Raw genomic sequence first — 68526 nt, forward strand, 5'->3', positions numbered from 1 at the left:
AAGGAGAGGGGACTGAGAGAGAACCAAACAAATTTCACAGGATGTGTTTTATGATCGCTTTGTGTTATGAAGTTGGCTCTCTCTGCAGGGAAATAAGATTCCCCCAGTGGAACTGGGAACACATGCCTCTTCCAAGGAACTTGGCTTTTGTTCTCGTCTCTTGGATTCATTCCTCAGCAAAACTAGAAATAGTCCCCTAAAGATTCTTCAGAATGATCCAGACTAAGGCCATTGATTCACACATTCATACGGGCATTCATTTCATGCTGACAGGCTCTAAAGGAGGACTAGATATTTGCATAGGTAAACTTCTCATCTCAAAAAGTAATGAATGAATGGATAGATGATAGACAGATGATTGGATGGATATTTAGAAGGATAGACGGATGGGTGGGTGAATGGATGGATGGACGAGTGGATGAGTGGATGGGTGGATGGGTGATTGGATGGCTATTTAGATGGAAAGATGGATGGATGAGTGGATGGGTGGATGGATGATTGGATGGATATTTAGATGGATAGATGGATAGATGGGTGAAGAGATGGATGGATGGATGAATGGATGGAATGGATGAGTGGATGAGTGGATGGGTGGATGGGTGATTGGATGGATATTTAGATGGAAAGATGGATGGGTGAATGGATGATTGGATGGATATTTAGATGGATAGATGGATAGATGGGTGAAGAGATGGATGGATGGATGAATGGATGGAATGGATGAGTGGATGAGTGGATGGGTGGATGGGTGATTGGATGGATATTTAGATGGATAGATGGATGGATGGGTGAATGGATGAAGGGATGGATGAATGGATGGATGGATGAGTGAATTGATGGATGATTGGATGGATATTTAGATGGATAGATGGATGGATGGGTGAATGGATGGAGGGAGGGAGGGATGGATGGATAAGTGGATGGGTGGATGGATGATTGGATAGCTATTTAGATGGATAGATGGATAGATGGGTGAAGAGATGGATGGATGGATGGATGGATGAATGGATGGAATGGATGGATGGATGGATAGACAGATGGATGGATGGAATGGATGGGTAGAATGGGTAGATGGGGGTGGTGTGTGGATGGGTGAGTCGATGGTAGATTCATGACTCCCTGGCTAACTGTCAACTCCTTTCCATCCTTCAGCCTGATGGTTCTGAGCAGGACTGAACGGGTGATTCTGTGCGACTGTTATGAGCTGGTGTGCTTCTGTCAGCAGCCTCAGGTACTAGCCATGTTATCCTGCGCATGTGACTCAATCTCTCCGCTCTCAATGCCCACACCTGTAAAGCAGAGATAGCAGTAGCACCTAGCTAACAGGGTTGTTGTGAGACGATCAGGGTGCTGGTGGCCTAGTGAGAGCTCAGTGGACCACACTACAGTTGAGAGGGGGAACATTAACTGTTGCCTCATCAGCAGTGCTTGAGGACATTACTCTCCAGTGACTCCTAAATGAGGCCATTCATTTCCCAATTGCAAACCCTATAAACTCATTTATAGGTTTTAAATGAACACCCTCACTTTAAGTCTACATCTCTTCCAATAGGAGGAACAGTAGCTCCCAGTTATCCAGAATGGTGACACATGACATAAAAATGTGGGGACATTAAGCAAATCCATGAATAAACCTCTCTGATATACAATGAGAGCTGTGAGTTGTCCCTAGTCAGGCCGATGAGCAAAATAAAACCAGAATGCAAGTGAGAATGTATATAAGGTTTAACACGTGGGTCATGGAGTCGGACAAACATGAGTTTGACTCTGTCTGTCCCTAGTGTTTGCTAACCTGAATCAAAGGTCTTATGTCCATCAGCTTCCCAATCTACAAACGATCAGTAGCATTCTTCCCTCACTCACAGGGCTGCTAAAGATTAAACGTGACTCTTTTGTCCCAGAAGCACTATTACACTGCATTCACTGTACTGGCAGTGTCTTTTTATTTATCTGCTTATTAATACAAGAGAGCCTGTGCTAAGTAAAAATATTTATGCCAAATTAATGCCTCATTTTATTCTCTTGGAATGCATTCCAGAGAGAGGGATATTCTACGTCTTCATTTCCAAAGTAGGTGGGGAGCATTTTAGCGTTTTCACCCCTTCTGGCTTCCCACAATGCTCTAAGCTTTCTCAAAATGTAAATACTTTTGATATTAAATTTTTTTTGTCAAACTACCAGTATGAGAGTCCTCCTATCTATCTACCTACCCATCCCTCCATCCCTCCATTTATTCATCCCTCCATCCACCCATCCATCCCTCCATCTCTCCATTATTCCATCCATCTATCCATCTCTCCATCCATCCATCCCTCATCTCTCCACCCATCCATCCATCCCTCCCTCCCTTCATCCCTCCCATCCATCATCCATCCATACATCTCTCCATCCATCCATCCTCTTAAATACTTATTAAAAATAATCTCTCCCACTATTTTTTCCTTGGGTCATTTCTGAAACATTTAGCAAAAAAGACCAAGTACACCACGGCCAAGTGGGTGTGGAGATCCCACATTAGGGTTTTTCTCACATGGCGAATGGGCATGTAGTCTCAGTGAACCCCATTAACTCATGCAGGAATTGTACGTATGAACCTGTGTATTTTCTATTGGGCCCCAGAGCTTTCACTTGAATCTCAAAGACAAATGTCTTCCATTCTTATCAGAGCTGCCTCAGCACACACAGCTTCAATCTGAGTCTTTTTAATTTAAAAATGGAAACAGATTCTTCGCCATTCTGATTCCAAGTCTTTCTTTTTTTATATAAGGTTTCAAAGAAGAGTGTAAATTCTTATCTTGTTAGGGAGCATTCAAGGAAAAAAACTGGTGACCTGTGATCTAATTAGCCAATCCAGCCCTCTGAATTCAACAAGGTTCACACATAGGGCCACTGACATCTATTTATCCTAACTTGGTTCCTCCTTGAATTTAAAATATTCAGTAATTAGCACATGCAGAGTGCTTATATTTTGCTGGTATCTGTTAAATCATTCTACACGCATTTACATATTTACTCATCACAACAGCATCAAAGAGTAGGCATCACTTGTTATTATTACCTTCATTGGTTCCAAATCCGGTACCCAAGGAAGGCAGAGGGCAAGGAACTTGCTCAGGATGTCCCAGAAAGTAGGTGCTGTAGTGTGGATTTAACTGGAGGCAGCCTGACTCTAGACCACGGGCTAAGCCAGGAGCCTCTACTGGAGGATCCCTGACCCCTCCACTAAGTGGGGTTTCCCACAAACTCCCATCCCCAAAGACAGTCAGAAGACCTGGTCTGCATAATAATAACAATGCTTACATCACCCCAAGTAGCTTTTATATCCAGGGCTCCCCCATGTCTCAGTGTGGGGCACCCCACACACACCCCGTGGGCAGAGGGCTGGCCGCAGGAGTCTTCCTACCAATGCTTTGGCCCTCAGCCCCAGACAATTCCCCTAAGCCACCACTAAGGCATCTGCGTCTCAACCATCCATGAAATGAGCCCAAACACCCATGCCATCTGCCCTGCTGAGATTCTGAAACCCCTTTCCCAGTAAAACATGCCCTCCCCCATGCAACCCCTTCAAACACCAAATACTCTGGTTGAGATTGTGGATCCTGAAGCTACAGCTTTAGCACAGCTTTTGCCACATTTCTTTTCTTTAAATTAACTGCAAAAGAAGATAAGCACCAGAGTTATTTGTTTCTTTCTGCCCATTAAAATTGGCCTTGTTTAATATGCCTTTTCCATCTCTGTTCCTTGACCCTTCTGCCTGTGATGGTGGGTGTGTCCATTCAGTAGGGTGGCTCACAAATTGGGCATTTGGCTGATAAAAGCTGAAATCAGTTGACCAGTTGGCCTAGAGAGGAGCATTCTCCAGTGAAACTAGACCTTACTGAGGAAAATGACCCAAGAATCACTCTGTGGTTAAAATCATAATCAAGTTGTGGCAGCAGTTTTTGTTGTGGTTGCTCAAACAGAAATTACACCCTTGAATGCAAATGGAAAGCATACGAGGGGTGCTCATTCTGCAGACCTCCTAGAGAATGTACCGCATCAGCCCTCCTCCAACTGTCAGCAAGCTTATCGGGTGGGATTTTGTTTTCACAACGAGACAAAGAGCTGGACCCGTGCCGGGCGGTTTCAAAAATATTTTATTTTCTTGAATAGCCATGTCTCAGCTTTGTCTTTATTGCCTCTCTCCACACGGGGAGGCGGAAGCTATGGCAAGACGACACTGAGGCGCCATACACCACACCTGCAAAACAGAATGATGATAGCGTTTAGGAGGATGTATAAAATGTTCACCAGGGTGCACACAGACAGGATGGAGGGGCGGACGCTGCTGAACTGCACACCGTCAAGTACATTCATTGAGAGTCCATGCCCCACAAGGGAGGGCCCAACGTCATTTAATCTCTTACTCCTTAAATTTTAATCAAAGCAGTGGAAACACACCTCCAAGTCCTCTGCAGCTGCTGGACTACTATGCATTGCCACTCTCACACGCGATGCCATTTAGAAAGTGCCTTATGCGTTAATTAAAGTTTAGATGGAACTAATGCTAGGTTTGTTTCTTGACTTTTCCAGAACACTCTTTTTTTTTTTCCCACGGCAGGTCTGTATTTGATAGTTATTCATTCTTCCAGGACATGATCTCTTTACAACAGTCTGATAAAAATATTTGGGTAACTGGGAAACAAGGATGACGAGCAGTTCCTTGAGTGTCTTCACTTGAGCGTTTGTTCTGCACACGGGAGCCAGCCGCGAAGCACTGACCTTGCTTTGTGTGAGTCTGGCGCCATGGATCGCATCTGGGAATTGAGGAGGCGAGGCCCCAGTTTGCACCTACCTTCACGATGGTATAATCTGAAGCTGATTGTCCTTGGGACTTCTCTAGCTGGAAATGTAAGTGGAAACACTTCCACCGAGCTGTCCCCTGGGCATGTGAACCCCTGTGAGACAGGGCTTTGCACAAGGAAAGGCTGATAAACACGCCACAAGAGTAGACCAGGCAGGCGGGCAAGGATGGCTAGATGGGGCCACAAGGGTGCATGGAAGTTGCAGATGCCAGCATGGCCCCGGAGGTGACATTGCCCACAAGTCCTTATTGCCTGGTGATGGCTTGGCAAGATGAGTGATAGGGGAGATGGCCTCAGTCCTCACTGGCAGTTATCCCACCCTTCACCCCCACAATGAAGCTGGGTTGACATGCTGTTTGGCAGTCTCCAGAGAAGGGCCCAAGCACTGGTTCCTGGGGATCCGATTCTCCACACTGGAGTTCTGGCTGGCCAGTGGCCCACGGGTAGATCCTCTCACGGCTCCTGAGCTAGTACCGGGCTTGCAGGTGAACACAAGGCTCCACAGCTGCCAGAGTTCTCCATTCCTTCAAGAGCCCTAAAGAGATGTAAAGAGAAGAAAGCACAAGGCAAATGAGAAATCAGTGGGGACCTGGTGAATGCTAAGTCTCTCCCACGCTGCTGAAAAGTCAATTTCCCTCAGCGCCCAGATCTTGTTTTCTAATAACATGCTCCAGTAAACTGGGGCTCCCTGGAGAAATGACTGATTCTAGGACTGGGGCAAGGATGATAGAGGATATGCCTGGAGCATCTTATAGTACCAGAAAGTAAGGAAGTTCTCCAAACACAAAATAACGGGCGTGTCAAAAGGTCACAGAAATCAATGTGAAAGAGCGCCTACTGGCCAAACCTGGAATAATTTGAGCAACAGAACAATATAATATTGGAGAATAACTCAAACCATAAAATAAATATACATGAGTCCAACCTGATCTAAATAAACGATGAATAAATAAATGCATAGGAGATAAGTGGGAACTCTTTCATAGAGAAGATTTCCAAATAACTAATGTAGATCTTATAGTCTCAGGGAGATGGAATGAAATTCCCCTTGAATATGGGCTGCACGTAGTAAATTCCTTCCAAAGAGTATGGAAAGTGGGAAAAAAAGAATAACTTTACAGTGGAAAAACCTGGCAAACACGACCTTGGCCAGTTGGCCAAGGTCAACCTCAACATTGTTAAACCATGTTGATAGTATGTGCCCATGATAGTATGTGAGGAGAAGGACACTTGACTTTTGTGGCTCTTCCTTCCCAAAACACATGGACCCAGACTAGACTTGAGAAAAACATGACACAGTCCAATAGTGTGGCATCCTACAAAATACTTGACCGGAACTCCTCAAATCTGCCAAAGTCATCAAAAGCAAGGAGCTCCACACCATTTATTTACTTTGGTTCTCACAAGGAGCCTAACGCTCACCAGGTCAAAATAGGTGTTTCATCCTCACATCTGCTCCTTCTCTGATGTTTCATTCCATAAATCTCATCCTCAAAAATGGGTAGCTACCTGCCCATCACCGTGCCACCTCTGTGATGGGGTCTCCCCATGGGGCTGACAAATCTCAATAGGGCTGAGTTGGGCAGGCAAAGCCTTGGGTTAATTTGAGCTGCTCATAGTGGGTGTCCTTTGGGGCCAGTTTTGAAGCCTGGAATACCACCATTGTAAATCATCCCCAATCTTTTCGGACAGCGTACTTTTTAGAAGATTCTGGAAAAACATGCAAACACCAAAGGAATGGTCCGTATGCTCTCCTACACTGTCTTGTTTACCTCCAGGAAAGCTCCCTGGGAAAGCAGGAAGAAGACCAGAGGGAAATGGAGCCAGAACAATGGTCTTCAACCGGCATCCATCGTGCTTCCAGTGCAACAAGGTGGCTTTCAGAGTCAATTTCCAAACTTGGAACTTTGATACACAAGGACCTTTACCAGCCACTTCCTTTCATTCTCCCAGCATGATTCCTTGAGGCAGAAGCCAGATGCGGGAGAATCACAGTCCACATGATTAGCTGCGGAGGTCAGGCTAAGGTGACCTCAGCATCTCTAAGAAGATGATAATGGTACCCTCTGCCAGGGCAGATGTGCAGACTGGATGTTATCACAGAGCAGACTCCCAGGAAGCAGAGTCTGATGAAGAAGTTCAGGTCACACATGCATCAGAGGGAGGGAGAGGAGCTGGATAAGAAAGGTACAGGAACTTAGTAATGATGGCCTCAGGTCATGACTTGACCAGATCCATGGATGTTCTGGAGCTCTGATGGACTGAGGATTTACCCAGCTTTGGTGCACGGGGGCAGTTGTGTGTGTGTTTGTTTATGTGTGGTCCTATACGCTGTTCCTCCACCTGGACTGCGTTTTCCTATTAGCTTCTTCTAAAGCATCCTTCCTTGCCCTTCAGAGGTCAGTTAAGGGTGATGGGCTCTGAGAAGCTTCTGTTCATTCTATCTGGGTCCCTCCTCAGGCTTCCCATAGCATGGAGCCTAAGAATCTCTTTTCTGGTGTTCTGTGGCATACTGCCCAGACTTCTGCTCTAGCATGGATCAAAATGTACAAATTATTATCCGATAACCTTGCTGTCTTCCCAACTGGAGTTTATACTTTTTGAGAGGATGAGCCAGATCTGGCCAACACTGAACCACCTAGAATGTGGAGGGACAGCAGAAAAGTTTTATTAAATGAATGAATCAAATAGTGAGTAAAGTTTGGATTGTGCCAACTAATATGGTAACCTCTAGCCATCTGGGGCCACTTGAATTTAATTAATTAACATTTGGTAAAGTTACTACTGCACATCTATTAGAATGACTAAAACCCTAAATTCTAACAACAACAAATGCTAACAAGAATGTGGGGCAAGAGGAGCTCTGTTTCCCCGATGGTGGAAATGCAAAATAGTACAGCCACTTTGGAAGACAGTCTGGTGGTTTCTTACGAAGCTAAAAACACATTTATCATACTATCCAGCAATCACGCTCCTATGTATTTACCCGAAGGAGCTGAAAGCTGATGTCTGCACCAAAACCTATTCACAGATGTCCGCAGCATCTTTACTCATAACTACCCCAAATTGGAAGCAACCAAGATATCCTTCAGTAGGTGAATGGATAAACTGTGGTGCATCCACCCAATTCAGGCTACATTCCTACAATTCAGGGATAAAAAGAAATGACCTAATAGACAGAGGAGACTTAAATGAATATTGCCAAGTGACAGAAGTCAGTCTGTATGGTTCCAACCATGTGATATTCCGGAAAAAGCAAAACTGTAGAGATAGTAAAAAATATTAGTGGTTGCCAGGAGCCCAAAGGGTTGGAGGGAATGATGACTACATAGAGTTCGGAATGTACTGTAATGGTGCGTCCACTCACGATGCATTTGTCAAAACCTACAGAACTGTATGACACAAAGAAAAAAAATAACGAAAAGAAATAAAATAATTTTGAAGCTGTACAACACAAAGAGTGAACCATAAAGTAAGCTATTTGGTTAATAATAATATATTAATTGACTCATCACTTGCGACAAATGTACCACACTAATGCACGATGCTAATAAGAGGGAAAACGTGTGCAATGGGAGCGGAGGAGGATGTGGGAACTCTTTGTGCTTTCTGTTTAATTTTAAAAATAAATCGATAACTTCTCTAAAGAAAGATTATTAATTTAAAAATTCGATAAAATTAAAAATCCAGGTCCTCAATGAATCTAGCCACATTTCAGGGGCTGGTGGCCGCCATATTGGAAAGCATGAGTCTATCTGCATTTGTGGATGTGTTTTAGGTGGGATTCTTCTCCCTTCTGAAAGGAAGCCCTGCTTGTCCTGTCTGCACTTCTGAACGTGTGCCCCATACCAGCTGTCCCCAGGTGGAGACCCCTGGGATGCTATATATCATCATGAATCGATACCTGTTCAGTTCCCACTGGGAGTGGAAACTAGATGCTAACACCAATCCATCACGGTTCTCCACTGGTCCTGGGACACTCCCACTCGTGAGCTGGCCACCACTCGAATGGAGCACGCTCACTTGGGGTAATCTTCACTCGACACCCCTCAGCCTTGTGGGGGTGAGTTCTGGACAATGGGATTTCCAAGGACATTCCAAGGAGTCCCCAAGGCTGACCCACCCTTATTGAGTTGAAACTACCTTGTCCTAGGCGCTGACTTTGCCGTTCTCCTTGTTTTCACCGACTTTCCCTGTTTCCCACGACGTGTCTGTGACTGTCTGGCTTCCCTGGACCTTTTCCAATCAAGGGTTGACCCTTCTAACTCATGACCAATTTGGTATCTGCCGCTTGGCCCCAAGCCTCATTGTTAACAGGATCAAATCACCTGGCCGCTAGCTTACACATGGATGCTTGCTAACCAGATCAGAATTTACACTCTTCTTTGACTAAATAAGCATCTGCCTGATGGAATGTGGTGGTGGATCAGGAGAGGGCCTCTAGGGCTTGGGGTCCCGTCTGCCAGAAAGGGCTGGTTTCTCTCTGGGTACCACTTTCTTGGGGGACTAGATGTTGCAGTAGGCTAAGAAGAGCTCCCAAAGATATCTGGTCCTAATCCCCAGAGCCTGTTTACGTGACCTTTTGTGGCAAAAGGCACCTCACAGATGGGATTAAGGTAATTATTCTGGGATGGGGAGTGTAGCAGTTTTTGATATTAGTGATGAATTCCAAAAGTAGATATTGGATTATGTTTGTAATCTGATCTGTACCTGGGCATGATTGAGTTATGATGAGGGCATTGAGTCCCCACCCCTTGGTGAGAGGGGAATCACAGATAAAAGGCATGGCAAAGGACAGAGTTGAGGGCTTTTAATGTTGGAGTTTTGATTTTGGAGTTTGATGCTGAAGACTTAAGCTGGAGCCCTGGGAAGTCAGCTCACAGAGGAAAGAGAAGCCAGCCCCAGGAAGAGAGGAACCTTGAAGCCAGAGAGAAGCAAGCCCCAGGAACGTAGGAACCCAGGAAGCCTGAGCCCTCGCAGACGTAGACAGCCGTCTTGCTCCAAATACACTTTGGTGAGGGAAGAAACTTTTGCTTTATGGCCTGGTGTTTGTAAGCTCCTACCCCAAATAAATACCCTTTATAAAAACCAACCCGTTTCTGGTATTTTGCATCAGCACCCCTTTAGCTGACTGATACAGGGAGATGCTCCTGGATTATCCAGGTGTTCCCGATATCATCCCAAGGTTCCTTATGTAAGAGAGACAGAGGGAGATTTAACAGCCGAAGGGGAGAATGCTGCAAGATGATGAAAGCAGAAATTACTGCAGCCATGAGCCAAGGAATATCTGGGGCCACCAGAAACTGAGAGCGGCCAGAAGAATTCACGGCTGGAGCCTCCAGAAGGAATCAGTGTTGTAGACCGATTCATTTCAGACGTCTGGTCTCCAGAACTGTAAGGAAATACATTTTTGTGGTATTAGACCACGAAGAGTGTGACAATTTGCCGAAGCAGCCTCAGGGAACTAATACCAACGATAAAATGTCAGGATGCACCTGGAGGGCTACCCTGCTTGGGAAGAGAGATGGAAATGGGAGTTGAAAGAAGAGTTAGGGGGGCCAGGTGTCTGATTTTCCAGGTGAATGAGAAGGAAAGGATCAGTCAAGGGTTTGGTGCCACGGCGGGAAGATTTGCAACTGTGAACACATTCCTGGGTGAGACACATCCCCGTTCGTCAGTTACTGTGTTTGTATTTTAAGCAGTAAGAGCTGCTTTTCTGGGCCGTCTCGTGACACATTTCCTGTGCTGTGATGGATCTGAAGACAAGGTGGCTCAAACCACTGTGAGAAGCCCAAATAAAAATCAATCTCCCCACCCCCCCAAAAAAGAATGCACCTGGCCCAGGGCTTCATGCCTATTTTTTTTTTTTATAAATGAGTTATCTGTTTTGGAGCTGCACAAGTCCACCTAACCTCTCAGCAGTGACTGTATCACCTTGAAATCAGAGCAGACTTCAAAGTGGGATGAGCAGCTCTGTGGCCACCCTGGCCTCGGTTTCCCTGTGTTACACTGCTCTGTGGACCGTCTCCCACGCAGCCCAGTGGGATGAGATGAGGAAGGCGTAAACGCAGCCTCTGTGGGTTCATCGTGGAAGGGGGTGTGGCTTCCGAATTCCACCTGTCTCTTGGAGAAGCACCTCACCTCCTGCCCGTCAAACGCTGACCCAGCTCTGTTTCCTGCAGGGGCCGTCGGCCTCTTTCTGTTACTGGAGCATCTATTCCCAGCCTCCACGCTGCCTACTCCTGCCCGCCCCCCACCCTGGCATTTCCTTTCAGGGCCTGTCTAGTCAGCTCCTTATGGCCCACTGCCCCAAATTACGGAGACAGCCAGCCAGCCATCCTAGACCCCTGCCCTGTAGTGGCTTGCAAAGGGAGGAGTTGCTTTTTGATGACATAGCCCCATACATTCTTGCATGGGAGCCGTAGTTATTTCTTGTTTGTCCCTATCTTTTATGAAGTACTGAAACTGGGTGGGATTGTTGAAACACCTACTCTCCAGTTCGTTGGACTTACCCAGGTCAGCTAACAGGGAGGTGAAGAAGGTCAACCACCACACCAGGGAGCCAAGAGGGTCTACAACTGCAAGCAGGATAATCGCATCCATCATCCATGTAGAATCTAAGCCCCCTCTCAATATAAAGGTGGAGTGGACATCACCATCCCAGGGGCCACAGGATGGAGAAATAGAGTATGGATTAGAGTGGACTTACTGGTATTCTACTATAGAACTATTGTGACTAGTAATGGAAGAAATTGTAGCACTGATGTGGAGAAAGTGGCCACGGTAGCTGCTGAGGGCAGGGAGAGGGAAGAAGAGATGTGATGTGGGGTCATTTTGGGGACTTGGAGTTGTCCTGAATGATATTGCAGGGACAGAAGCTGGACATTATACATCCTGCCATAAACCACTGAATGGACTGGGGGAGCGTGTAAACTAAAATTGTAAACTATAATCCATGCAGAGCAGCAGTGCTCCAAAATATATTCACCAAATGCAATGAATGTGCCACAATGATGAAAGAGGTTGTTGATGTGGGAGGAGTGGGGTGGGATGTGGGGTATACGGGAACCTCTTATATTTGTTAATGTAACATTTTGTCTGATCTATGTACCTTTTTTAAAAAAAGACAAAAAATTTGCAATTAAAAAAAATGTATCCATGTCTCCTTTTGACATACATTAATAAGTATCCACATTTTCAAGTATGGGGGCCACTTTTTTAAAATGAATTAATAAATATCCAAATTTCCAAGCACAGGGGCCAAAAATTATCCCGCTGGTGAAAACAATCCATTTTCACCCAGATAGCAGCACTTTCGTTGGAGATTTACATCATGTGTCTTACTACTTGAGGCCATTGACTGCTCTAAGAAAAGGAAACGTCCAACGTGATCAAGAGAAGACATTGTCTTGGAATCCAAGTCAAGATGAAAAGTGAATGCCCAGATGATTTCAAGGCTGACATCTGGGCCTCCTGTATGTTTTCCCTGGTTCCAAAACAGAGACACGGTTGGCTGAAAACTGAGTGAGGTCCCCTCCGCTGGGAAAATTTAGGCTCTGAAAGAGGTAACCCATCTCTGACAGGAGGCAGCCTCTCTTCAGAGTAACGTGCACTAAATAAAACCCCGGTGATGACGAACTGACCTAGGGGACGTTTTATTCCAGGAGAAGAAGAATTATTTCCTAAATATATTCCTTTGGTAAAAGGCAGCCCCTCCTCTTGGCTCTGCCCCTAGAAATGCTTGAGATAAAAGACGACTGCAAAATAGAATGCCCAGATACCGTAAAACTCCCAGCTCCCAATGTCTTTTTTTTCCCCCCCAAGAGAGATTTTTATTTGCTTAGACCAATATCATCTCAAGTCCTCTCCAACCTGCCTGAAGAAAACACAGAAAACACACCAACAAACAAGGAAAACCGTTCTGCCATCCGGCGGCATATGCGTTTCTCCAAATCTCTGCACTGTGCAAAATCACGTGATAAAAAACACATGGCTTATGGGGAAAATGGGACACACACTTGAAAACTCCAATTAACACATTTTTTAAAAAAAGATAGGAACCTAATAAAAATGGTAGCACAGTTTTGCACCTGTTCAATGGTGAAGAAATACACAAAATGCACAATAAATTTGGGGATTTACCTTGAAAAGGACCAGAAGTTTGCTTGTGAAGGTGGGCATTGGGAGAATCTGGGGGGGGGGTGGGAAGGGTTTGCAGTTTGTGAGTTACCATGAAATGGTGAAAAGAGGGTTGTTTGAAATGAAAGGAAAGTTCTACTCCCAGCTTTGAAGGGGTGCAGCTGCAGACTCAGCCCCTGAACTGACAAAGCCATACACATTCCAAGTGTGTACAGAGGGAAGCGGAAGTGGCTTGAGGATTGAGGTCCTGCCTTCCACATGGGAGGTCTCTGGTTTGGTTCCTGGTGCCTCCAAAAGAAGAGAGCAAGCTGGCGCAATGGGTGGGCATGGCAAGGGGACACAACAAGAGAAACAAGGAGGAAAACATAATGAGAGACACAACAAAGCAGGGAGGAGAGGTGGCTCCAGCGATTAGGCACCTCCCTCCCACATCAGAGGTCCCGGGTTCAGTTCCTGGTGCCTCCTAAAGAAACAAGGGAGATGAACAGATGCAGCAAGTGAAAAACAATGAGGGTGTGTGGAGAAATAGACAAAAAGTAAATCTTTGACCAAAAAAAGTAGCTTGCTTTAAATAAAGTAAATCCAGGGTGTGTACAACTGTGCATTTTGTGCATTCCTGGAGTTGAGTTCAGCTTGGTGCCATTTCCTGCCTTCATGATGTGCTCCTCAGGGATGGAAACATGCAAAAGCAAACACAAGATGTGCGTTCTGCTCAGATGATTCCCTGTGCTGATCGGCTGTGTTGGAACCCATTCGCATTTTCAAAACACCTGCAAGGCAGCACTGACTGCAAAGGGGCTTTGAGTTCAGCTTCTTGTCCATTTCACTCCTGTAACAACTTGCTAAAGTAAACACCTGTGTTCCTTTTTTTTTAGAGCAATTTTTTTTCTAGGAAAAAAGTTGATGCTCTACACCCTGCTTTAAGTTTTTCCATTTGATTTTTTAAGATTGATTGATTTATTTCTCCCCACCCCCTCATGGTTTGCATTTGCTGTGTCTGTCAGGTGCTGCTCTTCTTTTTTTTTTTTTTCAGGAGGCACCAGAAACCGAACCCAGGACCTCCCATGTGGGAGGGAGGTACCCAATCTCCCGAGCCACCGCCACTCCCCGCTTGTTGTGTTTCTCCTCATGTTTTCCTCCATGTGTCTCTCATTGCATCATCTGTCTGCATCAGCTCGTTGAGTCAGCTCACCATGTCCACTCATTGTTCTGTCTGTCCTCTCCAAGAGGCCCTGGCACCGAATCTGGGACCTCCTGTGTGGTAGGCAGGAGCTCAATCACTCGAGCCACATCCGCTTCCCTGAGTCTTGTCTTTTTCTTTTTTTCATTAAAAAAAAAGAAGTATATCACACATAAATATACATCAACCATAAGTGTATAGTCATCGCTGTGAACTCCTAAAGTCTTTCCTTAAGCATCTTTTATGCAAGTACCCCTTCCCATATCCCTTTCCATCCGACTCTATTTTTCATTCACGTGGGCAGCCTTTTGCCTTTTATTGTCTTGGATTTTCTTTCTGAGGACAAATAACATCCACCTTCCGTTGTGCTGGTCAGACTTGCTTGGTGGGCACAAACACATGACACGACGGGAAACTGGAGAAGAATCACTGTTCATTCATTTAGTCTCCATCCCGATAAGACTCATGGGTCGGAAACGTGGTGCCATAACGGGGAAGAGCCTAGCGGCAGTGCCCACGTTGGGCGCAGCTCCCATCCACGGGGCGTTGCAGAGACGTCTTGCTTTTTCTTTTACGCCGCTCGCGTGGAAGCATTTTCTCTTGGCCATCTGGGACGGCGGATCTATGGCCATGATCGCCAGATTCCTACAGGTGCCACCTCTATGCTCGTCAGCTCTGAGGCTGGACGCAGCTCGCAGAGGCGGCGAGGAGAGATGGAATTCTGGTGAGATGGTTGGAAAGAGAGCCAAGGGAGGTGCCGGCAGCCTCTTCTCACCCTGGCAGCTGGCGTGGACCCGCCTGCCCTCTCCATCCCCAGAGCCCTGTTGCTTAGCTTGGGCGCAGCTTCCACCTCTGCAGAGCAAAGCATAGCATGTCCCAGGGCACTGCAAACATCCTATGACCTAATCTTAGACCTCCAGCTGCTGGGCTCAGTAAACACAAAACACCTTTGCTCCCACGTCCTAAAACAGATCCCGCCAGGACGTGAGCGACGAGGGGGTACAGGCCCAAATGCGACAGGGCTCCTTGCCGGCGGGACCTGGGCGCCAGAGGGCTGCCCACCGGTTCAAAGGCTCTCTCTGGGTGCCTCCGACTATTTTTGGAAATCTTTCGGAACTGCCTGAAAGCAAATGCCCAGCGCTCACCTCCCGCGCGCACTCTGCTGACCCGAGAGCCGCGTTGATGGAATTGGCTTCTGAACTCATTCCCGTGACTTGGCCCCGAAGGACGCTCGGGTGTTCCAAAAAAAATCCCGGCCCGATCGCAGAAAGACTGGCCAGCGCCCACGTTACTGGAAAGATGGTGCCACCGGGCTCTGAAGGCAGCTTGGGAGAAGGAGGCGCCCACGTTGGTCAGATGTTGCGAGGCCAGAAGATTTCCCCTCTGCAATAAACGTGGGGCGCGGTGCTCCCTTCCCAGAGAGAAGGTCAGGTTTCATGTTCCGTTTCAGTCTCCTTCTTATTTACACTTCACATGTTGCCAGACCCAATCTGTGAAAAAGAAAAGCCTGCTGACGGAAACAGGATCTGTTTTAGAGCTGGAAGGGCTCAGAGAGGCACAGAAGGCGTTTAGCTCATTTCACGGCATTGTTTTCCTCTTTTTATGCACTGTTTTGTTCTCGCACCCCCAGCCCCGCTTCCGAGCCCGGCGTTCTGGTTTTGGGTGTACGTGGAGGAGAGCAGTGCCCTCTCCCTTCCGACTACCGCAAATTCCACCTGCCTCCCATCCCGAGCAGACCCGGCTCTAAGCCACGTCTGGCATGGCCCCTTCTAGATACAAACCCACGTCTATTTCCCGTCTCCCTTTGTAAACATGATTTATCTCGACACAGGGCAACACAAGGTAACACAGAACCGGTGTGTACGACGTCAGCACCTGCGAGCTCTCTACTCTCTTTCTGCGTGGCCGCATTTTTTGTTTCAGAGACATCTGCAATGCAGGCAAGTTTAAATGCGAAACATCTGTGGAGTGGGGCCTGGAAAGGGTGGACACAAAAGACTCCATTTCAGGCTAAAGGACGAGGAGAACGGTAGCTCGAGAAACGGTCTCTGGTCAGATTTTTTTATTAGCTCAGAATAACTTTGTGAGCAGGAACAGGATTTCCTACCATGCTCTTATCCACCCCCCAGAGCATTTCTCTTGAATTTTAAAATTTTTCTTCTGTGGAAGAACCTTGTTTTTCATTATTGGAGTGTTGGGGGGGGGGGGGGGTTAGACTCCATCATCTATTAAGCCTAGAGTTCCCAGCCTTTTTTGAGCCCCCTTCAGCTAGTATATTTACCCTGAGGGTGAAACAACACACCCAGCAAACACTTCCAATCACTTCTGAGGCAGCCTCTAGACTCCTACTTAATTATGACTTTTAGAAAGTTCTCCTTTTTTCTGACAGGTAAGGTCACTCTCACAGTCTCATGGACTGCCTCGAGTTCTGATTTCTGAGGTTTGCCTCCCTTTACGTGAAGCTCTGTCCAGACAAAATTAGCTCACACCTCTCAAACACCCATCAAGAGACCCCTGTAGATGTCACTTGGGTGATTTGTCAGATGTGGCCTCAGCGTCAGAAGGAAGAGGGGGCAAACAAAAGAGCTACAGGGAGAGTCTTTACATAGCACAAGCCGTCAGAGATGGCTTTTTCACAAGCTTATCTTTCAGGTAGATATTTTATTAGGCTAATAAAAATCTTCTCCTTTTGAAAGCTGTAAACTACATTAGAACACGGTGATAAACTTGTGTTTTCCTTCCATAAGGAAAAAAACGGATTGTTCCTAAAACATAGAAAAACTCTTGAATTCACTTTCCCCCCCCCCAGTTTGTATGCCTGATTGTCAATATTACTAAGACATGTGATAAAAGTTGTTTTTAAATTGAAATCTGTGTTGGCAGTGCCTGGAAATGCATATTAATTTTATAGCCCGCAAAGAAGAACTTAAGAGAAAAAGATCATTCACAGCCCCTAAAGGAGAGCTGGAAATTAAAATCTATTTTAAAACTTTGGTTGGATGGAAATGCATTGAACTAAAGATTTACACACACACACAAGATTAAGAGCTTGGAGTCTATTGCTGATTAAATTTCTGCCCTTGTGACCTTGAGAAAGTAATATAACCTTTCTCTTTCAGCCTCGATTTTCTATTCTGTACAATTGGGGTAATAATTATATTCGTGTTCCTGTTAGGAGAATAAAATACAAGTAAACAAATATTATTTTAACTCAGTGTCTGGTGCTTAGTAAAACAGCCCACAAATATTAGACATAATAATTGCTATTTATAGGGAAAACATGGGTCTTTCGGCAATACTCCAATCCACTGTTGCATTTGTTGGTAACCCACAGAAAATTAAGAAGGTGATAATAGAGACATTTCTGCCCCGTCACACTTCTCCCAGCTTTTTGAAAATATTCTTTTAACTTACTCTGGGTTTATCCTACGAGGCTCCGAGCCATCGTCCTTAGTGTTTTTACACTGATGAACTTTCTCGTTTCTTTAGGAATGAAACCCCCAAGTGGCCACGATGACCGAACGGCACATTTAGAGAGTTTGTGGATCTAAAGGTGCTGATGGACACAAAGGGCAACGAGGCATGAATTTCACAGAAGCAGGAAAGGGTCTCCCCAGGAGAGAGAAGAATACCTGTTCTCAATCCAGCAGCTCCTAGTCTGTGTTGACTTTTACCAGCTCGATGACCTTGAGTGACACCCCATCCCTTCCTGCCTTGGTTTCTGTACCTGAAAACGGGGAGCTCGTGCTGGCTGGAGCAGCAGACCAAGAGCAAAGTCATATAGGAAGGTCTGTTGTAGATCACAGAGAAATACGCAAATGTGAGTTGTTGTGATTTCATTTTGTCTAAAGCGTCTTGTTGTGCCCTGTCTGTCGGTGGGAGTTCCTTTCTGACACAGAGCATCAGTTAGTTGTCAACCTCAGGCCTGCCTTGCGGTTTGAATTCTAGGACACTCAGTCATGCTCTGCTTTTGTGTGGAACCTTTGAGCAGATGTGGAGATGCCTGTTTCGGATGAGTCTTCTTTCGACTGTCTATAGAACCAATATATGGACAGCTAGTTTCTTATTTATGGAAGGGCATTCTTCTCTGGGAAATGTCATAAACATTACTCTGTTGGAACTGAAATTACATGTGAAAAAAAAAAAGAATCTGAGAATGCGCAAACTCGGAGAAATCATCATCAGATTTGGAGGGGGCTTCCAAGCATATATGTATGTGTGGTTAGATGATTAGCTGCCATGGGCCGGCCGTATGAAAAGCCCCCGGGTGCAGTCTGTTATATAATTTTGGATCGTTTTAATTTCAGCAGTGTATTCCTATCCCTTCCAGACATGGCCCATTAGAAACCGGTCCCTACATCGCATTTTCCTCTCAGATGTTTGCCCAAGGAAGACACACCGCATATGGCATATCGGTGCTTTCGTTTTCCATTTGACCAGCCCAGAGGGTACGTCTTGGCTATAAATTTGGAGGCTCAAGTCTTGGCTATAAATTTGGAGGCTCAATTCGCACGCCGTGGGTGGGCTGTGGATGTGTGAAGATCCAGGGACCTTTCCTTCTCTGCAGGGAACAGTTTTCAAAGCCCTGCATTTCAGATTTGGGGAGTCAGAGCTTTGATCCCATTTCTGCTCATCTAATTTCATCCAAAACCTGGAGTGCCTGCAGGCCTTCAGAAATCTGTCCTAAGTAGGTGCCCATTCTGTCACCAGGGGGCCTTTGGGGCTGAGCTGGGTAACGGTTTAGGTGTTCTGGATTTGAGCTGGGAAGGGTGGGGGGGTGGCTGCAGAGGTCACTGGCCGGGGCAGGGTCTTGTCGAGATCCAAATGACATTTCTCCCTGCGTCCCCCTAGCCAGTTCCACAGAATCTCCTAAGAATGTGTATTCCCTTCCAAATACAAGGGGTGATGCAAATATTTCTTTATTCTCCCCAATACTGTTTGCCCTGAAAGTGTGTCTCTCCTCACACGTGGGCTGGGGAGGGGAGAGGGTGAGGGACCCTTAGACGCTGAAGAATCACTTCACTGTCTCAGCACATATTTTAACTAGAAAGAAAAACACACACACACACCCTGAAATCATCTCAGATCAGACCTTCTCCGTCCCCTTGGATTTCCAAACCTTCCTGGGACAGGCAGCCTGACTTTTCCCCCGCTCGCTTAACCCTCAGAATGCCAGACACTGTTGCTCTGAGCGAAATAACAAGGACACACGCCCGCGTACACCAGAGCTTTGCAAGCCCTCAGGCGAGTCACCACCTCACAGTCCAGAGGTTGCACTCGCCGCCTCGTCCTGATTACCAAGCAAAGACCGGCAATCTGCGGATGCATAAATTGGCAGCCTATTTCAGCTGGGTGTTTTTCCTCACAGGTTCTTTTTTTTTTCTTTTTCCAGAGGAAGGCATATTTTTTTTTGCTAACGAGATGCACCTTCATTTAAGACCCCAATGCTTCGCCTTCCCAAACTTGACCGGCACACTTGGCGGTGGTGAAAAAAATCCCCTTTCTCGGTCGTGTTATCCATCTTCTAAGGAACAGTGGCGCGGGACCTGGAAGGAAGCCCCCTTTTCCAGGCATTTGCTCTCCCCCCACCACCCCGGGGCGGCTTGTGGTGCCAGGGCTCCGCAGCCTTCCTACCTGTTTCCACTATTGTTTTGGGGGTTGCTACCTAGAGAAGACCCTTTACCGAGGATGGCCGCAGGGTACCGGGCTCATCTTTCCGGCTGCGAGCCCACCCCTGGGGGTTGGCGGGGGAGGGGGGCGGAGACGCCGTGTCCCGGCGCCCGCGGGGCAGAGCCCTGGAGACCGCGCGCTGCGCGCGCAAGCGGCGGCTCCGGGAGCTCGCCAACCTCAACCCGCGCGTCCTGCTCGGCCCGGCGGGCGGCGAGGTGGCCGGGCGCAGAAGTGAGTCCCGACCTCGAGCCCGAGCGCCCGGTGGGACGGGACTGGAGGGGGCACCTGCGGCCCAGTCCCCTGCACACTCACTCGCTGCTCCCTCTCCATCCCCAAGGAGAGACCGGGGCGCAGCGCCCGCCCGGGGAACAGTCCCACCGCGCGTCCAGCGCCCTCCCCGAAGTTGGGGCGCCCCCGCCCTTCCGCCCCGCAGGTCTGCACTCACCCACTCGCCCCGGTCGGCTTCTGAAGGTCAAGAGCAGGTGGCGGGCAAGCGGCGGGGCCCGGGGCGCAGGGCGCGGGCGCCGGGCCCCCCGCCGGGCCGCCCAGCCCCCATGCCCGGCGCCGCACCCCTCGGGGTGGGGGCGCGCTCAGAGCCGCCGCCGCCGCCGCTCGCGAGGGCCGCGCTGCTCAGATCCCGTGGTCGCAGTCCACATCTCGGCAGATGTACCAGAGGATCACGTAGAGGATGAGCAGGATGGCGAAGATGAAGAGGGCCACCAGGATCGCCTTCGTGACCGGCGAGATGAGCGACTGCATCGCCCCGGCGGGGAGGGCGGGGGGCGCGCGGGGGCGCGGGGCGCGGCGCTCACGACCCCCGAGCGCGCCCGGAGCCCCGCGCCGGCCCCGCGCCGCATCCGCAGCGCTCCGTGCCAGAGGCGGGCCGCGTCGGCGGCGCCGGGGGCTGCTGCTGGGGCGGCGGGCGCGCTCCTCCCGCTCCCCGGGGCCGGCAGCCGAGAGCGCTCACCGGGCCCGGCGGCCGCGGGGCTGGGCGCGCGGCGCGAGGGGCGCGGGCGGCGGGCGCGCGGGGGAGGCGGCCATGGGCGAAGGGGGGGGGGGGCCGCGAGCCAGCGGAGCGGGAGGAGGTGGCGCGACGGGCAAGTCCCGACAAACTTGGGAGGCGGCGAGACGGGGGCCGCGCGGTGACAGGTTGGCAGCGCGGTTCCCGCGGGGCGCGGCGCGCAGCCGTCCGCGGGCCGGCGGGGGGCGCGGGGGCGGCCGGACGAGCCGGTGCGCAGGAGCGAGGGTGCGCTGCGGCGCGGGAGGGGGGCTCCCGCCGCAGACCGCGAGGAGAGGAAGCCCTGTCGCCCGCCCCGCGCCCCTCTCCTTTCTCCCCTCCCACCTTCTCCTCAATCCTTCTCTGGCATCGCCTGAATTCTGTGAATTCCCGGACTCCGGGGCCACCCCCTTCCTTGCCTCTTGGGTGGCCCTCTTTCTTTTCCCTTCGTGTCCCCCCACCACCCTGGGGCCGCCCCCGGAGAGCTGCGATGTAACCTCAGAGGTGGAGGGGGCACTGCTTGTTGAGAGAGGCCCGCTCTTCTCCCTCTCTCCCTGCGGATGCAATGGAAGAGGGGAGGAAACTGGGATTGCCCCCAACGCACGGCTCGCACCGGGCAGGGAGAGGATGCTGCAGAAGGCAGAGGGAAGGCTCAAACCCGTGCTCGGAATCAGAGCTTACGTAACAGGGGGTGCGCTCGCCAGTCTGCCGGGAGGCGAGCAAGGGCCCCGAGAGGCAGACCTCCCAGGGCTCTCTCCTGCATCTCAGGAAGACCGGCCGCTCACATGTGCCGTCCACCTCTCCAGGGCTGGGCCGTGCGAGTGGGGGGGGGGGGCACTGCGCCCCCTCCCCCCTTTTCTGCCGGCTGCACTGTTTTCAAGGTGCATGCAGGCAGTGAAGCTTACGGCACCAGGACAACCTCCTGCAGGAATGCGGAAAGGAGGTTGTGTCCACCAGCGGAATAGTCACAGGATACTCTTTAACAGATGGAGCCAATTGGAGTTGTGGGACCCGGGGGGGTTGAGTGTGGGGGGGCCCTGGGCTGTGAAATCACGGCGTGCAGGAACCGACAACCCCACTGAGGGCAGCAGGCAGAGGGGCCAGGTTGGGACCTGTCTCCATCACTCGTGGCCCCTCGTGCTGGTCCAAAAATGCCCACCCAAGTCCCCCCCCCCGTGGGAAGGTGGCGTGGGCATGCATAAGAGAAGCAGCCACTGCCCCCAGGCCCCTGGAAGGCCAGAGATTCCAGGCTTTGTCGGAGACCCTGGCCTCCTAGGGACCAGGTGCCCAGATCTTGAGAGCCAGCAGGAGACACGACCTGAACTAGCGAGAAACGGCGTGCCCTCTGCGTGCCTCAGCCGGTTTGGAGGCAGAGAGCCCAGATGACAGAGTATCAGGGGAAGGCACAGGTCTTGCACGGAGAAAGGAGATGGGCATTGAATTGGCCCCGGTTTCCCCGCCCGATGCTTCCATTCAAGGGATGGCACAGGCGAGATTGAGGGAAATCTCTGTTGGGAACAAAGAGGGAACCGCACATCTCTGGTGACCCCAGAAGGGCCACCGTGATGAGTTTTCCGTGAGTCTGCAGTCTGCCAAAGGGGTAGGGGCTGAGGGGAAGCCCTTTGCAGGTGGGATGACTCAGCTGTGAGGACTTGCAGGCAGGGGACAGCTCATTGCCTCTGGGGATAGACGCCAAGGAGATATATCCTCTCAGTGAACTGTCGTGGTCACCCAGGGGGAAGCAGCTGATGAGCAAGGATACTGCGTTTTTCTAGGGCTTCCGCTTCTAATTCTAACATGGACCTGAATTCCCAGCCTCCAGTTCTTCCCTAGCTGAAAGAAAGAAGATGATTTAATTTATACATTTCTCACCGCACCCCCCTCCCCAAACATACACATGCAGAGTTTCTCCTCCTCAGACATATGATGGGGAGAAGAGGCAAAGCTTTGGGCAATTTTCTGCCACACTTAATGTTGTGTCCAAAATCTATTAGACAAACCACAATGGAGTCCCGAGAAAGAAAGAAAGAAAGAAAATGCCAGGGTGTGGAAATACAGGTAGGTATGAGAGGAAATGCACCAGGATTCCTTCCCCATCAGATGTCAATTGATTTTTAAGGTGGGAAGGTGAAATCAAGCCATTTAGCATTTTCAAAATCACGATCATAAGCTTTTGTGTCTTCCGGTTGGTTGGTACCTGTTCGGTGCAGTGCATGTGTTTAATTTGATAGAATTTCTGGAGTTATCCTTAGGAAAGATGATAATGTAAACGGTGGAAGGGAGAAGAAGTGACTGTTGATTCTCCCTTCCTCCAAAAAACTCATAATCTGCCCCTGTCCCTTTTACCCTCAGATTCATCCTGCTTCTCCTTCCCCACCCAGGGTCCAATCTGTGACCCCCGCTCCCTCAAGAGGCTTCTACTTAGCAACTCTTTCTCATTCCACCTGCATAAAGTTCATTACGATTTATCACACAGGCACATACATGCCATTTTCTAGGCCCTACGTTACTTTTTGAACTGAGTACTACTGGAAGACGACTTAGATTGGACTATGTCAGAGTCAGATAAATGGTTGGTTTCTAAATCAAAACTCGTGAGTTCCTAAATCCTCTTTCCGTGTATGACCCAAGATCGTGTGGTTCCGATTTGCAGATTGCGTGGCTCTGATTTGCAGATTGCGTCGTTCTGATTTGTGTTCAGGATAAAGGTGTGTCCTGCTATGGTTGGACCCACTGTGAGACATTACGGCTTCCCCCTTTTAACCCATGTATCTTCCTTCATTAATTTCATTGACCCAAGACTTTATTCCTTGTATATACAAAGCAATCAGAAAGTCCCAGTCAGACTCTGCAAGGTAATTTGAACTTCAGAAAGTGAGTGTAGATAACTCGATGTGCCGTTCCTGCTTTGGCAGTGTTTTTCCAACTCCAGTCACAACCACTTAGATGACTGTAAAATCAGTTCAGCGACTCCAATGAACATTTTTAAAAATTCCATGGAGTTGAGAATACCAGAAGACCCTATATAGAATAAGGCTAAGTGTTGTTTTATGAAGTTTCCATTTCAGTTGTGTGCTGGCTTGGGAGGTAAGACATACGTCAAAAATGTTTGAAGAACACTGCTGTGATGATGAGGCGGATACAGAAACAAGGGGCTAACGGGAGTTGGCTTATTCACTGTAGTTTGGGTGGAATGGAAAAACAAATTTTCTTGATGAGGTAATGTGACCAAAAAGAAGAACATCTACAAGGAAAAGATGAGCTGAGCACAAAACATTTGCTTTCATTCTGACCCTCACTAACAAGATCCAAGGGTCTTGGGGCAGGCAGATGAAGGCTGGGGAGGTCCTTCAAGGACCAAAGTCTCCTGGGTGATTAGGAAGCCTTCGAAAGGATTCTCTCGTCTCCAATTGTCCAGCCAGTGTCTGGCTCCCCGAGAACTGGCCAAGAGCCAAGCCAAGTTTGGTATGGATCTCAGGTGAGCAGGAGATTATCTCAAGGTAAGTGTAGTGAAGAAACACGTGTTTTCCTGAACATAGTGCAAGTTGTCAGGGTATCCCTGGAGAAATCTGGGAGAGGTCCAGCATTCTATATGGAAGATTGAGCATCTATTCTGAGAGTTTTTGGACAGTGTCTTCCTCTGGCTTGACTCACATTGCCTAAAACAATCAAATCATAATTGCTTTTTCCTCTGCATTGCTTTAGACATGAAAATGTATTTGTATTATAATGAGACTACCTTCTAGGCTTGAAGTACCTAAATTCTCTTTGATGCTTGACTCCCCCAGAGAAGAGCAGAACAGGTGAGCTTGTCTCCTGATCTGTTTATTTGGCCACACAACATTCAGCATTGTTCTAGCTTGGATAACTGGCTCCCAAAATTCATTTTCATAGAACTTGATCCATGGATCACCAGTTTGTGCTCTGCATCTGGTGGATGGTCAGCATGTATTTAAGATGTTTTTATGTGTAGGAATTGAGGGCGGGGGGCGTTGAAATGATGGTTATTTTCCTTCTTAGTAGATTTTTGTGTTTTTAGTTATTTTTAAATTAGTTAGGCTGTCTAAAGGTTAATTTAGGCAAAACAAATTTTGCTGACTTATACAAAAATAAAGAGTGATAAAAACAAATAAAATCCAGTGAGTGAAAACCAACGTTTCCATAGTAGCAGGATGTGACCTTAAGGTTCACATAGTATCTTAACTTATTTCACATTTCTATCTTTGCTTTTTTATCCTTAGGATACCCCTTTTCATTATCCATTCAAATTATTTCAAAGTGATATGGGACAGAACAATAGAAAACAGCTAAGATTTTATATAGAAGTTATTTATAAATTTAAACTAGCATTTTAAATTTATCACATTTTCACCTATGAATGGAAGAACTAACACCAGTAGGATTTCCGTTTCAAAGGAAGTAGATGTAGTGCATCTGCCTCTGAGAGCAGGACAAGGAAATGTCCCTCCTGTTCTTGGGACAACTGCTTTGTTCCAAAAATGCATTCATTAAACCATCCGTTTGAAACGTAGCATTGCGTTAGGAGAGCTAATGGCAAGTTCAGGCTTGAGTACATGTCTTTTTTTTTTTTCTGTTTTATTCCTGCAAATATGGGTTAGAGACTCAACTACCGGAAAAGGAACCTTTATTTTCAAAATAACAGAGAAGCGAGCAGTCGACTGTAGCTTCGAGGTCCTGAAAAGGCCTAAACAGATGTGGACAAACTCATGTGGTGTTATTTCCGTGATGCTGGCCCCAGGACAACTAAATAGAGTCTAGATGTCTGCTCTGGTATTTATTTCCAACTTGGTTTTCATGTTTACTTGGTTGATGGGGGTAAAAAGGAAATCAGCAATGGAGGGAAGATGAACGAAAGCGTTCATTGGTTCTTGCATGTCTCATTTAGATTTTAAAGTTGTGAAGTTGAGCCAACTTCTATTTGCCAACTGGTGACTGGAGCTTTTATTCATGACTGTCGGTTGCTTTTAAGAAATGGCAGATTCTTTAAATTCTCACCTCAGTTAACATTTCTCCCTGTCTCCATGTCTGGAAAGTGGAATTCCTTTCCACTTTGAAAACGATGGATTACTGTCCCAGATTTCTTCATACAACTTTTGGCATCTAGAAAATATTTTGGGTGATTTGTCTAAAACGATTGAAACCATCGTCATCAGGTCACCCACTGGAACACGCACTAGAGTTGGATGCTCAGGTATTAGAGCAAGGATATTTAACAATCATGTTTCATTGACTGGGCTATTAGTTACAGAATGTGGAATTTGTTATAACGGGGACCCAATTCTAGCTTCTCAATTAACATCTGAAATGCTTTTCATTTGTGCAACATCGAGGACTGAGTTCAACCCAGATTTGTAGGAGTTCCTTTGTATGTTGACGGTGTGTGTGTGGATTTGGGATGATTATATCACTTCACACAGAGTGGGGGTCTGATGAAAAATTGATAACTCCTTTCTAAGTCGTAGGAAGAAGGAGTGGAAGTCTCTAAAGTCCAGAGGAATCCTTCTACAACGAATACTCAAGATGCTCCGCCAACACACCGAAAATGAGGAAAAATCTTGCAAAAACAGAACGTCGTGTCGTCCTTGCCCAGCTTGTCCAAAAATGCTGAGGTGGAAAAGTGAAGTAAAAGATGCCTGCTTTCTCGACTGGCTCCTCTTGGCTCTTCTTCTGCAGAGAGGAAGGTGCGTTTTTGTCCATTGGACAATGAGCATGCCTTTCCTGTTATTTGTAAAAATCAAACCCCCTGATGTCGGCCTCCTCCTTGACATCGGCTTGAATGCAAGTTGGGGTGGGAGAGACAAAGAGAAGGAAATATGGGCCCAGGGAAATGTTTGGGTAAAGACAAGACAATAGTAATCACGAACTCTTGCGTGATGTTTCCTAGTGAAGTGTTTTACGTAGAACCAGTACTTCTGGAGTAAGGACTATTTTTCTTTTCTTTCTTTCTTTCTTTCTTTTTTTTTTGTGCGGCGCCATTCATGGGCAGGCTGCACTTTCTTTCACGCTGGGAAGCTCTCCTTATGGGGCGCACTCCTTGCGTGTGGGGCTCCCCTACATGGGGGACACCCCTGCGTGGCAGGGCACTCCTTGCACACATCAGCGCTGCGCATGGGCCAGCTGCACACAGGTCAAGTCCGGGGTTTGAACCGCGGACCTCCCATGTGGTAGGTGGACGCCCTATCCGCTGGGCCAAGTCTGCTTCCCTGACTATTTTTCAAATGAGATAGCTGGGGTCAGTGAGACCAAGTCATCTGTGAAATTTGAGCCCAGGCATTTGGGGGGCATATCGCAGAGATAATTTAGCTTTAAAACATAAGTATGGTCTATTTCTAAAAAGGTATAAGAAATGGTAATACATGGTGTTAATAATAGGGTGGTTTATGAGGAAAATGCACCTAATGGAAGTTATGGACTGTAGTTGGTAGTAATATTTGGATGTTCTTTTATCAGTTATAACAAATGTTCCATAACCATGCAAGTTATGGGTGGTGGAAAGTTGAATGGGAATGCAGGATTGCTTTGTAAACTCCCGGCTTCTCTAATTAAAAAAACATTTAACAGGATCTTAAAAATACTTTAGAAAAGGATGTGTTGCAAAAGTGTCGCAGATCTTTTCATTACCCAAAATTATATCGATTCATAATCTATATGTCTTTCTAAAGTATCAGTAAAAGATAAGAAAGAAAAAGAAAAATGGATCAACGTAAATATGATTTTTAAGCTTCTCCCGTTTTTATACAAATCCTGTCTTGACAAGTATAATGTCATATTTTGGTGCTCATTTGGGGGAGGAAGGGAGTGCCTTGTTTTCTCAAAGTGCTTCATTTCCTCTGTTATTTATATTCTCAAGCAATTCATCTTAAATTACCCTTGGAGTGTTTATAATCCTGTCTTGCGGTGGTTTTGTCTGGCTGGTTTGTAATATCATAGCTTTGTTTCCTTTGGGAATGAGGGAGACCCTGTACAGATGCTTTTGTGGATCATGCTGTGCATGTTTGGACATGACTCAGTGATCAGTTTGAAGTTCTCCAGATGTGGCCACTGGCTCTCAGCTTGAAGTTCTCCTCCAGGTGTGGCCACTGGCTCTTGACTTGAAGTTCTCCAAGTCCAGCCACTGACTCTGAGTTTGAAGTTCTCCAGATGTGGCCACTGGCTCTCAGCTTGAAGTTCCCCTCCAGGTGTGGCCACTGGCTCTCATCTTGATGTTCTCCTCTAGGTGTGTCCACTGGCTCTCAGCTTGACGTTCTCCTCCAGGTGTGGCCACTGGCTCTCATCTTGATGTTTTCCTCTAGGTGTGGCCACTGGCTCTCAGCTTGACGTTCTCCTCCAGGTGTGGCCACTGGCTCTCATCTTGATGTTCTCCTCTAGGTGTGGCCACTGGCTCTCAACTTGATGTTCTCCTTCAGGTGTGGCCACTGGCTCTCATCTTAAAGTTCTCCTCCAGGTGTGGCCACTAGCTCTCAGCTTGAAATTCTCCAAGTCCAGCTACTGGCTCTGAGTTTCAAGTTCTCCTCCAGATGTGACCACTGGCTCGCATCTTGATGTTCTCCTCCAGGCGTGGCCACTGGCTCTCAGCTTGAAGTTCTCTTCCATGTGTGGCCACCGGCTCTCAGCTTGAAGTTCTCTTCCATGTGTGGCTACCGGCTCTCAGCTTGAAGTTCTCTTCCAGGTGTGGCCACCGGCTCTCAGCTTGAAATTCTCCAAGTCCAGCTACTGGCTCTGAGTTTAAAGTTCTCCTCTAGATGTGGCCACTGGCTCAGATCTTGATGTTCTCCTTCAGGTGTGGCCACTGGCTCTCAGTTTGACGTTCTCCTCCAGGTGTGGCCACCGGCTCTCAGCTTGACTTTCTCCTCCAGGTGAGGCCACTAGCACGCTGGTTGAGATTCTGCCCCAGGTGTGGCCACTGGTCTTGATGGGAGCGTCCTGTTTCCTGGGCGCCTCCATTCTTTCTGCTTAGCCGCGATCGCCACCTGCCGGCCACGAGGGTCACGGGCTGCCTGCCCAGTCGGGTTTCACCCACCCCGGGGAAGCCTTGAGGGTTTGCCCGCAGGTCCGCTGCTCTGCTCTGTTGTCCGCCTTTGGGTCTGAGAAGAATGCAAAGAGGGATGAGCTCATTACATTTAGGAGGGATTTAGGGGTTTCGAGGTTGCTGGCTCGTGGAAAGTTTGCAGGGTTGCAGCTTTGAGAATTGAGTAAATTATTTGAAGATGGGCTGCATATCCTAAAAGGGTAGTGGTCTCTGGGGGAGAGGGAGAGAGAGGGAAGAAGGGAAGGAGAGAGAGAGAGAGAGACGGGTGGGAAGAGAGGGAGAGAGAGATGCACAGAGAGAGACAGCAAAGATGGGGGGAGAGAGGAGAGAGGAGAGGAGAGGAGAAATCAATGGAGGTTATTTTTCTCCAGACCCAAGAAGCACACGCCATCCAAGGGAAATGCTTCATGCTTAAAACTATATTAGCCCATGTAAATTTAGACCCAATACATTAGCCCAATGAGTCCCAGAATTTCAGGGTCTTCTTATGCTCTTCATTAATTTAAGTGCCGGGTGTTGGGGCTCCAGGACGTTGGGGCAGCTTTGGGCCACTTGTCATCTGGAGACCCCTGGTGACCCAGGATTCCATGGGCTCATGGTTACGTCGTGCTTGGGGGCTGCAGAACCGTCTTGATCCACAGCAGACACCGAGCCAAAAGCTCAACACCTGGTCTCTGCTCACTTCCATCGGCAGGAACAGAGATGTGCTTCACCAGAGGCTGGGCATGGACAGCTCGGCACGAGGGAAGGGGGCTCAGGAATTTTGGTGCCCACCGGCTGGCCCTGCCACACTTGCTCGGGGAGGCCAGTGCCTCCAGGCTCCTGGGATCTCAGCTTCGGCTGAAATTGTTGCATCTTCAGGATATCATAGGATGCTGGGGAGGGGAGGGGGGGGCTGGGCGCCACCGTGGACCAGTTTGCCTGAAACTGGAGCATGACCCAAATTCTTATGGGACTCTGGGGAGGAGCAGGAAGCACAGCGCTGGCCGAGATTACTTTTCCCAGTGGGGTGGAGTCTCGGAGTCAGACGTACATCCGTTCAAGTTGAAGTAAAAACAACGAAGATGTATAGCACGAAGGTAGTTCCTCTGAAGATTAAACGTAGAGTTACCATGAGTCCCAGCAATTCCCAAAGGAAATGAAAACATCTCGGAAACATGTATAGAAATGTTCATAGCTGCATGATTCATCACAGCCAAAGAAAGTGAAAACAGCCCAAAGGTCCACGAACTGGTGGATGGAAAAAGACAATGCGGTGTATCCATACAATGGAATATTTTTCAGCCACAAGGGAATGGCATTCTGATACATGTGACAATAAGGATGAATCTTAAGGCGTTACGCTGTGGGAAAGAAGGCAGGCAGAGAAAGGGCAGACAGTGTATGGCTCTCTTGATGTGAAATGTCCTGAATAGGAAAATCCATGGAGAGGGAAAGCAGATTTGTGGATGTCAGGGGGTGGGGAGATGAGAAAAGGGGTAGCTAATGGGTACAGGTACAGGGTTTTCCTTCTAGAGGAATGAAAACATTCTGGCACTTGAAAGTGTCGACGGCTGTACAACATGGTGAACTGTACTCAATGCCACTGAACTGAATGCTCCAAGTTGGGTAAATTTCACTGTATCCAAATTATATTTCAGTAAAGCTGTTTAAAAACAGCACAAATCTGTGGTGGTTTCCATGTACCTGAGTCGATCCAGGTGATGCCCGCCCGACCCCGCCGTGGGAAGTATAGCAGAGGGGTCCATCTCAATATCTGGAGTTGAGTTGGCATTCGATACAGAAACAGACTCAATTGCTAGTTGATCAAAATAATGGAAGCTCTGAGCTTTTGGGTCTGCAGGCTCTTTCCTCAGGTTCTATGATAAGCTTGGGTTTTATGCATCACAAGTAGACTTTAAAGCAAGCCGTACCTCCAGGTCAATGTGTCTCGCTGTGTAGGAGAACGTTGGCAAATCCAATAGTTGATGACAGCCCTGGCTGGGTCCATGGCCTCGAGACTCCTTCATGCCACATGGGAGATGTGACAATTAAAAAGGACACCCTGTGTCCAGCGCTGGAGGGTGAGGAGAGTCTAAAGGAAGCAGAATCAAGGGCCCTCCTGGAAGGAGCTTGAGATCTTTTAGGTGACCCTCTTGTGCAGGTAAGAAGCTGTATGAGTCAGGATTCTCTAGGGAAACAGAATCAACAAGAGATATCTGTCAATAGTATGTGGTTCTGTAAGTTTCTCACGCAGCTGCGGGGATGCACAAGTCCAGGTTCCACAGGCAGGTGCAACCAGGGGCTTCCATGAAAGTCCAATGAAGGTTCTTGATGAGTTCTGGGATGTTGGGTGTCCAAAGACGAGCTGGGAAGTTCTCTCTCAATGCTGGAATCACTTCCTCTTTGAAAGCATTCAACTGATTGGGTTAAGCGGCACTCTTGCTGATGGCAATCTCCCCAATTGATGTAATTACAACCAGCTATGTATGATTTACCACTGCAGTCAAGTCAATGGTAACTTAAGTCCATAAAGGCCCTTGTAGTACACAGTTAGCCCAGTGCTTGCTTGACCGACCAACTGGACACAATGACCTGGCTGTGTTGACACACTAGCCTAACCATCACAGAAGCCCAATGTCTGGGAAGAGGAGGTGTGGAAATGGGACCAGAGCTGTCTCCTGAGCCAGCATTGGGCAATGATCAGATTATTCCCACACCTTGCCCTTTGCCAGTTTCCAACAGTAGCATCAAGGCTCTCCCCTTCATTCTCTGTTTTGACACGAGTGGACTGGTGTCCATATCAAAACCCCAAATGCGTTCCCAACCTTGCTGGGTCTTAGCTCCCCGTAACCCTCCAAGACTGCCAAGAAGGGAGAAACAGCTGCCCTGTCCATTTCTCTCCTAAACGAGCTCCAGGATAACTCACCCCTCAGTGCTATTTATATGGTGTACTCCACTCTGTGAGGAAAATTAAGCTGGGTTTTAATTACAGCAGAATGGTCGAAATCGTTCACGGCATGAAGATCTCGAAACTGGGTCTAGCCTGAAGGGAGAGCTTACGTTTCCAGAGCGTTGCTGATGTGATGAATTTAATATAACTGATCATTTCTTTTTCAATAAGTGTTTTCCTGCAGGGAGTGGAGAGAAGCTACTTGGTGGTGTTTGAAAGATCATAAATTGGGTGATACAATTATGATTTTAAAGTGGCATTTAGAATGCAGTCATAGGGATTGCTGAAGATAATTAATAAGAATATTATAGCCATCAATTCAGTTTCTTCATGGTCTTTAAGATCAGTCCTAGAGTTGGGCATTCCAAGATTGCTGTAAATGTACAATGAATCCTAGGGGAGGGCAGTGGAATTGGAGAACAATTAAATTCGGGGGCTTTGGAATCATAACCCAAATTTGATTTCAAGGCTGTGTCCTGAGCAGTTCCCTCCAATGTCCCAGACCTTGTTTCTTGTACTCATAAAATGGGGATAACAGGACCTATTTTGCAGGATTGTAGTCAAAATTAAATCAGAACATGTAAACAGCTCAGTACCTGTTGCATAAAATAAGCATTCTGTAAACGGTAACTGTCGTTACTGTTCAGGTGAGAAAGAATGAAAAAAAAATTACTAACAGGTTTTATTTCTCCTCCATGTTGAAAAGGAGTTGTGGGGTGGACAATGCCACCCTCAAAACAAAAAAAAAAGGGTATGTCTGTGTCTTAACTTTGGAATCTGTGAGATTTATCTTCCATGGCAAAAGATGGGATTCAGTTGAGGAGCTTGAGATGGGGGGTTGATCCTGAAATTTCCAGGTGGGTCCGGTGTCGTCACAGAGTGAGATTTGAGAGATAACCCTCCCCCCCACCAGAGAAGGCTGTGCGAAGACAGAGCAGACGGGGGGGCGTGAGCTGCAAGAAGCAGCAAGAGGAAGCAAGAAGAGGCAAAGAGCAATGTTCCCCAAGAGCCTCCAGAGGGAAGCTACCCTGCTGACATCCTGGTTTCGGACGTCTGGCTTCCAGCACTGTGAGAACACAAAGCTGTGTCGTTTTAAGACGCTCTGTTTGGAGTACTGGTTATAGCAGCCTCAGGGAACTCATACCTGGGTCATGGACCTACGTTGTTGGAAGCTGGCTCAGTGGAACTGTTGGGCATCTTGGTATTTCTTCTCATGGTATTTCTACTCATTCTCCAAGAGTTGGCACCAGCCGCCCCCCTCCCCAATTGTTTGTGTGTTCTTGCCTTTTAATTTTTATTTTTTTAATGTTACATTAAAAAAAAATGAGGTCCCCATATACCCCCCGCCCACTCCCCCCACTCCTTCCCCCCCATAACAACCTCCTCCATCATCATGAGACGTTCGTTGCACTTGGTTCTCTTGCCTTTTTAGATCCCATCTTCTGACCAGCAGTGAACGTGAAAGGACACTTCTGACCTCTGGTTAGGATGTCTTCAAAAAAAAAAAAAAATTTAAAAGAACAAAATAAAACAATGAAAAAAATGAAAAAGAAACAGACACACACAAAAAGAAAAAAATGAAACAAACAAAAAAAAAAGAATGTCTTTCTGGGGCTAAGAAAAGTCCTTGCGTTGTAGCCTTCCAGGAAGCTTCATCCAGCCTTTAAGAAGTCTCCAACTCTGGAAAGGGCCCCCATCCACGATTTATTTCAGGGCCCTGACTTGTTGGCTTAGTGCTTACCTACACTGGAAGAGACGCGTCCTGCTGAAAAGAAAGTTACCTTCCTTAGATAATGTAATCAGAAGATCCCTTCCCTCTGCTTGTCTGGAGTCCCCAGCTATGCTCACCCTTTGTGGAATTTAGTTGGCACTTGCCGTGTTCCTGAACACGACTTCTTGAGGGTAGTTTCCCACACATCCCGAGAATTCCTGACTCTCGTGTTTCTTACAGAGTTTGGACTCCACGTGCTTGCTTTTGTTCGGCTTGTAAGAAGAGCATGAGTATTTTCCTGTAACTTTCTTTTCACCTTTACTTCCTTGTCCGCCAAGTGAGGTCACAACGCATGCCGCTTTCGCACACCTTCCTCGGGTGCCACCTCCTCTCTCTGTAAATCTGACCCTCGCCGCCTGAGGGCAAGTCCTCGCTTCCCCGTTTCTAGGGGCTGCAGTCTTCCGCCCCCCATTCCTTCGATTTGTGGGGAAATCATACGCAGCGTGAAGGAAAGGACGCGAGGCAACGTTCCTATTCGTTGGCGTTGTGAATGGGAATCATTGAGGGAAATCCGTGCCTTGATCTCAGCTTTCCATATACTCCCCAGAGTCCCAATTTGTTCTTCTTTTACGGTGAGTGCTTGTCACCGGACTTGCAGGGATGACAAGGAACGGCAGTCATTCGTTGGCAAACCGTTGTGAGCATCTCGCTAAAAGACGTTCATTCACGGGATCTTCTAAAGAACACGTGTGCCTATAGTCCCCTGTTGGGAGAGACATAAATATTTATGTCTACTAAGCCGTGGGATCGCTGAAATGCACGTGAGGTTTAAAGGGACCCCTTAGTAGGGCTGTGTGTGGTCTATAGATGGGAAACACCCTACTGAATAATTTATCTCTAATGTTTATTATCTGGGCTAAATTGGTCAGCATGGTTGCACATGGGGTCTGCAGGCTTCCCAGAAATTAATTCATGAACAATCTTGCTGGAAGGAGATTTGCAAGTGGATGGCAACTTTTTGCTCTGGAGCTGGGGCTGGAGGACTCGGTGATCCATCAGGCAAGGGACATCCCCGGCCGATGAGCGTGAGAGCGAGGGATGTGGAAGATGTTTACACGTTGCCCAGTGGGGAGGTAGGCAGATTAGACGGACGAAGAAACACTGAGTTGGCTCACTTCCTTCTTACCCATTTTCCCTTGGCACCTGACAGCAAGGACCACCGTTAGCAAAGAGGGGCTGTTGTCAGGACAAATTTGTAGTCACTCTGGGCCCTTTTTTACATTTTATTCCACCCTTCCCCCCCCCCCCCCCCCGTCTGTTCTCTGTGTCTATTTGCTGCGTGTTCTTCTTTATCTGCTTCTGTTGTTGTCAGCGGCACAGGACTCTGTGTCTCTCCTTGTTGCGTCATCTTGCTGCGTCAGCTCTCTGTGTGGACAGTGCCATTCCTGGGCAGGCTGCACTTCCTTTTGTGCTGGGCGGCTCTCCTTATGGGAGGCACTCCTTGTGCATGGGGCTCCCCTACGCAGGGACACCCCTGTGTGGCAGGGCAGCATGGGCCAGCTCCACACGGGTCAAGGAGGCCCGGGGTTTGAACCGCGGACCTCCCATGTGGTAGACGGACGCCCTAACCACTGGGCCAAGTCTGCTTCCCGTCCTGGGAATTTTAAAAGTAGCTACCAACGTGAGGATTCTGCCGGTGTCTGAGTATGTCTGTTGCAATGACTCATTCTGGAACTGTGGAAGCAACCACAAAATGGGACCTGCTGGACCCACTGTGAGACGGATCTAAGCTTAAATTCCATCAGTCACCTGACCTTCATAAGCCCCTGCTCTGACAAGTGGGCCACAGTGACGTTTTGGGTCTCCTGGAATTAATATCATTTCTGAGCCAGTGTCTAATAATCCCTGAAACATGTAATCATTTCCTTTTCCCCCAGAGTACAGTTACCCTGGTAAAATGCCATATGTCTCTTTGGGGAAAGCTGAGAGGAAGGTTAACAGTATAAATTTGGGGGCAGTTTCACAGGATCCTTCCCCAAGGAGACCCGGCCTTCTCTTCCTTCAGGGGCTCTGGATCTGACAACTGTCTCAAGTCTGGGAATTGATTAAGGGGGCCGTGACTCTTTGTTTCTGTAATTCAAGTGAGACGTTTGTTCACTCGGGCTGGAGCGCTTCTGCTTGTGCAGATCAAGTAGGGAGTCCATAGACCGCCCATCTCTTTTACTTCTAGGCACCGCTGTGGTCCATGCACCAATTTCACAGGTCTCTGTGAGTCAGACTGTTTCAATTGCTGCTTTGAATCTGTTGTCCACTCTGGCAGCCATGCACACTTTAGTTCTCCATCCCCCAGAACCAGACCCTGAGATGAGGCTTCAAGTGAGAAGAGTTTATGAGGGTGGTGGCCACAGGAAGAGCCAAGACGGGGGAGGGAGGGAGGCAGGAGGGCAAAGTGTTATCCAACCAGCTCCCGCGGAAGCACCTGCAGCCTCAGGGTCATCCCACCTGAGGACCAAGAAGCTGGGGTCTCTGTGTACCACGTCCATTCAGTGATTGCTCGAGGCCACGTCTGTCTTAGTTTGCCATGGCTGCTGTAACAAATAACCACAGACTCGTCGGCTTAAACGAGTGGGATTTATCGTCTCATGGTTTTAGAGGCTGGCCATCCAACCTCAAGTTGTTGGCAGGTCATGCTTGCTCTACATCTGCAGCATTCTGGGGACGCTCTGCCTCAGTCGCACGGTCATTTGTCTCCTTCAGTGTCCAGGGACCTATGTTCAGATTTCCTCTACTCGTTAGGACTCCAGCCATATTGGATTAAGACCTACCCTGATTCCATTTGGCTTCCCTTTAACTCTGTCAGAGGTCTGTTTTATGACTGGTTTCTCACCCACACGACCAGCGGTGGGGGCACGAACACGTCTGCAGGGGACACAGCTCCACCCATCACAGTCCCCGCACTCGGGTCAGCGAGATAGCACACGATTGGCACGTGTGGTCTCCCTACAATGCTCACCCAGACAGTAGGACAGGGTTCTTGATGTCAGAGCTGTTGCAGAAATTCCACACCAGGTGCTTGAAGGACGTCTTGGTTTAGGTCAAGTAGAAGGAAACTTGGTGTGCCTTCCCTCTGCGTAGTTTTTCTACGTGGAGCTACTGGACCATCCCCAGTCTTGGTCTGCCCTGGCTCGCGTCCTCCTGTGAGGGAGAGAGGCCTCGCTCAGCCCATGTCTCTGTTTCCCAGACCAAGCTGTGACTTCCCACATCCCATGGAGGTCCCTGTGGCTTCCCTCACCCTAGGGAGAGAAGAGGAGTCTTCTTTTTTCACATATGACCGTGGTCAGAACGCGCAATCATGGAATGTGGGAAGATCTTCCAACTGAAGAGCAGACCAGATTTTTTTTTAGGAAGTCCACTAGGGTTGCCCACAAGTGTAATCAGAAATTCTGGGGTATCTTTTGTTGGAAATCTCGTGTGGATGCAGTTGAACCACACAATCTCCTCCATCAGGTAGAGCTCCGCTTCTCCCCCAGATCTTTTCTTCTCCCTGCTCTGCTTTTCCTGATTATCATCAGAATGGGCCACAGACACACTTCTTTGGGCTGCTGATTTATGACAAGTCGTTTTCAGCTGGGCACAAAAGGTTAGAAATGTCAGCTTCTCCAGTGTTCTGTGGGAAGAGAAAACTCTCACACACACACACAATCACACACACACCTTGAGGTCTTGGCTCCTCTCCTTCCACCTGACCTTCTTCTATCTCTCACCTCTGCTGAGCAAATAAAAGAGAAACAAAAAAAGGAAGAGTGCTTAGACTCAAGATTGTCAGAGGTTCAAACACAGGGCGGATCCTCAAGGTCTACCGTGGACGTGTTGTGCCAATGGCTTTAGACAGAATGGCATTTGAAAGGTTGGCCCACCAATAGCCTAGTGTCACTATTTCATATATAAAGGTTTTAAGTAAGTTAAAGATGTAAGGTTTCATTCTGTCTGGCCCATTCAAATAAGTCGTTTCATTTTTCTCTTTACAGGGACGCTCTGCAGAAAGTCTACCTCTCCCACCCCCAAGCTCTCTGGAGCGGCGTGTGGAAGACATGCTCCTAAGGACTCCATGGATTTGGGGGCTGGATCTGGGGAATTTTACTGTCTGTATTTCTGGGAAGAATCCTTAACATGTAGTTCTCATCCGTTGATCACATTTTGAGCCACCTGAAGGAAAACCTGTCAAGTGAGTTAATGAGTGATACCAAACGAGGCCACCTCTACAGGTGGTTGTAAAAATGCATGACAAACTGGGGAGTGCCCAGTTAGGAGATTTCCATTGTTTTGGATCATAGCAAGTTCAAATTAATCAAGAAACAAGTCAACGCACCCTCTGACATCTGGGTGCTCCCACTGCTTGATCTTGGGGTGCGCCCATGGGACATAAACAATCTCACAGGACCTCACCGTACGAGGAGGCCAGTCTGCAATTGTGTTGAAGTGAAAACAAAGGGGCCACTTGCTAACTTTTCCTAAACACACACTGAGCTGCTCAGAAAATACCAAATGCTCCCTCTCCTGGCTAGCGTGAGTGACTGCTGCTGCTTCACCAATTTCAGCTACAGCTCTAAATTCCCTATAGATCAGATTTATTGAGATACCCAATCACAGAATTGCCCCCCCCACTTTCTAACAGATCCATTCTAAAAAAAAAAAATCCTGTTTTCTTGGATTCCCCCCAATCACCCGGCCAAGTTCTAATCCTATAAGTCCTTCCTAGCCCCTCTTACTGAACCCCATTCTCCATCCTGTGCACCTTCCTCTGCTACAGTGAGCACTCAACCCCACTTGCTCAACTACAGGTGTGTCCCTGGAAAGTGCTGACAGAGCGAATGGAGAGTTTTCAACATTCCAAACAGGTTTCACTGTTTCCATTCTTCCTTCTCTCCTTTCTATACTTAGATATCCCATTTAAGAAATTCTCCTTCCCTAACTTTCCACTACCCATTTCCCCTGCCCCATTTTTTCTAAGAGTTAATGGTGTTTCATTTCTCGCCACTGAGAAGGATAGGGTTTGTTTGTTTATCTGTACTAGGGTGTGGTCGCTGTAATATAGTTTTAGGTGTTTGAGCTCTTATGGATACTTATTTATTTATTTATTTATCTTAGAAATGTATCTTTTTTAAAAATTTTTATTTCTCTTCCTCCCCCCTCCCCCGTTGTCTGCTGTCTGTGTCCATTCGCTGTGTGTTTCTTCTGTGACCCCTTTGTCATTATCAGCAGCACCGGGAATCTGTGTTTCTTTATGTTGCGCCATCTTGTTGTGTCAGCTCTCCGTGTGTGTGGCACCATTCCTGGGCAGGCTGTGCTTTTTTCGTGCTGGGCAGCTCTCCTTACGGGGCACACTTCTTGCGCGCAGGGCTCCTCTACACAGGGGACACCCCTGCGTGGCACGGCACTCCTTGTGCACATCAGCACTGTACATGGGCCAGCTCCACGCGTCAAGGAGGCCCGGGGTTTGAACCGCGGACCTCCCATGTGGTAGACGGACGTCCTAACCACTGGGCCAAGTCCGTTTCCCAATAAATAGCATTTCAATCAAGGTGTGTGTGTGTTAACACAGGCATTACCTACTTCTAGTCTCATTACGGAGACTAGCAAATGGCTAAACACAGCATCAGAAAGGCCAAGGAGTTCACTATTCAACACAATAAAATGACCACGCCTGCACAGGGAATCGTGCCAAATCCACTTCAGTTTTGAAGACAGGGTACTTTTTGGTTGCATGCAGTTATTTTACAAAACCTAAGGGAATTGATAGTTTGAAATGTAGTACGAGGGGCAAATCATACTGCATTCCCAAACTGTTTTCAGGAGGGTTTTATGAGCTGTGATTTGGTGAACTTTTCATTTTGAAAGAATTATAGACTCACAAATAGTTGCAAAAACCGTACAAACGCTCACGTATCCTTCCCCCAGCTTCCTCTAGTGGTGATATTTTATATAGCTGTAGTACAGTATCAGAGCCAGGACATGAACATTGGAACGTTCCTTTCCTCTAGACTAAGATCATATGAAGTTTCACCAGTTCAATCCATTTTCAGTCAGCATGTTTCTCTCATTTCCTCTATGTACAAAGCATTAGTGAAGATTTAAAATGTATCACTCAAGATGTATTTATGGAAGGTCAGCTTTATGCTAAGTTTGGAAAGAAATACTCAAAAAAAACCACAACTTAATGTTTATATCACCCAGTTCTCCATCCTGATGGCTTAATGCATCCTTTTAGATTTATGTCAAAGTGTCTGCATGCTCCATCACAGATATTTCCAAGGAGGAGTGGAGAAACGTGCTTGCATTTCCTTGAGTCACTTGAAGCTACTAGTTCTTTTTTATTTATTTTTAGAAGATACATAGATGACACAAAATGTTACCTTAAAAAAATATTGGAGATTCCCATAAGTCCCACTCCCGACACCCCCCACTTTTCCCACGTCAACTTCTTTCATCATTGTGGTACATTCATTGCATTTGATGAGTACATTTTGGAGCACTGCTGCACCACATGGATTATAGTTTACATTGTAGTTTCCACTCTCCCACAGTCAATTCAGTGGGTTATGGCAGGATATATAATATCCAGCATCTGTCCCTGCTATATCATTGAGGACAACTCCAAGTCCTGAAAATGCCCCCACATCTCATCTCTTCTTCCCTCTCCCTGCCCTCAGCAGCTGCCGTGGCCACTGTCTCCACATCAGTGATACAGTTTCTTCCATTGCTAGAGTCACAATAGTTCTATAGTAGAATACCAGGAAGTCCACTCTAATCCATATTTTATTCCTCCATCCTGTGGACCCTAGGATGATGTTTTCAGGGCCACAAGATGAGTGTGGCTGTGGAAATATCTGGGACATCAAAACCTTCACAAACTAAGGAATACATAGGAAAGCCATGGAGAAGGCAGGGCTAAGGGAGAGTGAAGAAGGCATCAGGTTAGGGAAGGCACAAGTCTATCAGCCAGTGCCTGGCAGGAAAACAGAAGATGCCAAGAGCGTGGCAAAGAGGCCAAGGATGGAATAGGGGAAGGGGTACAGGCAGGGCCCCTGGGGTTGGACGATTGTCGAGCAGAAGGTTGTTCCTTGAGCTGTAGACCGGGGACCCAGAAGGGTGCAGAGTCACAGTAGGGGGCTGGAAGGATGCAGAGGAGACTGAGCTCAACGAGAAAGTATGTTCATGGTGCCTTAGCCTCCTGGGACCACCATAACCGAGCCCACAACCTGGGTGGCTTAGCATGGCAGGAATTGATGGTTTCCCCACTGTGGTCCCCAGAATCAAGGAGCTCTCTCAGAAAGCTGTAGGGGAGGGTCCTTCCGGCCCCATCCAGCTTCTGCCGTTGACCGGCCACCCCTGGCCTGTGGTCGCCACACCCCAATCTCTGCCGGCGTCTTCACCTGACCCTCTTCTCCGTTGAGTGCAGCCCCACCTCGGTGTCCACATTTCCCCCTGCTAATGTGGACAGCAGCCCACAGGTTGAGGGCTTGCTCCTATCTGGCACGGCCCCACCTTAAACTCTAGTATTTCTGAAGATGCCCCGTTTTCAGATTCCCGGGGCTGGAGGGGAGGACGCAGGCAACTCAAAATAGATGTCTTGGTTCATCCCTAAAAGTCTTCCCCCGAGTCAGAGAGCATGTGGGGAACTACGGAAAGCAGATGTGGGCGCCAGGGAAAGAGTCAGCGTGTAAATACGAAGCCTCCTGGGTCAGGTAATGGCAAGCACAGGCTGGCCTTGGGAGTCAGGAAAAGTCCTAGAGAATTCCTTAAACTGGGGTTTTGTCCTTGGGTACTGTCAGGTCAAGAATGGTGCGGGAAAGGGGAGGAAGAGGAGAGATGTGGAGGCATTCTCGGGACTTGGAGTTGTCCTGGGTGGTGCTGCAGGGACAATTGCTGGATGTTGTATGTCCTCCCATGGCCCACTGGATGGAACGTGGGAGAGTGTGGGCTATGGTGTGGAACATGGGACATGGGGTGCAACGATGCCCGGAGATGTACTCACCAGACGCAATGGATGTGACATGATGATGGGGGAGAGTGTTACTGTGGGGGGAGTGGTGGGGTGGGGGTGGTGGGGGTGAATGGGACCTCATCTTTTTTTTTAATGTAATATCTTTTTAAAAAAATGAATAAATTGAGTAGAATTTGGAGGAAAAAAAGAATACATTCAACGAGTGAAAGTGGATGACTGTGCAAAATGTTTACTTTGTATCTTGATTCATAGTGTTTCTACATTTTAAAACATCCAACAGTTTGCAACTTTACCTATACACTTGTGTATGTATGCTCCCGTGCGAATGATATACTTTAATAACATTTTTACCAAATAATTAAGTCAATAAAAAGTCAAACTGAAACCATCACAATCTAAAGCTTTCTCAAGGGCCTTCTGGAATAAATGGAATCAGAGTAAACGTTTTAAGTAAATAAAACAATTAACAGAGGGCAGAAGTACGTTTGTCTTCACAGAGAGCAAATAAACTATGGAGACGAATTTGGGGAAAAGTCTTTCTTCTCAGTGAATTTAACACCTGTGAAGCTTTATATTGGATTGGAATTTCACTTAAAAATGTGAAACAATTTCTATCAATGTTTCTTTTTTTCGACATTTACTTATTTATTATCAGTGTTTCCTGTCGGTAGGAAATACTTTTCCTTATCTATCTGTGATAAGGTAAAGTGGTACAAGTTACTCTTAGAAAACTGAGAAATATATTTTGTTATATATAAATATCAGTTTTGCTTAATGTAAAGAGAGTGTGCAAAGGGAAAGGAAAAAAAAAAAAGAGAGAGGCAACAAAAAAACATAGGAAGGAAGACGTTTTAAGCCAAAAACCATAGGAAATGTTTTGCAGTTGGAACCATAAATTCTTTCCTGTTAAAATTCATAACTTTTTTTGCCTCTTCATTGACCAGATGAATAAAAAGTCCCTTGTTTACAGTGGCAAATTCATAACTTTTTTTGCCTTTTCATTGACCGGATGAATAAAAAGTCCCTTGTTTACAGGGGCAGATGCTAGGAAAGAAATGTGTTAATTTGTCTTTATTTCATAATACGAGGCCCTCTATGGGAACGTAAAATTGTTGACTATGTGTTTTTTTTTAGGAAGCTGGAAGCCAAAAGAATGAGATCAGACTCCAGGGAGCAGAAACCTTGGATAATGAATGGCCTTGGGTGGGTCCAGCTTCCCCCAAAACTCAGAACTCAGCTGGAATTAGAGGCCTTGGTGATGAAGAAGATTATCTGTTTTAAGTTTAAATTAGACCTGAAAGGTAAAAGTCTATGAACAATGCTGGATTTGCAAACTGGTTTTAACCATTCAGCCGTGGCCTATTATTTGGGGGTCCCGGAAACCACCATCATGATCAAAATTATAGGCACTTTTGTTAGTTGATAACGTATTGTTAAAGGACTGCTCCTGGTTGGAACATGCAGAAGTACAAAACCCACTCAATTGTCACCTAAATCCCAGGGAGGCTTTGGATTCCGGATTAGAATTGGGTCCCCAGAGCTAAAGAGAGAGTGATTGGGAAGCAAGACTCGGATGAAGAGTCCCAGTCAGTGAAGTGACTTTCTCAAGGTTAAATTGTGCTCCCAGCCATGAGTCTATTCAACGAGGTAACAGAAACCAGGGGATGATGGTTTAAACCATTAAAATGGTTCTCAAATTTTTTTTTAATATTTATTTTTTTTTAATTACATTAAAAAATATATATATGAGGTCCCATTCAACCCCACCGCCCCCGCCCCCCACTCCCCCCACAGCAACACTCTCTCCCATCATCGTGATACATCCATTGCACCTGGTAAGTTCATCTCTGAGCATCACTGCACCCCATAGTCAATGGTCCACATCATAGCCCAGACTCTCTCACGTTCCATCCAGTGGGCCCTGGGGGGATCTACAGTGTCCCGTAATTGTCCGTGAAGCACCACCCAGGACAACTCCACGTCCCGAAAATGCCTCCACATCTCATCTCTTCCTCCCGTTCCCCACACCCAGCAGCCCCCATGGCTACCGTTCCCACACCCATTCCACATTTTCTCTGTGGACATTGGATTGGTTGTGTCCATTGCACACCTATGTCAAGTGAGGGCTTAGATTCCACATGGGTACTGGATGCACTCTTCCCGCTTCTAGTTGTAGACACTCTAGGCTCCATGATGTGGTGGTTGACCTTCTTCAACTCCATGTTAGCTGAGTGGAGTAAGTCCAATAAGTCAAAGTGTAGGAGCTGAAGTCTGTTGAGGCTTTGGGCCTGGGTGTCATATTATCAGTCCAGAGATTCAAATCCCCTACATATATCTTAAACCCAGCACCAACTACAATTCCAATAAAGTAGCATGCAAGTCTTGTGAAAAGAGATCCCCTCTGAGTCCATTTCCATCACGCAGAGACACCAGCTCCAAAGAAGGGCCATCTGTCATGGCAGTGAACCCCTTCTGCCATGACCATAGAACCCGTGGGTCTCTTTATCCCCCAAAAGAACCAATACCTGGGGTTGTATCTACCTTATCTGTCTCTTAGACTCTGTTCAGTTGTACATAGGGCTATTCCTTCTGACAACCTCCAGACTCTTTTTTAGAGACTCACAGCCTTATAATCTCATTTCTCCTTTCCATTTCCCCCTTACATTAGGTCAAACTGCTTCCCAAAGTCATGTTATTATATGTAGACAGGTATATTCTGCTGTTCCGGATTGAATCTTTAATTCAAGGTCATTTTCTAGTCGCTTCTTCAGCTGGTATGTGGTAGTGATCCCTCGGTGCCAGGGAGGCTCATCCCCGGGTGTCGTGTCCCACGCTGGGGGGAATGCATCACATCTACACGCTGAGTTTGGCTGTGAGAGTGGCCACATTTGAGTAACATGAAGGCTGTCAGGAGGAAACCCCCAGGCACAATGCTACTCTAGGCCTTGTTCTTATTGCAGGTGCAAAGGCTCAAAAGTATAGCCATTAGTATCAAGAGCCCACTGTTGGGCCCTCCTTCCTTCCTGGTTCTTGCCGTTGCACCTGGAGGATTGCTGCTGCTCTCCCAGGGCCCACAACAGTGACCCCCCAGCCAGGAGCCCAGTACCCCCCCAGCTGTTGTTTTTAATTGTTTCCACTATGAGTATATATAGACATTACCATATACCCTGGGCATATGCCCTGTATAACTCCCTGTCAACCATATATATCCTGTCAATAACATCCCATATCAGTATTCTTCCGCTGCCATTGTTGAACCATTCTGTGATCCAAAACTTCCCATAAAGTGAATCCCAACATAATGTCAGCTTCAGAAGAGTCTTAGATCACCAAAATTCATATATACAATATACAGTATTTCCCCAGATCCACCATAAAACCTTTTGCCTTCCACAGCAATAATCTTTTAACTTATTCATATCATATTTCCTGAAACTGATGTACAGATTCCGAAACTATAGTTTTCAAACAAGGTAACATTTGTGCTTACTATGTGGTCCATACTTTAGGTTGTACAGTTTTCTAAATTTTTTAGTTATCCTATGTTTTGTCTTATGGTTTTCATTATTAGTCTGTCGTCCCCTATATGTTTTTGGTGTAATATTAGCTGTTTTATATTCATCCTCGTGTACTCTCACATAACTCCTCTTTTGCCCCCTTATTTACCTTTGTTCCATCCATTGCACGTCCATTTTCCCCTCCCCTTAGGGCCCACAACGCCTGCCAATCTAATGCCCTGGGAGCCGTCCTTTCTCACGAGAGATACAGTTCTCTCTATTCGACGGCATTAGTCTTCTCCAGGATATGGGTCCACCCCACCCAATGGTAGAACCCACCTTGGCAAAATGAGCCTTCAGCTATTCCCTCCGGAGTCCGTCCCGCATCAGACCATACCCCCTGAGTGTCCTAACCAGGTAACCCTCCTACTTATACTTTGATACGTTTTACTCAACATTTAGTTCTCAACGAACTTCTGGCACTCTCCCATGTTTGTATGTTGCCCCTCCCTCCCACCTATTTCTTGGACCATATTACCCCTCTTCCCATCCCCAGCCCCCCTCAAACCCAGAAAACCCCACCCGAAGGTAACCCCTTGCCCCCATTTTGTCCCTTCTTTGTGGTCATACTTACCCCCAGCTCATCACAGATTCCACCCCTACAGACATTAACTCACATCCTTCCTCCACCCCCCGATTTCCAGTAAGCCACTTTTCCAGACTCTAGCTCTCTGAGGCAGTTAACTTATTTCATATCATTGAGGTCATATAGTATTTGTCCTTCAATGCCTGGGTTGCTTCACTCAACATAAGATTCTCAAGGTTCATCCATGTTATCACGTGCGATTGTAGTGTATTGGTTCTTACAGCTGAGTAGTATTCCATTGTGTGTATATACCACATTTTATTGATCCACTCATCTGTTGATGGACTTCTGGATTGATTCCAACTTTTGGCGATGGTGAACAATGCTGCTATGAACATTGGTGTACATATATCGGTTTGTGTCCTTGTTTTCAGATCTGATGGGTATATACCCAGCAGTGGTATTGCTGGGTCATACGGCAAATCTATGGATAATTTTTTGAGAAACTGCCAAACTGTCCTCCAGAATGGTTGGATCCTTCTGCATTCCCACCAGCAATGGATGAGTGTTCCCCTTTCTTCACATCCTCTCCAGCATTTGTATTCTACTGTTTTTTTCATGGCTGCCAATCTTATGGGAGTAAGATGGTATCTCATTGTAGTTTTGATTTGCATTTCCCTGATAGCTAGGGATTTGGAGCATTTTTTCATGTGCTTTTTAGCCATTTGTATTTCTTCTTTGGAGAAGTGTCTGTTTAAATCTTTTTCCCATTTTTTAAATGGGTTGTTTATCTTTTTGTTTTCGAGATATATGAGTTCTTTATATATGCAAGTTATAAGTCTCTTATCAGATATATGGTTGCCAAATATTTTCTCCCATTGTGTGGGTTCCCTTTTTACTTTCTTGACAAACTCCTTTGAGGTGCAGAAGGCTTTAATTTTGAGGTAGTCCCATTTATCTATTTGTTCTTTTGCTGCTCGTGCTTTTGGTGTGATATTCATGAAGCCATTTCCTATTACAAGGTCCTGTAGATGTTTCCCTACACTGCTTTCTAAGGTCTTTATGGTCTTGGCTCTTATATTTAGGTCTTTGATCCATCTTGAGTTGATCTTTGTATAAGGTGTGAGATGGTAATCCTCTTTCATTCTTCTACATATGGCTATCCAGTTCTCCAGGCACCATTTGTTGAATAGGCCATTCGCTTCCAGTTGAGAGGGTTTGGTGGCTTTATCGAATATTATACGGCTATATACATGAGGTTCTATATCTGAACTTTCAATTCGATTCCATTGGTCTGTGTGTCTCTCCTTATGCCAGTACCATGCTGTTTTCACTACTGTAGCTTTGTAGTATGTTTTGAAGTCAGGAAGTGTGATTCCTCCTATTTCGTTTTTCTTTTTCAATATGTCTTTGGCTATTCGGGGCCTCTTTTTATTCCAAATAAATTTCATAGTTAGTTTTTCTAGTTCCTTAAAGAAGGCTGTGTTGATTTTTATTGGGATTGCATTGAATGTGTAGATCAGTTTTGGTAGGATAGACATCTTAATAATATTCAGTCTTCCTATCCATGAACAGGGAATATTCTTCCATTTATTTAGGTCTTCTTTGATTTCCTTGAACAATCTTGTATAGTTCTCGATGTATAAGTTTTTTACCTCTTTAGTTAAGTTTATTCCTAAGTATTTGATTTTTTTATTTACTATTGTGAATGGTATTTCTTTCTTGATTTCCTCCTGAGCTTGCTCATTATTGGTGTATAGAAATGCTACTGATTTTTGCGCATTGATCTTATAACCTGTGACTTTGCTAAACTCATTTATGAGTTCTAGGAGCTTTGTTGTAGATCTCTCAGGGTTTTCTATATATAGGATCATGTCATCTGCAAATAATGAAATTTTGACTTCTTCCCTTCCAATTTGAATGCCTTTTATATCTGGTTCTTGCCTCAGTGCTCGAGCAAGTACTTCCAAAACAATGTTAAATAGGAGCGGAGACAGTGGGCATCCTTGTCTTGTTCCTGATTTTAGAGGGAAGGATTTCAGGATTTCGCCATTGTAAACAATGTTGGCTTTAGGTTTTTCATATATACTCTTTATCATGTTCAAAAAGTTTCCTTGTATTCCGATCTTTTGGAGTGTTTTTATCAGGAAGGGGTGCTGTATTTTGTCAAATGCCTTTTCTGCATCTATAGATATAATCATGTGGTTTTTTTTCTCTCAATCTGTTTATATGGTGTATTACATTGATTGATTTTCTTATGTTGAACCATCCTTGCATACCTGGAATAAATCCCACTTGGTCATGGTGTATAATTCGTTTAATGTGTTGTTGAATACGATTAGCAAGTATTTTGTTAAGTATTTTTGCGTCTAGGTTCATTAGAGAAATTGGTCTGTAATTTTCCTTTCTTGTGGTGTCTTTGTTTGGCTTTGGTACTAGGGTAATGTTGGCATCATAGAAGGAATTAGGCAGTGTTCCTTCTGTTTCAATTTTTTGGAATAGTTTCAACAGGATTGGTGTTAGTTCTTTCCGGAATGTTTTGTAGAATTCCCCTGTGAAGCCGTCTGGCCCTGGGCTCTTCTTAGTTGGGAGATTTTTAATGACTGATTCTATCTCTTTGCTTGTGATTGGTTTGTTAAGATCATCAATTTCTTCTTTCGTCAGTATGGGCTGCTTATGTATTTCTAGGAATTTGTCCATTTCCTCTAAATTGTCATTTTTGTTGGAATATAGTTTTTCAAAGTATCCTCTTATGATAGTCTTTATTTCTGTGGGGTCAGTGGTGATATCACCTTTCTCATTTCTTATTTTGTGTATTTGCAGCTTTTCTCTTTTTTTCTTTGTTAGTCTCGCTAAAGGTTTGTCAATTTTGTTGATCTTCTCAAAATACCAGCTCTTGGTCTTGTTTATTTTTTCAAGTGCTTTCTTATTTTCTATTTCATTTAGTTCTGCTCTTATCTTTGTTATTTCCTTCCTTCTTCTTCCTGTTGGGTTACTTTGTTGTTGTTTTTCTAATTCCTTCAAATGTGCAGTTAATTCCTCAATTTCTGCTCTTTCTTCTTTTTTGATATATAAATTTATGGCTATAAATTTCCCTCTCAGTACCGCTTTTGCTGCATCCCATAAATTTTGGTATGTTGTGTTATCATTATCATTTGTTTCAAGGTAGTCATTGATTTCTTTTGAGATTTCCTCTTTGACCCACTGTTTTTCTAAGAGTGTGCTGTTTAATTTCCAAATTGTCGTGTGAAGTCTGGGTCTCTGTCCCTTGCAAATTTCCAGCTTGACTCCACTGTGGTCAGAGATATTGTTTTGTATAATTTCGATCTTTCTGAATTCATTAAGCCTTTCTTTGTGGCCTAGCATATGGTCAATCTTGGAGAATGTTCCATGTGCGCTTGAGAAAAATGTATATCCTGCTGTGTTTGGGTGTAATGATCTATATATGTCTATTAGATCCAGCTCTTCTAATATACTGTTCAAATGTTTTGTTTCTTTAGTGATTCTCTTTTGAGATGTTCTGTCCAGAGTTGATAGTGGTGTATTAAAATCCCCCACTATAATTGTAGATGCATCTATTCTTTCACTTAGTTTTTCCAGCGTTTGCCTCACATATTTAGAGGCGCCCTTGTTAGGAGCATAAATATTTATGATTGTTTGATCTTCTTGACAAATTGTCCCTTTCACTAAAATATAGTATCCTTCTTTGTCTCTCACAATTGTTTCGCATTTAAAGTCTATTTTGTCTGATATTAATATAGCTACTCCTGCCTTTTTTTGGTTGTTGTTTGCTTGTATGATTGTTTTCCAGCCATTCACTTTCAACCTCCATGAGTCTCTGGGTCTAAGATGTGTCTCTTGTAGGCAGCATATAGATGGGTCGTATTTCCTTATCCAGTGTCCCAGTCTGAATCTTTTGATAGGTGAGTTTAATCCATTGACATTCAGTGTTATTACGTTTAGAGAGTTATTTATGGTAGCCATATTTTGGTTGGATTTGTGTTTGTTATATTTTGTTTGTATTATTTTATTTTCCCCTATTTTTGTCTTTCTTGATGCTTTTACACTCTCCTCCATCTCTGACTGTCCTGTTTTTTCCTTTCTTCCTGCAGAATTCCCTTAAGAATTTCTTGAAGGGGAGGTTTCTTGTTGATATACTCTTTGAGTTTCTGTTTATCTGTGAATATTTTGAACTCTCCATCATTTTTGAATGCTAGTTTAGCTGGATAGAGTATTCTTGGTTGGAAATTTTTTTCCTTTAGTACCTTGACTATATCATACCACTGCCTTCTTGCCTCCATCGTTTCAGATGAGAAATCAGCACTTAATCTTATGGAGTTTCCCTTGTATGTGATGGTTTTCTTTTCTCTTGCTGCTTTTAGAATTTTTTCTTTGTCTTGAGCATTGGATAATTTGACAAGTATATGTCTTGGGGTGGGCCTGTTGGGGTTTATGACCAGTGGAGTGCGCTGTGCTTCTTGGATATGTACATCTGTCTCTTTCAGTAGATTTGGGAAGTTTTCATTCATTATTTCCTGCAACACTCCTTCTGACCCCTTTCCCTTCTCTTCTCCTTCTGGAATGCCTATAATACGTATGTTTGAGTGTTTTGCGTTATCATTCAGGTCCCTAAGTCCTATCTGGATTTTTTCTACCTTTTTATTGACCACTTCTACTATCTGTTTGATTTTCAATGCACTGTCTTCCACATCACTAATTCTCTGCTCTGCCTCTTCTAGTCTGCTGATATTTGCTGCAAGTGTATTTTTGATTTCTTGAATTGTGGTGTTCATTTCCATCATATCTGTTATTTTTTTGCGCATGTCTGCAATTTCCCCTCCAAGTGTTGTCTTCACGCTGTTAACCTCTTTCATTACTTCATCAAATTTGTCAGTGATAAATGTTCTGAGATCTTTCATTGCTTGTGCGAAGTCCTGCCCCACTTCCTGATTTTCAGTTTGTTGATTGGATTCAGCCATGTTTTCCTGATTACTGGTTTGGTTTGTAGATTTTTGTTGCTGTCTTGTCAACATTTTTTCTTGACGGGTTTAATCAGTTCCTTAGCTTCTTTGTCTAGTCTTGGAGATTAATTAGCTGTTGTTTTTGCGTAAGTGTTGTATCTTCTCTTTGTCACTTTGTTCTTCTTATTCCAATTTCTTATTGCTAGTTAAGCTCACTTTAAAGGAAAGTATTAGTGCTGGGGAAAGTCAATTGTGTAAGGAAGGAAAAAGTGTGAAGTAGTATTGGTGATATATGTTTACAAAGCAACAATATGAGTTCTGGGAGGATGGAGGTTAGATCATGTAAATTGTGTAGAGTTATAGTAGTAGGAAAGTACCTATAATGAGGTAGACGACTGAATATGGGAGGAATGTGGTACGTACTAAGAGGCTATTGTTTTTGTGAGAGAGGGAAAGAGAAAAGAAAGGTAATAGTTTCAGGGACGAATACCAGATGGAAAACTAAACAAAGGTATTAGAAATTAAGAGTTAGATACTTTGTGGATCAAAGAGAGGGAGATGGAATATAGGAGAGATAGCAGATGGTGGAGGATATCAAGTTGTAGGGGAAAGGGGATAGTGTAGACAGGCTAAATCTATTCACAGAGAAATGAGGCAGTGGAGGGTGAGGAAACCCAGCAAATGTGAGGTATTTCCTGTAGGACCTATTGTATTGTTAAGGTAAAATAGTATAAGAAGAATATTGGGGACAAGAAAGAGAGGATTGAAAAAAAAAAAGAAGAACAAGAACAACAACAACAACAAAAAAAAAAAAAACAAAAAAACAACAACAACAACAAAAAACAAAGAACAGACACCCCGCCGCCAGGCTCGGCTGGGCTCAGCTGGGCTCCGGTTCCCCGCCCGCCGCCCGCCACGGCTCGCCTGGGCTCGGCTTCCCCTCCCGCCGTGGCTCGGCTGGGCTCGGCCGGGCTCGGCTCTCCCGCCCACCGCCCACCGCAGCGCGGGTAGGCTCGGCTGGGCTCGGCTCCTTCGCCCGCTGCCCGGCATGGTGCAGCGCGGCTCGGCTCTCCCGCCCGCCGCCCGCCGCAGCGCGGCTAGGCTCAGCGTGGCTCGGCTCCTTCGCCCGCCGCCCGGTGCGGCGCAGCGCGGCTCGGCTCTCCCGCCCACCACCCACCGCGGCGCGGCTGGCTCGGCTGGGCTCGGCTTCCCGGCCCGCCGCGGCTTGGGTGGGTTCGACTGGGCTCGGCTGGGCTCGGCTCCCTTGCCCGCCGCCCGCCGGGGCACAGCGCGGCTCGGCTCTCCCGCCCGCCGCCCGCCGCCCGCCGCGGCGTGGCTCGTATCCCCCGCCCACTGCCCACCGCGGCCCAGCTAGGCTACCCTGGCTGCCGCCCGCCGGGGCTCCGCGCGGTGCTAGCTGCCTCGGCTCCGCCTACCCAAGGAGGGAGTCCTCCACACGTAGCTGGGATCTCCGTGTATATTTCACAGATGGATCCTCTCTGTTACCTTCCCTCCAAATCAATGTCCAGACACCTCCGGACCAGGAAAAATCCCGAAACAGCCGGTCCCAAAGAGTCTCCGACGCCTCCCAGCCGATTCCCCCCAGGAGCTAGTAACCGGGAAGTTCACTCAGCCGCCATCTTGCCTCCCCCTCCTGAAAAGTCCCAAATTATATCTTATAGACCAGTCCTTTCCGTTACCTTCCCACCAAATCGATGTCCAGACGCTTCCTGCCCTGAAAAAATCCTGAAAAAGCCTGGTCCCGGAGAACCTCCAGCGGTGCCCAGCTGCCTCTTCCCAGGAGAGACGGCAAGGCAAGCTCACTCAGCCACCATCTTGCCGGAAGTCTCCGGTTCTCAAATTTTAATGGGCCTACCAATCACCTAAGGATGTGGTCAAAATGTAAATTCAGATTCCATGGGACCCGAGACCCTGCATTTCTGACAAGCTCCCAGGGGATGTTAAAGGTAATCACCTAAGATCAATGCTTTCAATACCAAAGGCTTAAATTAATCTGGTAGTAATGGTCTGTTATAAAACAACGCATAACATCTTAAAGAAGACATTAAGAATTCAGAATCCTGGCAATGCAAAATGGCGCAGCCTCTGTGGAAAGCAACATGGTGGTTCCTTGCCAAATTAAACCTGGAATTACCCAAGGCAATTTCACTCCTTGATCTGTACCCCTCAAAAAACTGAAGGAGAGACTCAGATACTTGTGTACCAGGCTTCACAGCATAATTCACACAGCCAAATTGGAAATAACCCAAGTGTCCATCAAGAGATGAATGTGTACACAAAATCGGATCAATGGACCATTTGGCCATAAGAAGTAATGAAGTTCTGAAACATGCCGCCACAAGAGTCAACCTCGAAGACGTTATGCTGAGTGAAACAATCAAGACACGTAAGGACAGACACTATGTGATTTCACTTATATGGAATATCTAGTCATCGAAAATTGGCAGAGACAGAAAGTAGATTGGGGTTACCAGGAAATGGAAGAATGGGGGAAGGGAGAGACATTAGGAGGGGGAAATAAATTGGAATCTCTTCGCAGGAGGAAACAGAGAACGGATATTGGATGGACAACAGGCATTGTGAGACTCAGCTAACGACCCTATGATACTCTTCCCACACTTCCCAAGTACACAGCCCCACAGTCGCACCCCGTGATTGCCTTCAGTGCTAAACCGGGAGAGCTTGATGCTCCTTAGTTTTCTACATCAGTTCCAGCTGTGGTCCTTAGTACAGCCGGCTAGTAAGATAGGGAATCAATAGATGGATCCGGAACCTGGCAAGAAGTCCGTGTGGCCATCGGCAACCCTGAGACGGCTGCTGGAGGACCGTCCCCAAGATTCCACCGCTCAGTAGAAGACTTCCTCCAGAAGCCAGGAGAAGCCCGGATAGTCCCCCAAGGACTTTCTCATTGGGCCGTCCTCGGAGATTGCTGGATAAGTAAGCAATCAAAGTGGTGATCAGCTGGAACTCCTCCCCTGCCATTAGCAAAGGGGTGGGATAATGAACAGTTCAAAAAAAGGTGCTGGGTCTGATTTCTCTCCTGCTCTCTTGCCTCTGGACCCCAGACTCCAGCTGCCTTCTCCCCTGCTCGAATCACCACGCAAGTAAACCTGGGCATTTATAACCTATAACGGGGAATCGTGTCCTGTAAATGAGCCCTCTTTACCACTTTTCAGCCCCTTCCTCTCTACCTGGCACCTTTGTTCTGTTATTTTCTCCCATTTCTCTTCCCACAGGCTGCACCCCCTCATCCCATTCCCCCTTCTGATGGCCTCCCATCAGCCCCTACAAAATATCCTACCCTCTCACTTCTTAAAAACGTGCAAGTCCGCTTAAATACCCTAACCCAAGGAAATGTTTCTGGGAGAACACCGCCGTGCTTTTTCTTTAAACTTGTTCGGAGAATGTATTCATCCTATTGATTACATGCCTCCCGGTTCCCTGAAGGCACTTTGCCCAGGCAGACCCCTGCCCTGTGATTTGTCCACTTTGCTCTCAACCTGAAAGCAAACCGAGAGTGGCAACAGGTTTACAGGAGAGGCCGGAGAAAGTCCAGGCTGTGCCAGGCACGCGGGCATCGCTCCCCCTTCCTTGTTCTGTCTCACCCTCTGGGCAGAACGTCCCTGCGGCGGTTTCTGTTCCTTAAAATTGCATTTTTAACCACAGAACAGAGGGAGGCTGAAGAGGAGCAGGGTTTATGGGTGCCTCCTGGGTTTTCAAAAAGCTGGGGGTGTTGGAGATTTGGACCCAAAGGGTATTGGGAATGAAAGAGAAAAGGGAGAGTGAAAGAAAGAGAGAAAGAGAGAGTGAGAGAGAGAGAAGAAAGAGAGAAAGAGGGAGAAAGAAAGAGAGAAAGAAAGAGAAAGAGAAATAAAAGTAAGAAAAGAAAAGAAAGAAAGAAAGAGAAGTAACGAGAGAAAGAAAAAGAGAAAGAAAGAGAAAGAGAAAGAAAGAGAGAGAAAGAGAAAGAGAGAGAAAGAAAGAAAGAAAAAGGGAGAGAAAGAAAGAGAAAGAGAGAAAGAGAGAATGAGAGAACGAGAGAGCTGGGATCAGGGGGTCTGCAAGTAGAGACTCCTCAGACAACTTTATTGTTTACAAGGGGCTCTCTATCTACCCCAGTCTACATTTGACAACAAGCAGGAACACGTAGCCTACGTAGCCTACGTGACAACAAGCAGAATTACCCATAGTCTAAGGAATTTAAAAAAATCTTATCTCAAGGTACAAAGTCTAAGTGTTCTATTCACTACAAAAGGTTATGTGCTCATCTTTTCTTTCAGCCTTTAACAGCTTCATCCCATTTGCTGGGAACTCTTAATTACCGCATTCCTTAGGGTGCAAACGTAGCCATGGAGACAGCACATCTCTCCTTGAGAGGCCACTGTGCCTCAGTTTCCAACATGGGGGGCCAGAAAAGCTTTTGATCACGGAGACAATTCATGTTTTAAGAGCCATTTGCAACAACAAAAATAAAAATTAAAAAGCTATTTGCCATTCATTGGATGTTTTTAAAGACAGAAATAAGTTACCGCTCTCTTCCCTCTCCCTCTTTTTCTCCCCTCCATCTCCCTCTCTCCTCTTTCTCTTCTCTCTCCTCTTTCTTCTCCCCATCTCTCTTGCTTCTCTTCTCCCTCTCTCCTCTCTCTTCTCTCCCTCCCTCCTCTCTTTCTTCTCCCCCTCTCTTCCCTCTCTTCTTTCCCTTTCCTCTCTCCCTTCTCTCTCCTCTTTCTTCTCCCCATCTCTTTCTTCTCTTCCTCTCTCCTCTCCTCTCTCTTCTCTCTCCTCTCTCTTATTCCCGTCTTTCTTCTCTTCTCCCTCTCTCCTCTCTCTCTTCTGCCCCTCTCTCCTTCCTCTCTTCTCTTTCCTCTCTCTCTTCTCTCCACCTCTCTACTCTCTTCTCTCCCTCTCTCCTTCCTCTCCCCTCTCCTCTCTTCCTCTCTCTCTGTCCACTTTTGTCCTTCCTTCCCCATTTTGATGTTGACATCTAAACCCACTTCCTCCCACACCCACGACCACCCACCCACTCTGGCCAGCTGCGGCGCGCACAGGGCCAGCTGAATCCCCCTTCCCCTCGGCCACTTTTCCTTGTCCTCACGAAGGACAACTCACACCCTAATATCCTAATTACTCATCCCAGGGGGCGTCTTTTCAATATTATCTCAGTTGTAGCATCTCACTTTTCCAGAAATCAGGATGATCCACCAAAAAAAAAAAAAGATTATCAAGCTGTTTTTTTAATAACATTTTGCATTTTATTTTTTTGTTTTAAAATGAAATTTTTATTGTCTTTTTTTTAAAGATACATAGAGCACACAAAATGTTACATTAAAAAATATGAGGTTCCTGTATATCCTACTGCTCTTCCTCTCGATATGGAGGTGGAGTGGACATCACCATCCCAGGGGCCACAGGATGGAGAAATAGAGTGTGGATTAGAGGGAAGCTGACTTGGCCCAGTGGTTAGGGCGTCCGTCTACCACATGGGAGGTCCGCGGTTCAAGCCCCGGGCCTCCTTGACCCGTGTGGAGCTGGCCCATGCCCAGTGCTGATGCCTGCAAGGAGTGCCCTGCCACGCAGGGGTGTCCCCCGCATAGGGGAGCCCCACGAGCAAGGAGTGCACCTGTAAGGAGAGCCGCCCAGCGCCAAAGAAAGTGCAGCCTGCCCAGGAATGGCGCCGCCCACACTTCCCGTGCCGCTGACGACAACAGAAGCGGACAAAGAAACAAGACGCAGCAAATAGACACCAAGAACAGACAACCAGGGGAAAGGGGGGGGAATTCAATAAATAAATAAATAAATCTTTAAAAAAAAATATGGATTAGAGCAGATTTACTGGTATTCTACTATAGAACTATTGTGACTCTAACAATTGAAGAAATTGTATCATTGACGTGGAGACAGTGGCCACGGGAGTTGCTGAGGGCAGGGAGAGGGAGGAAGAGATGTGATGTGGGGCATTTTCAGGACTTGGAGTTGTCCTGGGTGGTGCTGCAGGGACAGATGCTGGACATTCTACATCCTGCCATAAGCCACTGGGTGGACTGGGGGAGAGTGTCAGCCACAATGTAAACTCTAATCCTTGCTAAGTGTTTTTGAACGAGTAAAACGGAAGGGACATCCTTGCATCCAGGGAGACAGAGAGCACCTTCTTTGTCGAGCTGGGGGAAAACAATGCCCTGCAGGAAAATCTTCGTGTGAACTAAACTAGAGGCACAGAGACGGAGGGTTCGCTAATTCCTCTGCAGAGGTCCCGGGCAGTTCAGTCCATCCCTGAGCGCGCTGTCACTCAACGCCGCATCCAGCCTCCTAGCTGCTCCCTAGCCGGAGCTTCTCGGGCCAGGGGCACGCAGGACCCACGGAAATCTGGGGACGCCAGGTCCAAAAACATTCCTAACTGCAGCCTGAGGAATCACCTCTCGACAGCGTCCTCTGAGCAACGGGGCAGATGTGTCCCCGGCGTCCTCAGGTGAGAAGGTAATTGCTGGTAGGACACACGCACATGGGTATGGAAAACCCACTTGCCTCTCAAAGAGCAGGATCTTCGTTCCTGGGAACCGACCTTGTGTCCTGACAGAGGCCTCGCCAAGGGGAGACGGAAGAGAGAATAGTGAAATAAACGAGCGTGCAAATGCCTGCAGCCCCGCGGTCACCTCCGTCCTCCCCAGGCTTGGCGGAAAGGAAGGGACGCCCGTTACGTGCACACATTTTGGGCTCTGGGAGATCTTGTCCTGCATCTGCCTCAATTCCAAAGTAACAATCCAAGCTGCACAACCGCCTGCACTTCATCGGTTCCGTGTTTCCCCACATCATCTGCATCTGCCGATGTCGGATTTCTGTCCCATTTCTGTCCTCTTTGGGTGTCGCAAGCTGTACTATCGATTCCAAGTCCACGTTATTAACTTCCATGCATGACTCTCAGGTTGTGTGTGCAAGCAAGAGCATGCGTGCATGTGTGTCTAGGTGTTTGTGTGTGTTTGTGTGGACAGACAAGGGTTAATGAATCTTGCGCCTTTCCTTTGGCACAAGTTTGGGGCAAACAGTTTACAGAACGCCCTGTTTTCCTTTGTTTCAGTTCGGTAAGGGCGGGAAGGAGTATGGCAAGAAGGATATACAATTTTTTTGGCACACTTCAGGTATTTTTACCTACCCAGAAAAAAAAAAACTATATGGGATTTTCATGCTTGAATTTACCCAAGAGAATATCTGTCTCTTATTTCAGTAGTTGACCACAGAAGAGCAAGCTTAACAATTTTATAAGCTGTAGCAGTTTGATGTAGTTATAAATTCCAAAAATAGATATTGGATTATGTTTGTGATCTGGTCTATACTTGGGCATGATTGAGTTATGATTTGGGCTTTGACTGGGCCACGTCATTAGGGCGTTGAGTCCCTGCCCCTTGGTGGGTGGGACTCACAGATAAAAGGCAAAGGACAGAGTTGGGGGTTTTTGGTGTTGGAGTTTTGATGGTGGAGTTTGATGCTGAAGCCTTAAGCTGCAGGAAGTAAGCACACAGAGGAAAGAGAAGCCAGCCCCAGGAAGAGAGGAACCCTGAGCCCAGAGAGAAGCAAGACCCTGGAAGGGAGGAACCCAGGAAGCCTGAACCCTGCAGACGTCGGCAGTCATCTTGCTCCAACACGTGAAAATAGACTTGGATGAGGGAAGTAACTTATGCTTTATGGCCTGGTATCTGTAAGCTCCTACCCCAAATAAATACCTTTATAAAAACCAACCAATTTCTGGAATTTTGCATCAGCGCCCCTTTGGCTGACTAATACATAAGCTTTTGGTGTTTTCCATGGTTTTTGTCAACTTTCCTCCATCAAATGGACAGGAATATAGTTTTGTGCAAACCTTTTATTATTATATTATGTCTTTTTGCAAAACAAACAAACAAACCTCTTTTCACAGTAAGGGCTCTGGGGGTGGGAGGGAATGCAGGGACATTTGAAATGTGCAGGCACTCAGAGGCCTGAATTACTGTTTGACCAGACTCTTCCGCAGAAACTTCCTCTTCCCTCCAGGGTCTCTGTTATCAGTTGTGTCTGCTCTGGAGCCTCGAGCTTCCATCCAAATCCCTCCAGAGAGCTGTGTCCTCCCTGCATAAATCCCGGTGACCTTGACTTAACCTTCTTAGCCTCTTGGCTCATAGGACAGAGGATGTGCTGCCCCAGTCCCCTTGGGTTTTTTCATGGGAATTCAATAAAATATATTTAAAGGCTGCCGTACTTGGGAGTGTGTCCTGAAGGCCAAGCACCGTTCCCCTTCTCTAACAGCAGTGCACGGCTTTGGACAAAAAATAATTAAACCCAGAACCACAGCCGTTTGCATCAATGACACATTGGAAAGAGACTCCGAGGGCCGACACGCTTTGTTTGTTTGTTGGGTGGCAGTTTCAGGGAATGGCTACGGGTTTCCAAATTTCCAGAAGGAAACTTGAGTCTGCATCTTGGTTTTATTACAGCGTTGTAAACGGTGTGATGAATTTCTTTAAATTATTTAAAAATACATACATGTGAACTTAACTGTCGGGACGTAGGAATTCTCAAGACGGATATCCGAACGTTGGCTGAAAGAAGGGCAAGCAAATTGTAGGATCAGGAGAAAAGACTTCCTTTTTACACTTCAACCTCTTCCCCTTTTTCAGCATTTGACCACGGACGTATTTTACCCCCAAATCACTCAAAGAATCAGGGGTCTGTGAAGCTATGTGGTACTGGAGTGGAAGTTGATCCAGATTCCCCATATTACTCTGCTGTGAGATGACCAATAATCTATTTTAATTTTAACCTTTTAAAAATCTATCTATCTATCTATCTATCTATCTATCTATCTATCTATCCTCGATCATCTATCATCTACCTATCTGTATCTTTCTGTCTATAATTTTCCATCGATCTATCATCTATCATCTATCTACATCTATTATCTGTATCTATCATCTACTTTTTATCATCTATCTTCTATCTATCAATCTCATCTATATATATCTATAACTTTCCATCTATCATCTATCATCTATTATCTGTACCTATCATCTACTTTTTATCATCTATCTTCTATCCATCAATCTTCTTTCTCCTTCCTTCCTTCCTTCCATCCTTCCATTCTTCCATCCTTCCTTTATTAATTGGCTCACCACAAGTAACACAAAAGAGATTAATTCACAATTTTTTTTCATTGTGACTCTCAAGTTGTTTCCAGCAGGTGGCAATCAAAAAAAGTGGTTTCACACCAGAAAAGAGAGTCTGAGGTCCAAATGAAGAAGGAGCTTCCATCACTCCTCGGATGAAAACCCAGTAATCCTGATGGGAACGTTTGGGCACTGGCTTGAAGGATGAAATGATTCAGAGAAGATGGACCAGATGGAAGAGAACGGGCTCCTCGGCTGGAGATGGGAGGGGACAACAGAGCTTGCTTAGAAGGAGATTTTTTATCATTTACTTGTGTCTCCAGTTGTCTGCCCAATCTCCTCATCTTCTCATCCTCGAAAGGTGACAACCAAAATTCAGCTTTTAGCTGATGGTAGCGGGAAACCACCTGCGAGCTTTGTTTGCAAGCCACCCCTGGGCGATTGCTCTCTTTTTAAAAATTATTATTGTCTTTTTTTTTTTAAGATTTATAGATCACACAAAGTTCCCGTATACCCCACTCCCCATACCCCCACTCACCCTACATTGACAACTTCTTTCATTAATGTGGTACATTCATTGCATTTTCTTTCTTTACTGGTCGAGGTACTTAATCAGCCGCTGTCCTCAAGTACCCCAAAGTCCATGCTTCATATGCCCTTGACCACTTAATTAATATAATATTTTAATAATGTAAAAATAAAATTCAATCCATAGTTAGCTGCACTTACCAGAGGTAAAGCTAAGTCACCGTTCCCTATCTGCTTCCCAATTAGTGTCTCCTGAAAAGTTTGCATTTAAAAAAAAATGCAAATCTCCATAATAGATACGTATTTTTGGCCCATGAGAAGTCAAGTTTTTCTTTAAACTTTTAATATAAAAAAGAACATCTTTTGCCCATGGGAAAATATTCATGGGCATCATCGATGAAGGCAGACTAAGTTTTCCTTTTTATTTTCCTTCTGCATAAAATATTATTCTATTTGCTTGGAGCAGCACCTAATTAAATATTTAAAGCTGTAGTCAAGAAGAGATTTGCCGTCCTAAAATATTTCAACAGGCCAGAAATGAATAGAGGACTGGTTGCTGCTTCACCACATCTACAGAGCAGAGGTGTCTGCTGTTTTTAGAAGGCTCTGTTGAAGTGGTTAACGACTCTTGGATGGGTCATATTAGTGAGAAAATTTCCAGTCGTGAAGGTTTCCATTTTTCAACCCCACTTTTGCATTGGCTTCCATTGGTGTCCTGGCCCCTTGGAGAGCTGGCCGCCTTAGCAGCCCAAGGTTATTCGCAGATAACCTCATTAACCACCTGCTGGTACACCGAGGCAGCAACCAGCTTTTTGGAGCATTTTAAATAACAAGTGGAAAAAAAAAAAACTTCGGTTACCAGTAAGTAGGAAGTTCAGTTGACAATATGGCTCCAGCAAGCCAATGAAAGAAACCACAATAAAAAATAGTGCAATGTTCTTAGCTTTTGAACACAATAGAAGTAAGAATTCTTTAAGGATCTGCTTTGGACCTGATCTAAGGGAAAACAGCTTAGTAGACCTAAGGTATTTTTTAAAGATATATGTAGTATGTACACACACACATCACACAATGGACGAATTGTAAACAATACCTTATTTTTCACATGAAAATTGGTATTTTTTGCAAGTAGAATAGCTGTTGATTGTTTGTGTCAGAAAACCCATCCATTCATTGTTTCTTTCAACTTTCTCTAAGTCAGGTGTTTTCCTAGACCTGGATTTTGTGATGAGCAAAGCAGACAGAATTTCTCTTGGAACTTAGACTCAGAGACCAGCAATTCACCAATAGATATGCAATCAAGTATTGATAAGGATATGAATAAAGTATATTTCAACATTTACTACGAGGTATTTATTTTCAGTAGTTGACAGAGGAAATGAGAGAAAAAGATACGTTTGAAGTTAACTTGTCTATGCATCAGGGAAATGCAAATCAAAACCATGAGATACCTCTAGGGCAGCCAAAATAAAAAGACAGACAAAACAAGTATTAGCCATGATGTAGAGGAATTGAAACCCTGAAACGTTGCTGGTGGGACCTTAAAGGGATGCAATGGCTGTGGAAAGCAGTCTGACAGAGACTCAAAAACTTATACACAGAGTTATAAGTTTATACCCAAGAATATACCCAAGAGACATGAAAACACAGTGAGCAAATCTCATGGGTGAATGTCCATAGCAGCATTTTTCACAATAGTCAAAAGGTAGAGACCACCAACATGTCCAATAACTGGCGAATGAACTAACACATCCACAGATGTGGCCCATCAGGCCTTAAAGGAATGGGTTACTGATCCATGCCACAGCATGGATGGAGCTTAGATACATTGTCCTGAGTGAGAGAGTTCTGTCATAAATGACAACGACGGCATTATTCCACTCCTGTGAAATGTCCAGAACAGGTAAATCTACACAGGGTGGATTAGTGGTGTTTTGAACTGGGAAGATGGGAGGATAGGGGTGGTGATGGGTGAGGGAAGTGGGGTTTCTAGGTGGGAATAAAATTAATTTTAAAATTAGATTGTGGGACTCGTTGCACAATTCCATGAATGCACTAAAAAACCACTGAATTGTACATTTTAAAATGGTGAATGGTGTGATCAGTGCATTATATCTCAGTAAAGCTGTTATTAAAAAAAGTAAATAGGAAAGAAAGTGTCAATACTCCCAATAAAACTGGGAGAGGGCACACTGCCCTGTGAACAGGAGGTGTTGCAGGCATCCTAAGAGCCTGAATTATGACCTTCCAATGAACCAGGAAGTGCTACAATGTTTCTAGGAATAAGGAAGTGCTATAACTTTCCAAAAACCAGGAAGAGCTACACTCTTCCAATGCACCAGGAAGTACTATAACTGTCCTGTAGGAACCAGGAAGTTTTATGACCTTCCAATGAACTCGAAAGTGCTGTAACCAACCCTTTGAACCAGGAAGTGATGTAACTGTTCTCTATGAACAGGAAGTTCTACCATCTTCCAAAGAACCAGGAAGTGCTAAAACCTTCCAATGAACCAGGAAGTACTATAGCTATCCAGCAGGAACGAGGAAGTTCTACGACCTTCTAATGAACTCGAAAGTGCTGTAACCAACGATCTGAACCAGGAAGTGCTATAACTGTTCTCTAAGAACCAGGAAGTTCTACCATCTTCCAGTGAACCAGGAAGTGCTATACTCTTCCAATGAACCAGGAAGTACTGTAACTGTCCTGTAGGAACCAGGAAGTTCTACCATCTTCCAATGAACCTGAAAATGCTTTCACCAACCCTTTGAACCGGGAAGTGCTGTAACTATTCTCTAAGAACCAGGAAGTTCTACCATCTTCCGGGAAACCAGGAAGTGCTACAACCTTCCAATAAACCAGGAAGTGCTAAAACCTTCCAATGAAATAAGTGCTACAGGGAAGCGGACTTGGCCCAGTGGTTAGGGCGTCCGTCTACCACATGGGAGGTCTGCGGTTCAAACCCTGGGCCTCCTCGACCTGTGTGGAGCTGGCCCATGCACAGGGCTGATGTACGCAAGGAGTGCCCTGCCACACAGGGGTGTCCCCCGCGTAGGGGAGCCCCACGTGCAAGGAGTGCGCCCCATAAGGAGACGCGCCCAGGGCGGTCTACAGCTCAAGGAACAACCTTCTGCTCGACAATCGTCCAACCCCAGGGGGCCCTGCCTGTACCCCTTCCCCTGTTCCATCCTTGGCCTCTTTGCCACGCTCTTGGCATCTTCTGTTTTCCTGCCAGGCACTGGCTGATAGACTTGTGCCTTCCCTAACCTGGTGCCCTCTTCACTCTCCCTTAGCCCTGCCTTCTCCATGACTTTCCTATGTATTCCTTAGTTTGTGATAGTTTTGATGTCCCAGATATTTCCACAACCACACTCATCTTGTGGCCCTGAAAACATCATCCTGGGGTCCACAGGATGGAGGAATAAAATATGGATTAGAGTGGACTTCCTGGTATTCTACTATAGAATGATCGTGACTCTAGCAATGGAAGAAACTGTATCATGGATCTGGAGAAAGTGGCCATGGTAGTTGCTGAGGGCAGGGAGAGGGAAGAAGAGATGAGATGTGGGGGGCATTTTCAGGACTTGGAGTTGTCCTGAATGATACTGCAGGGACAGATGCTGAACATTATATATCCTGCTATAACCCACTGAATGAACTAGGACTGCGTGTAAACTACAACAACTATAATCCATGCTGTGTAGCAGTGCTCCAAAATGTACTCATCAAATGCAATGAATGTACCACACTAATGAAAGAAGTTGATGTGGGAAAAGTGGGGGGTGTCGGGAGTGGGACTTATGGGAATCTCCAATATTTTTTTAAGGTAACATTTTGTGTCATCTATGTATCTTCTAAAAATAAATAAAAAAGAACTAGTAGCTTCAAGTGACTCAAGGAAATGCAAGCACGTTTCTCCACTCCTCCTTGGAAATATCTGTGATGGAGCATGCAGACACTTTGACATAAATCTAAAAGGATGCATTAAGCCATCAGGATGGAGAACTGGGTGATATAAACATTAAGTTGTGTTTTTTTTTGAGTATTTCTTTCCAAACTTAGCATAAACCTGACCTTCCATAAATACATCTTGAGTGATACATTTTAAATCTTCACTAATGCTTTGTACATAGAGGAAATGAGAGAAACATGCTGACTGAAAATGGATTGAACTGGTGAAACTTCATATGATCTTAGTCTAGAGGAAAGGAATATTCCAATGTTCATGTCCTGGCTCTGATACTGTACTACAGCTATATAAAATATCACCACTAGAGGAAGCTGGGGGAAGGATACGTGAGCGTTCGTGCGGTTTTTGCAACTATTTGTGAGTCTATAATTCTTTCAAAATGAAAAGTTCACCAAATCACAGCTCATAAAACCCTCCTGAAAACAGTTTGGAAATGCAGTATGATTTGCCCCTCGTACTACATTTCAAACTATCAATTCCCTTAGGTTTTGTAAAATAACTGCGTGCAACCAAAAAGTACCCTGTCTTCAAAATTGAAGTGGATTTGGCACGATTTCCTGTGCAGGCGTAGTCATTTTATTGTGTTGAATAGTGAACTCCTTGGCCTTTCTGATGCCGTGTTTAGCCATTTGCTAGTCTCCGTAATGAGACTAGAAGTAAGTAATGCCTGTGTTAACACACACACCTTGACTGAAATGCTATTTACTGGGAAATGAACTTGGCCCAGTGGTTAGGGCGTCTGTCTACCACATGGGAGGTCCACGGTTCAAATCCTGGGCCTCCTTGGCCCTTGTGGAGCTGGCCCACGTGCAGTGCTGATGCGCGCAAGGAGTGCCCTGCCACGCAGGGGTGTCCCCCGCGTAGGGGAGCCCCACGCGCAAGGAGTGCACCCATAAGGAGAGCCGCCCAGTGCGAAAGAAAGTGCAGCCTGCCCAAGAATGGTGCTGCACACATGAAGAGCTGACACAACAAGATGACGCAACAAAAAGAAACACAGACTCCCGTGCCGCTGACAAGAGAAGTAGACAAAGAAGATGCAGCAAATAGACACAGAGAACAGACAACTGGGGTGGGGGTGGGGGGCAAGGGAGAGAAATAAATAAAATAAATAAATCTTAAAAAAAAAGAAAAGAAATGCTATTTATTTATTTGCTGATCCAAAGAACACAGAAGTACCATGTTGACGTGTCCTTATCTGACTTACCCATGGAAGATGTGGGCTCTTGCCATTTTAAGTTACAAGTCAATTCCCTTGTTGTTTTCTTGTTTTTATAATAGGGATGTCAAATATCTTCTTCACAGGTCTTTGAGGGCTAAAAGGGATGGAGGGTGTAAAATGATATGTAAATTAGTCTTAAACCATGCAAAGGTAAATTGCTAGTGTAGTAGGTGACGATGAATTATGCGGTTGGAGTCCAAGCCATTGCTTACTGGATCTGTTGGCTTTTTCCTGCCCATATATGGCCTACCAACCAGACCATCAGGAGTGGCTTGAAGCTGTCTGTGCACCAGAAAAACATGTTCTTAAATATAATCCATTTCTATGGTTGTGATTCCAGGGTAAGTAGGACCTTTGGATGAGGTTACTTCAGGTAAGGGGTGGCCCAGCTCCATCAGATGGGTCTTAATTCTATTTTGGAACCATTTATAAGTGGAATGAAATACAGAGAGAGAGCCACAGGAAGCAAGGGGAGCTGAAATGGAATCTGGAAGAAAGGGGAGAGGCTGGGAGAGGCCGCCATATGCCTCGCCACGTGATGGAGCCCACAATGCCATGGTCTTAGGGAAGAAAGCATCACCTTGATGATGCCTTGATTTGGACATTTTCCTGGCCTCAAAACCATCAGCCAATAAATTCCCATTGTTCAAGCTGACCCATTGCATGGTATTTTCTTGGGCAGCCTAGGAAACTATAACACCATCTACGGAAATATTCCTTAAATCCCGGTGGAACCTACAAACCACAGACTGGCCCTTTTGACAGGGACTACCCACAGATGATAAAACATGGACATAAAAGCTAGAGAGACCACTTACAAAGATGAAGGGAGCATATTTGTGTTCTTCCTCTTCCTCTAAATACAAACAGATTGCAAACTCCTTGAAGACAACTTGCTTTTGGTCCCTCGTTGTGTCTAGAAGAGCCCTGAGGACTTGGTAAAGTCTTGGGAAGGTCTGTCTTGCAAGGGACAACTTATACTGAATGTAGCCATTAGCTTTTGCTGCCTGACAAACCACCCCAAAACTTGGCAGCTTATAACAAGTGGTTCTCTGCTAGAAGTTCTTCTGGTCTCAGCCAGACTCACTCACGGATCAGTGGTCAGTTGCCAGGCAGCCAGGGAAGGGCTGGATTTCGTGGCTCAGATGGAACAACTTGACTCGCCTCCACGTGGTCTCTCAATCCCCAGGAGGATAGCTCAGGCTTGTGCATAGGGCATCCAGGTGCATTTCTAAGAGAAGGAACAGCTCGACTCAGCTCCATGTGATCTCTCAATCCCCAGGAGGACAGCTCAGGCTTGTCCATAGGGCATCCAGGCAGGTTCCTAAGAGAAGGAACAGAGACACAGCAGGGCTTTAAGAGGCCAGGCCAGAAATAGCTGACCTTACTTCCATTCTGTTCCAATGACAAGAGAAAATGACAAGACCAGTGCAGATTCAAGGACTGGGGAAATAGGTCCCAACTCTCAATGGGAGAAGGTGCAAAGGATGCTGATACAGGGAGAGAATTAATTGTGGCCGTTGGTGCAAATGATCTACCAAGCCTCCAAGGCAGCCTTGGACTGAGAAAGGTGGACCTCACAGGAGAAGGAAACAGCTGCCAGGCAAAATTCATCCTAGTGTAGGGTCAGAAATTTACCAGCTGGGACAGTCATGTCTACTTGGAAAATGAATTGCACTTGGGATTTCTTCATTCACTGTTTGCTTCTGAATGGTATTCAGTATCACATGATATGGGTCAAATTTCTTTGATGGCTTATCTAGTATAAGCCTTATAAGTTTATAAATTGGATGGACAATGATAACTCAAACAACGAATCTTCCCCAATTGAAGGAAACCTGGATGAGGAGGCTGCAAAGCTGTGAGGAACAAGGTCCTAGAGCCATCGGTCTTGGTTCTTGGTGGACCACAGAAGGTGCAGTGGGGTCTCCACACTCACTGAGCCAAGAGGACCTCAAGGGAGCCATGAAGGAAGGACAGGGCACTGTGCTTCCTATCAAATGTTCTCTGACCACAAGTCCTATCACAGGAAACCACCCTCCTTGTAAATGATTTTGGGCCATCCTTAGGTATAGAAGGATCTTCTAACCAACAGCCATTCTTTCAGCCCCAACCAGCCAGAATTGCAACTGGGACATGTGACCAACTCAAGCAGATGAGTTTTGCAAGTTCAGAAAAAGCCAGAACTGACAGTAATAAATAGGAATTCCACTCTCTGGGGGAAGAAATAAACATTAGGAAAGACTGGAAAGATGGGGAGCTTTCTATTCTCATACTCTTTGCTCATAAATGACCCTGATCGACTTGGAGTTGTCCTGGGTGATGCTGCAGGGACAGTTACCAGACATTGTATGTCCTCCCATGGCCCACTGGGTGGAACGTGGGACAGTGTGGGCTATGATGTGGACCATTGACCATGAGGTGCAGCGGTGCTCAGAAATGTATTCACCAAATGCAATGAATGTCTCATGATGATGGAGGAGGTTGTTGCTATGGGGGAAGGAGTGGGGTGAGGGGGCTGGGGGGTATATGGGGACCTCATATTTTTTAATGTAATATTAAAAAAAATAAATAAAGACAATAAATAAATAGCCTTGATCTGAGTTAAAATAATAATAACAATCAATTCCTTCCTCCCAGAGGTGTCTGGACTTGATCCCCTTCTCCCCTTCCTGCTCCTAGGTTAAGGCTCTAGAATCTCTCTCTGGATGGATACAGGAGCCCCCACCTTTCTTTAATGTCTTTTTAAAAATATATTTTTTCATTATTATTTTTTAAAAGATATTTCGATGGCATACATTTTACATAAAAAAATGTCGGGGATCCCCATACGCCCCATGTTTTGTGCTGTTTCTCTTTTCCTCTATAAAACTACGTTTTGCTCTGTCTCTGTTTCTCAACCAAACCTCAGCCAGCAGCCATCCACTTTCACATCTTTCACCCACGGATGAGGACTGCTCTACCTGATAATGTATGCACGGCCACTCACCTGGACCCAGCCTTCGTCCTCAACCCTCGTCCTAGTCAGGCACATCAATTTTCCCCCCACCATTCATAATTTTGCTATTGCAGATCTACCCTTTGGAA

The 68526-nt window shown here is 46.2% G+C and overlaps 2 long non-coding RNA genes across 6 annotated transcripts; both read left to right on the plus strand.

Moving 5' to 3' along the window:
- Positions 1-15450: 15450 nt before the first annotated feature.
- Positions 15451-18509, plus strand: LOC139438074 (uncharacterized). 2 transcript variants are annotated; one of them, XR_011647953.1, is made up of 4 exons: positions 15451-15589; positions 15995-16103; positions 17653-17983; positions 18494-18509. It is a non-coding gene; the product is annotated as an uncharacterized lncRNA (long non-coding RNA). The 2 variants fall into 2 exon arrangements; XR_011647954.1 differs by lacking the exon at positions 18494-18509 and having other exon boundaries at positions 17653-17987.
- A 2431-nt stretch (positions 18510-20940) lies between these two features.
- Positions 20941-43211, plus strand: LOC139438076 (uncharacterized). Of its 4 annotated transcripts, none has more exons than XR_011647958.1 (5): positions 20941-24633; positions 25450-26042; positions 26308-26532; positions 37552-37748; positions 42663-43211. It is a non-coding gene; the product is annotated as an uncharacterized lncRNA (long non-coding RNA). The 4 variants fall into 4 exon arrangements; XR_011647957.1 differs by having other exon boundaries at positions 20947-25621; positions 25885-26042; XR_011647956.1 differs by having other exon boundaries at positions 20950-26042.
- Positions 43212-68526: the final 25315 nt, after the last annotated feature.

Source organism: Dasypus novemcinctus, chromosome X (genome assembly GCF_030445035.2).
Source record: "Dasypus novemcinctus isolate mDasNov1 chromosome X, mDasNov1.1.hap2, whole genome shotgun sequence".
Classification (NCBI taxonomy): domain Eukaryota; kingdom Metazoa; phylum Chordata; class Mammalia; order Cingulata; family Dasypodidae; genus Dasypus; species Dasypus novemcinctus.